This window comes from Lactuca virosa, chromosome 6 (genome assembly GCF_052849685.1).
Source record: "Lactuca virosa cultivar CGN04683 chromosome 6, Lactuca_virosa_CGN04683_v6, whole genome shotgun sequence".
Classification (NCBI taxonomy): Eukaryota; Viridiplantae; Streptophyta; class Magnoliopsida; order Asterales; family Asteraceae; genus Lactuca; species Lactuca virosa.
Genome location: NC_136431.1, coordinates 85,660,614 through 85,732,702, shown reverse-complemented (window position 1 = coordinate 85,732,702; position 72,089 = coordinate 85,660,614). Strand labels below are relative to the sequence as shown.

General features: G+C 36.8%; 3 protein-coding genes, 2 long non-coding RNA genes and 1 pseudogene across 5 annotated transcripts; 4 read left to right on the top strand and 2 right to left on the bottom strand.

The window, feature by feature from the left end:
- The first annotated feature begins 33,261 nt into the window (after positions 1 to 33,261).
- On the top strand, positions 33,262 to 34,460 carry LOC145121251 (uncharacterized). The gene is made up of 2 exons (XR_013714558.1): positions 33,262 to 33,524; positions 34,146 to 34,460. It is a non-coding gene; the product is annotated as an uncharacterized LOC145121251 (long non-coding RNA).
- Positions 34,461 to 35,315: 855 nt separating this feature from the next.
- Positions 35,316 to 35,708, top strand: LOC145121718 (auxin-responsive protein SAUR21 pseudogene; annotated as a pseudogene).
- A 3,447-nt stretch (positions 35,709 to 39,155) lies between these two features.
- Positions 39,156 to 39,857, top strand: LOC145121717 (uncharacterized). Its single transcript, XM_079057422.1, has one exon. The coding sequence runs from the start codon at positions 39,156 to 39,158 to the stop codon at positions 39,855 to 39,857; it is 702 nt and encodes a 233-aa protein (XP_078913548.1).
- Positions 39,858 to 44,054: 4,197 nt separating this feature from the next.
- LOC145120834 (uncharacterized) lies at positions 44,055 to 45,657 on the top strand. Its single transcript, XR_013714391.1, has 3 exons — positions 44,055 to 44,489; positions 45,135 to 45,341; positions 45,448 to 45,657. It is a non-coding gene; the product is annotated as an uncharacterized LOC145120834 (long non-coding RNA).
- A 1,877-nt stretch (positions 45,658 to 47,534) lies between these two features.
- LOC145119099 (pentatricopeptide repeat-containing protein At3g29230-like) lies at positions 47,535 to 49,581 on the bottom strand. The gene has a single exon (XM_079054730.1). It carries the CDS (start codon positions 49,411 to 49,413, stop codon positions 47,572 to 47,574), a length of 1,842 nt encoding a protein of 613 aa, XP_078910856.1. The 5' UTR covers positions 49,414 to 49,581; the 3' UTR covers positions 47,535 to 47,571.
- Positions 49,582 to 50,857: 1,276 nt separating this feature from the next.
- Positions 50,858 to 54,243, bottom strand: LOC145122601 (ABC transporter F family member 1-like). Its single transcript, XM_079058173.1, has 6 exons — positions 54,084 to 54,243; positions 53,752 to 53,982; positions 53,069 to 53,142; positions 52,759 to 52,969; positions 52,443 to 52,677; positions 50,858 to 52,259 (listed from the first exon to the last, which is right to left on the bottom strand). Exons 2-6 carry the CDS (start codon positions 53,980 to 53,982, stop codon positions 51,202 to 51,204), a joined length of 1,809 nt encoding a protein of 602 aa, XP_078914299.1. The 5' UTR covers positions 54,084 to 54,243; the 3' UTR covers positions 50,858 to 51,201.
- Positions 54,244 to 72,089: the final 17,846 nt, after the last annotated feature.

The following is a 72,089-nucleotide window of genomic DNA, read 5'->3' as shown; positions in this document are numbered from 1 at the left end:
TGATTAAAATTCAGGATGTTGGAACACCTGAACTAGGTAGAGAGACCACTTGTGTGGTTCATCTGTTGTTGAAAGTTTACATCACAAGAAATACATAGTTGTGATTCTTGATGATTACACCTGATTTACTTAGGTTTTCTTTTTGAGGTTGAAGTCGAAAACAACTTCCAACATCATCAATTTTATCAAGGGAATCGAAGTTTTGACAAAGTTGTTGGGTTTTGAGCATTCTAACACTCCTAAGGTGTTCATGCAACCCTAAATACCATGGATCTATGTTTTCACTAATTATACATGCAATGGTGTTTCCAAGGTATTATACCTATAACTAGCATACAAATTATCATATACCACACATGAATCTAGTTAAGATAACATACCTTATGGTGGAGATTAAATTCTTGATGTATCTAGCCTTAAGAGCTTAACCCCAATAGTGTGGAAGCCTCAAGTGGAATCACAACACATCATGGACAAATGAGGAACTTGAGAGAGAATCTCCATGCACCCAAAAACCACCATGAACTCCAAGAATACACCTTGTCACGATTTTGGGCAATGGAGTATGTATTTATATGTGGGATTTCAAGGGTCATGGATATAACCCAAATCCATACCGATGGGTTTTATGATCCATGGTTCATGTGGCCCAACTCTTTATGTATCCATACATAAACTTGGTCCAACATGGATCATAAGCCCAACACATATAAATATAACTAATTAACATAATTAGTCCCCATATATTTAATTAGTCTCTTTTTGATCACTAAATCAATTCCAAATTAATTCTTGATCAATACTAATTAAAACCATATGATTTCATATTAATATATTAGTACTTATAATATATTAATAAATCATATATAACCTTCTCTCAAGAGTCCATCCTAACAAATTGTCCTGATGATATGCAACCCAAATGGATCATGCTACTCTCGGGTCAAGTACATACCAATAATAGTTATGGGCTTAGACATCTAATCCAACAGTCTCCCACTTGGATAAGTCTAAAACTATTATTGCAAGTATGACTTCATAACCCGACTAGCAATCGTAGCTCTTAATGCCACTGTCGAACTCTGAACAAATCAATGACGCTTCCATTAGATAAGTGATCATATATTCCTCCATTCTAGATATCATATAGACTGAGACATGGATTATAATCATTTTCTCTGTCCATTTGTTGTTTCCCGATTTTCGATTTATGACAACTGACTAATTGAACAAATCAAAGCAGTCCAGGCTTGGCCAAGCACTTAGGGGTGTCATCACTAAATCATCGAGGGGACGACAGATATCGCTTTTATCCTTATGGGTAAAAGGAATGGATAAACTTCGACTCATATGCTTGTACTAACTACTTGTTGAATCATACACAAAGGCACGTTTTATAACATCAAGTTACTGATGCGTTTTCGTACAATCAATGCATAACCAACTCATAGTCAACAACTCATACCTCTAGGTTTGATGAATATATGATATTATCGTCTCATGATTCACTCGTGATAAAATCCATGAAGTGATTCAAATGAGCGTGGGTTTAATCCAATACTCGAATCTTATTCCAGGAGCACTCATGAATACTGCAGCTAAGTCTAGACACCTAGACAGACTACAGACCCATTCATGACAGTCTTGCCTCAATATCTACTTCCAAAGTATGATTGACTGTGGATGGTTTGAATAACCTAGTTATTTGGGAAGTCAAAACATGCAAAGTGAAACACAAGAATAATACTAATCCTATATGGCCCCAACACTTTGAGAGTACATAAAAAACACCTTTTATCTAAGCACCATATTGATTACTCATTATTCATGTAATGTTTCGAATTATCAACTAACTACTTCAATTAAAACAATAGTCATGCCATGATCCAACAATCAACCCAATTAACCATCCCCATTATCTTCTTTATTTCTTAAGGTTTTACCCTAAGAATCAATTATCCTTCATTCATTCATTCCTAAGGATTGACCTAAGGAATTGGCACAAAATCCATTGCTACATAAGGCGCATCTACCAACTTTATCCTTTAAGCGCCTCTGCCAGGATTACGACATTCACTATTAGGCGCCACTGCCTGGATTACGACATACACTATTAGGCGCCACTGCCTGGATTACGACATACACTATTAGGCGCCACTGCCTGGATTACGACATACACTATTAGGCGCATCTGCCAACATTATCCTTTAAGTGCATCTGCCAGGATTACGACATTCTCTATTTGGCGCATCTGCCGACCTTATCCTATAAGCGCATCTGCCAGGATTATCCTATAAGCGCATCTGCTAGTATTATGACATTCTCTATTTGGCGCATCTGCTGACCTTATCCGATAAGCGCATCTGCCAGGATTATCCTATAAGCGCATCTGCTAGTATTATGACATTTACTATTTAGCGCATCTGCTAAGATTATCTATAACATCTTTCATACCACATCACTTATCTACCCATGTTTTACCCGACATATTCGTAGATATAAATTACATATATGGTTTAGTTCATTTAAAAACATGTATAAAACATTCATTCCAACAACCATCTCAAGTAAACAAACAACGTATAAACACATAGCACGTATTTCATAGCAAATACTTCATATCTATGCGGTAGAAGAAACTAACTACACACTCACTTGATCAGAAGATGATCGGGCAGCACTACGGCTCTAAGAGTAGTATTTCTTCGGTGAAACAAGAAGATCTTCACACACCGGGCTTCTCGCGGGCAGAGCTTCGGCTCGGAAACTCTTTTCTTCTCGGGATCTTCGGGCTCCGGGACTTGCTTCGGGTCTCGGGATGATACCGGGGCTTCGGGGGGGTTAAAATAGGGCTTAGAGAGGGTATCGGGAGTGTGAGAGAAGAGATAGAGCAACCAAAATCGGCTGACCCTCGATTTCTATTTATAGGGTCATTTTTCAGCTCTCACGTCGTGAATTTTAAGTTCTCACGTCGTGAATTCAATAGTCATCAGGTGCGTCATCGCCACTTGCGTCTGTCAGGCTCCAGAGGTCATAAATACTGAGTTCACGTCGTGAACACTGTATTCAAGTCATGAACTCTAACAGTTTTGGGGTTTCGCGCCCCGAACTTCAGAAATTCATAACTTTCGCATACGAACTCCGTTTTCAACTTTATTTATATCCACGCGTAGGTGAGATTATGCTCTACAACTCTCGTTTAGACTCTGTTGGCTAATTTTGACTTTAATTTTAATATATTATTAATATATTATTTTTAGTAGGCCGGGACAGGAAAACTTCGTTCGAAATTCATAACTCCTTCATTTGAACTCCGTTTTCGTCTGTCTTTTTATCGTTGGACTACTATTGATGAGATATTCAATTCTCATTTAGAAAGTTTTGGCTAAATATCGCTCGACCTCAATCTCGAGTTTCGGGCTGCATACTGCTAATGCTGAAACTTCGAAAAATCATAACTTCCTCATACGAAGTCAGATTTAGACGTTCTTTTTATGCACGCTCTCGGTTTAACGTATTCTACGAATTTCATTTAGATCGCCAAGGCCAAATATCGCTCTAACATAAATTCACTATTTACGTCGCGCTGTGTCGTGTCGGTTCTGTCGCGAAACTTCGACATGTCATAACTTCTTCGTTATAACTCGGATTTTGGCGTTCTTCATATGTACGGAATCCTTGTAACATATACTACAACTTAGTTAAGATTACTCATTCTAAATAATCTTCCATCAAAAAGTCATTTTTGATGCTTATCGTCTCTAAATTGACTAGCCCGGATCTACGGGCGTTACACATATTACCATTTTGACCATCACTTCTGAACAAGAGTTGCCTCTTTTCAGAATATGTCAATATGGTCCTTTCCAAAGTTTAACACTATACTTCCAATTGTCCACGAGCAACCAATCTTTGGTAAACCTCAGATTGTCATCGACAATTGCTTAATCATTTTAGTCATATCCGGTCTATTACTTTTTCCCTCTTAATGCCCTAAGCATTTGGAAAATTTAGAATGGATGTAATCGATCCTATACTCAAAGCATATGGGACACGATTCATGCTATAAAAATTTTATTTGCCATGTTCTCACAATTCGAACTATGAAGAGGGATGTCGTAATCATAATCGAATTTTGAGAACGCCACATATATAGAATTTCCTTATGTTGAACCATTCCAACAGAACATTCATATATATCCTTGACTAAAGTTTATTAAAATCTCAATCTAAGCTTGTAGAATTGGAATGAAGTATAAAATCCTCTCCCTTTATTATAGCAAAACAACTTTTCAAAGCGAATTGAACCTTTTGTTTTCTATAATTAACATTGCCAACTTGCAACACGTAACATAATAATCATGCTCCCACTAACATGATCATTATAATAACACTTTATGCTCCCACTAGCTTTGACATGTACTCAGAAATCAGCTGGACTTCTAGAAATCAATACTTTATTGACTTTCTTACCAAAGTTCAGTTTTCTGATACAAGATGCTTTGATAAGACTTTATCAAAATCATACACCTTTCCTTAGATATCTCACATGTGTGTCTAAATAATTATGAAGAGGGGTGTCGTAATCAAAATGTTTAGACCTTCTGCCATTCTCACAAGTCCATGCTAGTGTGCCGGTTAACCACAGGCGCTCCACTAATGACTTTGAGAATGTAAATATCAAAATTGTTATCTACTTAAAATCTACCTAGTGAAAGCGTTTCCTCACCATCATTTTCATGAATCGAAGAGAAATGTGACACCAGTCAAATTTTGGTCAAAAATAAATTGATCAATAATCGTAATTGGGATGAACCAAGTGGTAGACTTTGTAACAAGGTTTCCAAAAACAAAAAGAACACTGAAATCCGAGTTATAACGAAGAAGTTATGACCAATCGAAAATCCGCGATAAAACCGGCAAAACACTGTTCAGTGTAAAAAGTGAATTTTCGATAAAAGGCTTTTTAGCCTTAACAATCTAAATGAAATTTGTAGAATATGTTAAACCGAGAACGTTCATAAAAAGAACGTAAAAATTTGACTTCGTGAGAGGAAGTTATGATTTTTCGAAGTTTCGGTTTAGCAATAGACAGCTAAAAATTCGAAATATAAATAAATCGCTATTTAGCCAACGCAACTTAAACGAGAATCGAGGGTCCCGTCAAAAGTAGCACAACGGTAAAAAGACAGACGAAAACGGACGTCGGATGAAGAAGTTATGAATTTTTAACGGATTCCCGTCCCGGTCTGTTTAAAATAATAATATTAAAAATAAGTTCAAAACCAGCCGATGAAGTCTAAACGAAAGTCGTAGGGTATGATTTTACCTACGCGTGCATATAAATAACGTCAAAAACGGAGCTCGTATGCGAAAGTTATGAATTTCGCAAGTTTTAGGCACAAAAATCGAGAAACTGTGGATAACCGAGAAATTTCGCATGTCACTCTTCGAACACGTCATCATCACGTGCGAACCTCCACGTGTCATCTTCTGGTTGGATCGCATTTCACGTGTCACCTTCTGAGTGGACAGCAGCCGAGGTCCAATAAGCTTCAGACAGCACTCGCATGAGACACTCCTCGGATGACCCTTCGCATGCGTGGCCTCCTCCCATTGGACCGAAGTCTGGTCCAGTCCGAAGCCTCCAGCTGTCCGAACCGAAGCCACCGCCTCGCCACCGGGTCCCCGCCTCGCACGTGTACACTCCGCATGTCCGACGCGTGTCCTGCTGACTCCTCGCCCTCGCCAGGTGGCTGCTGACTCACCATCTCGGACCGTACCCTCGCACCCCTATATAAAGGGTGCGAGACTCCTCGGCTAAGAGGACTTTTTCACCCCAAAACTTCCCAAAATTCACATTTTAACCCCCCTCGACTTTCTCACGACCCCCCAAGGCCCCGGTATCGTGTCTAAATCCCGAAGCAAGCCCCGGAGCCCCGGAATTCTCGAGAATTCATCCTCTCTCCTGTCGAAACTCTGCCCGGTTTAAGACGGTTTCTCGTTAAATAAACTCTTTATGGGAAACGAAACGCTGCCCGAATCACCGCTTATCAAAGTGAGTTCATACCCCTATAATTTACTTTTTCAATGGTTTTTAAATGTTTTTTAGGGGGGAATACAAGTTTAACACAATAATAAATTGTGTTAATAACTGTGTGTGATAATAATCACACAGAAAATTTTCGTATGCTTTTAAGAATTACCAAATACTTCCAAAATAACGTAAAGCGATGTTAAATTCTTTGAAAAATGTTTTATAAACTATTTCAAATTATAAATGCCAAAATCATGTTTATATATGTATAAATATATAAATAAGACTTGAAGAGCTTAGGACTAATGAATTATCTTATATCCTTTTCCTTGTTTGGATGTGGAATTAAGGTTGTGTTATTTGTCCGAAGGTCGTTTCCTTCTTAATTTTATATATATATATATATATATATATATATATATATATATATATATATATATATATATATATATATATATATATATTATCCATATATGAGTCTAAAAGGTTACTCCTTTTAGTATCATTACCTTTGTATCAGGCTGAGCAAAGGTGATATTCCATGAGAATTCATGCTAATCAGATAGAACATATAAATTATAATAGGTATAATTTATGATTCAAAACTAAATATACAAGTATGATTCACGACTGTATACTTTCCAAGGAAATTACCAAAATACATTCAACTATACCAATATATGTATAATACCTTTAATATAAAAACAACATATTAAAGAAGTAAAGATACATCATACCAGGTTTGCATTAGCAATGGTACTATACAGAGTACCAGAGTTAGCAAACATGGGGTAATGTCGGGTTTGCATTAGCAATGGTACTATACAGAGTACCAGAGTTAGCAAACACGAGGTAATAATACACAATTCCGGGTTTGCATTAGCAATGGTACTATACAGAGTACCAGAGTTAGCAAACACGAGGTAATAATACATAATTTCTGGTTTTCATTAGCAATGGTACTATACAGAGTACCAGAGTTAGCAAACACGAGGTAATAATACATAATTCCGGGTTTGCATTAGCAATGGTACTATACAGAGTACCAGAGTTAGCAAACACAAGGTAATAATTAATGATTCAAGTATACTAGAATACACTGTTTTACAAGAAACCAGGGTTTTGACTCAGAACAAATCAAGGGTTTACACTTATCAAATACATGTTTGGAAAACTAAGAATATACTGTCAATCATTATTTCAGAATGATTGGGTTTTCAAAACTAATATACATGTAACATTTAATATGCTTTCTATGAGACTCTATATTCAGGTTGTTTAATTCATTTTAGACAACATAGGAAAGTCCTGACATTATAACCAGAATCTCCAGCCGGGGATCGAAACAAGTGTGTGTAGATCTATATCGGGATTGACAACCCCGCACTCAGGCTGCTAGCTACAGTCCGACATATACGCCGATGAGTGACAATTGTTATCACCAGTTTAAATGCCCACAAAGCGTTTGTTTCAGGCCATCCGTCATAGTATGGTTATAATAACTACTCATTAAAAAGATATTAACAATACGTTAGTGTATAAATAAATAAACGAAAGTACACCTTCAAAGTACCAGTTTATAGAATACAAAATACAATGGTTTAATACAGTTTTCATTAACACCTCGTGGAGCCAGGCACACTCTCAGTTTCAAGTTTTCATAAAGGAATACAAATACAAAACAGTAATACAAAGAGAACGGTTTATGGGATTAAACCACTTATCCAATGGAACTTAGTCACTCAATCTCGGTAAACTAGTATAACATAAAAGACCTTTAGTGGTTAATTCTATAATTCCTTAGTTATACATGAGTAATGTCTGATTGACAGTAAAGTGTGTGACTTCCGCCTTACTTCCTGTTCCTTGTTTGGTTGTGGGCTTAGGGCAGATACACCCAGTTGATTGTCCATTCAATATTTTGTTATGTATAATCAGTATAAACTAAGTAATTACAGAGGGAAACTATTGAGGTTATCAATCTAGCACCTCAGGAAATATAGGATTTCCTGGAGAAACCAGTGAACTTATTCAAAGAACTTAGGGTATACTTAACAGAATTAAAATACTTATGAACTCACCAACTTAAATGTTGATCTACTCTTTCCAAATAACTTGTATTCTTAGGAATCCAGTAGACAGGTATACTCCCGAAGTTTGAGAAGACTACCTAGTACCGTACCGCGACTCTTGTCTTCTGCTGTACCTACTTTAGTGTTTGAATATGTAATGTTTAAACACTTATGTAAAACTTATACTTATTAATGCAATGGTTGTTTGTACTTTGATTACTATGTTACATGTGTTGTGATACTTACCTAAAGTCCTCCGCTCCTTAACGTTTCCGTCGTTCTGATTTGGGGTGCGACAAAACCTTATGACACTTAGATTTTCTAGTATATGTGTTCATATCCATGTGAATTTGTCATAACCATAATCTCAAGACAAGGTTAGTGACAAATCCAAATTCATATGGACTGAACTTGCCCGATCTCATTTTTCTTGCCACTTAGTAGCGCAAGAGCCTACCATTGCTTCCAGGTTGTTATGCAAACAATTGAGAACTTATAGAACTCACAAGCATGGTCAACTTAACTGGAGTGGGCACAGAAATATGCCAACATAATGGGTTACAAACCTCAAGTTGTGTGCTAGCGATTAAACAATGAGTTTTATTCTTGATTAGTTCTTGAAACTTTTCCAAGATCTTTAAGACTCCCACTGTCCTCTTGACATATAAGATTCTCTTGTCAAGAACCATTCCTTGACAAAACAAATATTCAAGAGTCAGTGCGGATTCTTATCAAGATAAACACTTCTCACAATTGGTCTTAGTTGATCTATGTTTTATCCAAAATATCACAACTTACCAATTTCAAATGTACAAAAGTATAACACGATTTACTCTTACATTTGACAAGTGTTATAAACCTTCTTTAAGATATGTCCCTCAAGTTACAATCTTGGAGTATGACTCTAAGAATTGTTTTGGAATGAAGTATGACTCACCTTCTTGATTTAACCATTTCAACAATTCATGATTCCTCTTATTAGCCATAGGAATGCACTAAGATGTCCTTAGAGGGCCAATTGTGATATGGTTTCTTAATCATTAAGATGATCACAAAACATGATACTAAAGTACTCTCCCATCTTTTCAGATTTGAGAAACTTTTATCATTCTGCCTAATTTGATTCTTCTCATTCGTTCTGCCATACATTGAAACTTTTCCAATGTTTCATAATTATACTTAAACTTGTAAGTATAACCATATTTACTAAACCTTAGTAAATTATGATGAATAGTCTTATCAATCTTTGTGGTGGACTTGACCAGTGCACAAGAATGTGTACTCGATCCCTTAGTCCTTCACTTGACTCACATATACATGTAAACAAGGAATTAGTCTCAATTTTCCAAAGATGAAAATTCTCATCCATCATACAACTTGCATGATTCCAAGTTTTGGTCCAATTGAAACTTGGGTGATGAGAATCTTTACTTATTTGGTAAATTTAGACACTACCACAAAAGAAAGAATCAAATTCATATTTCTATTATTGCTATCAATGGAATCACATAAACAACAATTTTTCACAAATGCCATTGTAAGGATACTTAAAATAAACAAAATCAAAACTTTTCTTTTCTTTTAAAAACTTGCGGAAAAACTTATCCTGACAATGCAAATGTATATGAAAAACTTGTTGTCATCTATTCCTAAGCAATCTATCACAACTCTTAAGCAACAGTTCAAAATTCTGATAGCCGAACCATGCGATCGAAATCCATCTTTGCGATCAGAATCAACATATTCTTCCTATAAGATTCCTCTTTTCTTTAATTCTTAAAACATCAACATGTGTCCCAAGAACTAACAATTAGGAACTTAACAGAGTTAGATAGTGGACTTACCTGAATCAGAGTCAAACTTATGATATTTCAGGTAAATAGGGCAGCTTCGCAACCAATTTCCCTTCCTTTGGCAATATGGACTCTTTGGGAATGGTACATGAGACTATCTCAGAATTAGCCTTTCTCTTTACCATTAGGTCAAATGACTTGACCATGGTTGATCCCTTTCCATTGGGAAAAGAAAGCATTTCTGGACTTTCAATGTTACCATTACCAATGTCCATGGAAGCATGGGAAGTAGATCTTCCAATCAAATTTGCTTTACCATTGCTCCAAATCATTGCTGATTCAGTAGCATCGAGCAAATATGTAAGATCATTAAGGGTAATGTCATGGTCTGTCACATAGCAGTCCTTAAAGAACTCACTATATGACTTGGGAAGTGATTGAAGAACCCAGTTAACAATCAACTTCCCTAAGACTTTGACACCCAACTCTCCCGACTTGCCAATATGTGACTTAATCTCCAAGATGTAAGCACATCTAGACATTGCTTGCCAATTAGGGATTGAGTGACCTTGAACTTGTGGGTCAGGGAGAATTATTTGAGGAGGTGGATAAGTGAAGCTCTATCCAAAAGGATGAGGAAGACCATAGATGTATGAACTTAGACATCTATGAGGGAGAAATTCAAGTTTCAGTTGATTTAAGTCCTTAACATAACACCTAATATGAAATATTAAGGCTAGGACCCAACAAACTATTTTATAACTTGGAAGAGGGATGCCGTAATCCAAGCTACAAAATATTTGAAGGTAGGTAAATGACGATTTACCAATTTCCACCATGAAAAACAAAATAAATTATTAAGTTTTAATTGGATTGAAACTCCTAGATCTTTTGAGATTCATTGAACTTTCAATGGCATGTTTAAATCTCGATTGTGCCCTCTCAAGTTTGTGACTAGGATGTCGAGGATCACAAACAAGGTGTGAATAAACATGCAAATTGACTTGGTACCCTTAATTTTATCACCCAATCGATGTGTCGGCTAACCACACGCGCTCCACCGATCTATGATAAAACTTAAGTCACCCTTTGCCACACATTGTCAGTCCCATGTTAGTGTGTCGGTTAACCACACACGCTCCACTAACGACTTAACAAGGGTGCAAAGTGTAATTTCATGGGTTAGCACCATTTCACATTTTCCTAAGTAACTAAGGTTGAGAATTTATAAGTGTTTAGTTACTTAGTATGTATCATTATACTTTTAATGAAAGGAGAATTAGAGTCCTATCCTACCCGTTTGGCTAACGACCCTCCACCGGTCAAGGAAGCGGTGGGTGAGAGTTGACACCCATTAAACTGCCATTTTATAGGCAGTAACCTTATACCCCCCTTAGAGAACGGCTTCGTGAATGAGGCCTACTAACGGTAAGACTGACTTTGTTCTTATACATATATATATATATATATATATATATATATATATATATATATATATATATATATATATATATAACTATTAACTATTAAAATTATAACAGTATAAGGGTTGAATTTTAACTTTTTAAAACTCTAAGGGCTAACTTGGAACTAAAGTATTCATGGGGGAAACTTTACAAATTCCAAAACTTGAGGACAAGTTTTGAACAAATTCCATAACTTATGTGTTTAAAGTAGTTTAATGAAAAACTCTTCAAGTTCCATAACTTGAGGACAACTTATGGTAGACTTTAAAAACATTTAAGAAAATAAGACTCTTAATTTTCATAACCTATGAGATTAAAGTAGTTTAATGAAAAACTCTTCAAGTTCCATAACTTGAGGACAAGTTATGGAAGACTTTAAAATCATTTAAGAAAATAAGGCTCTTCATTTTCATAACTTATGGAAGTCTTATAAGTTTTAAAAATCATAAATGTGACTTTTCATATAACTTGAGGATAAGTTACAAAAACACATTTTATGAACAACTTTTAGATCAATTTGGATTAAAAACACATTATCACATAACTTTTGTATTAATCTAAGCAAACTCATAAGAACAAGATAATTCATATCAAACAATTTTCATGTATTTAGCCTAACCATTAAACTAACACAAAACATGAATCTATTGACAATTATCTATTGAATTGGATTAGAATGAACATTACCACATCAAAAACAGGTTTATAGGTTCAAAAACAGCTTAGGGTAATGATTCTAGTCCAATTCCTGCCTTAAAAGTCGAAAATATGCTGTCAGGGGCTTCTACTCGTCGAGTGTATGAACCTACTCGACGAGTAGGATGAATTTCTTCATGGACTCGGCGAGTCCATCAGTGGACTCGGCAAGTCCAGTGCCCAGACAGCCAGAAAATCGATTTTTTTCAGCTTTTTCAGCAATTTGCATCAAGTATAATTGAAAACAAGCCTAGGCTCTGATACCACTGTTGGGTTTTGAGCATTCTAACACTCCTAAGGTGTTCATGCAACCCTAAATACCTTGGATCTATGTTTTCACTAATTATACATGCAATGGTGTTTCCAATGTATTATACCTATAACTAGCATACAAATTATCATATACCACACAAGAATCTAGTTAAGATAACATACCTTATGGTGGAGATTGAAGTCTTGATGTATCTAGCCTTAAGAGCTTAGCCCCAATAGTGTGGAAGCCTCAAGTGGAATCACAACACATCATGGACAAAGGAGGAACTTGAGAGAGAATCTCCATGCACCAAAAAACCACCATGAACTCCAAGAATACACCCTGTCACGATTTTAGGCAATGGAGTATGTATTTATATGTGGGATTTCAAGGGTCATGGATATAACCCAAATCCATACCCATGGGTTTTATGATCCATGGTTCATTTGGCCCAACTCTTTATGTATCCATACATAAACTTGGTCCAACATGGATCATAAGCCCAACACATATAAATATAACTAATTAACATAATTAGTCCCCATATATTTAATTAGTCTCTTTTTGATCACTAAATCAATTCCAAATTAATTCTTGATCAATACTAATTAAAACCATATGATTTCATATTAATATATTAGTACTTATAATATATTAATAAATCATATATAACCTTCTCTCAAGAGTCCATCCTAACAAATTGTCCAGATGATATGCAAACCAAATGGACCATGCTACTCTCGGGTCAAGTACATACCAATAATAGTTATGGGCTTAGACATCTAATCCAACAAAAGCTACCTGTGCGAAGAGTTCATAGTGACAATGGAACCGAGTTCACAAATGCCACTCTCAAAGAATTTCTTGTTGAAAAAGGCATTGAACACAACTTTTCTGATCCCTACACTCCACAACAAAATGGTGTCATTGAATGTAGAAACATAACTCTCATTAAATTCGCATGGTCGATGTTGAACTTTGCAAACATACCTCTCTATCATTAAGCTGAAGCAGTCTCCACAGCTTTCTTTACCCAAAATTGACGCATCATCAATCGCTGACTCAGCATGACACCATATGAAGCTATGAATGGTAAGAAGCATGTATCTCAATTCTACACATCTTTGGATGCAGATGTTCCATCAAGAACAACCATGATCAACTCACCAAGTTTCAACCTAAGTCTTATGAAACTATCTTTTTGGGATACTCTACTAAATTGAAAGTGTATCGGGTTCTCAATTTTCATACCCATGTAATTGAAGAAATCTTTGATATAACTTTTGATGGCAGTTTTGTTCGAAACTCAGAACCAACTCACGTTACAACCCACATCATGGAGTCCGATGCTCCACCTCCTGGGTCTCCAAATCCTCAGGTCATCTATGAAGTTGATTTTGAAAGTTTTTTCGGACTAGTAGAAACAAATCTTGACTCGGTATCTCGATCAAGACCGTCTTCAACTGCAAATCCACATGTTTCTCAAAATTTGTCTGGTCCGATGCCAACTTTTCCTCCATTTGATTCTGAAGTATTCCTATCTCGGGTTGAGGGGATAATGTCTCCACTTCCATGCCTAAAGGTATGACAACCGTCAAAATTCGAGACAGTTCTAGAATTGAATAAACTTAGTTGTACATGTAGGCACGCCATATTCTAGACTTAGAGACTGGAAGCTAAGTTATAACCTACTAGAAACTTGGAGACAAGTAGAATCGAAGGATAGTGTACTTAGATTTCACATTGATATGTGAATTCTACAACTATTTTAACTGTACTGACTATCCATATTCGGGTCATTCCTTGACTCGAGCATCTTTGTACACTCATGCAGACACAGCATGCACTTGACCTAGTAGTAAAAATTAGGTCCGAGTCTCGTAGGAACTTAAGTCAAAATTGAAAATTAAGACTAGTATACTTGATTCTTAAATTCCACTTGAAAATAATGTGAAGTCTCAAAGAATCAATTTATTTTGATATCCAAAGATTACAAAATTCCCTAAAACCCTAAAAGTCCTAAAAACTTAAATTTATGAAGTTTTACATTTAAAATCTCATAGAAATTTTTATAAACTCTATAATATCAAATTAAAATAATATAGTTATTCAATATAATCAAGGAAATTATAGTTTAATGTACCAATATTTATCCTTAATTTATAAGTGAATAATCAAGGATTTTATAAAACAATTTAAGGTTTAAGCATATTTTATAAAAACTTTGGAATTTTATAAAAAATTGAGGGAAATGATTTGAGTGGAATTTATGATAGAGAAATCCTCTCTCCTCTTCCCAAAAATTGGTCCCCTCTCCCTAAGAAAGTTCTTCCCAAAAACACTCCATCATTTTACTCGCTCTTTCACTCTACCTCTCTACTTCTCTCTCTAAAGTTTCTCTCTTCCTTCTCTCTAAAAAAATCTGAACTTAGGAACAAAATCACATGGAGAGATTTTTTCATTAGATTATTCAAGAGCTTACATACATCTCTATATTTTGCTTAACGATTTTGGTGGAGAGAAACCCAAAGAGATGATAAGAGAAATTGGGTATCCAGAGACACAAAATCTCTCTTTTCTCTCCTTTCTTGTCTCTAAAACCCACCATTATTTCCCCTTTCTTTAACCCACGAATTTGGAAGCAAAGAACACCATTTATACTCATAAATCTCAATCATCAAGAGTTAATATTCAAGGTAAATTCGAATCTCATTCGTTTCCCTTTAAGTTTTTATGATTTTCTTGCATTTTCTTCTCCTTCTACACATTTCTTCATAATTTTTCATGTGCATGTTCATGAAGATCATTTTTGATGATGATGGTGGTAGGAGTTCACCCAAAAAAAGCATGCATTTTGTTAGAAGGTGAAATCTAATAACTAAAACCTAAATCAAATCCATAAACTTGAAAGGCATGTTTTTTGTTGCAAGTTTAATGAACATTTTGCTCATAATAACGAAGTGCTAGAATAATACAGATGGAGATAGGTTAGATATAAGGAAAGTTGTATGCTGGTATTTGGAGATACGAAAGACATTGATGGAGGCTGTAAATACGTCACCTGCAATTTGAAGACTTAAGTATTTGCTATCGAAATCTTAGGGTCTAAGTGTCAAATAGTTGTTTTGTAATCTATACCGAAGGTTATGCACCTTCGATTTATCTATGTATTTCAAAGAGCACATTTGTAGTTTCACTTTAAATGTCGAAGTCTCTCTATATATTTTGGACTCTGTTGAGGGTACTATAAATTGTACTCTAGTCTAGGTTTTAAGTAAAACTTTTCTAGAACACATCATGTACCTTGTAACCTGATTAATTCCAGACTGAATTGAGCTTAAACAAAATTATTTAACTCTCGTGTTTATTTACTTTACCGAAATCATTACTTGGTTGTTTTCTAAACTCATCATAAATGTTGAAAACATGTGAACTCACCAACATTGTATAACCATTTTCATAACTACGTGTATTCTTAGGAAACTAAGAATCAAACGGAACAACCATTTAAGAAGCATTCATGGATTCGCGGAAGCATCATTGTTGTTATTTATGACTAACTATTAAGACACTTCTACTTTACTTCTTAGTATTTGAAAACTTAGTACGATGTAATAGTTAATTTATAATGAATGTGATATTTATGTTATATTTTATGTGTCTTGTTCAATGTAACCTATATCTCTGATCCATGACAAAGACGTCGCACAACCCGACGTTTCCACCGCCGGTCGGGGGTGTGACAGCCATACTACTTTTCCTAGTCACCGCTAATTATTTTCTCAGCTATTTACTTTTCCCTAGCCACCTTCTGCTATGACATTCCAATATCAAATTTCTTGGTTACTCCATCATTTTCCCTTTGTCCTTGAACATTATACTATGCATCAAAATTAGCCAAAACTCAATAATCTTCTAGGAATGACTCATAATTGTTTACCACATTACTTTGGACCCCACCACCATCCTCAAATCTTAGAACTTCTATATTCTAGAAATTATATTCTACATGATATCTTGGATTTTGCTCTTCTTAGACACCTTTGTCCATATTTGTTATTATTAGAACACTTTGGTCCATTTGACTTTTCATTTGATCACCTTGATCCATTTCTACTATATCTTGCACACCTCTAAATTCTGCCTCAATGTCAACATTAAATATGTGACTTTCTTCGGTAGTATTTGACATTCTATATGGAACGATACACTTATCATGTTATATGGGTTCATCAACATCACTTGTGATTGTGTTACTAAAATTGCCTCACATACAATTTCATTCAAATCTAGTTTTCTATTATAAGAATTTGTGTCTTTTTTTATTGCTTTTCTTTTTCTAAACTCTGGTGAAACAGTTTGAGGTTCTAATTCCTCAATGACAACCTTCGATGGTGACTTATATATGTAAAAACCCTTATGTCCACACTTTCAATATACACACAAATTTATCTATGTTTAGGGACATATGTGACCATTTTTATAACATCATTGTCATTCCCTAAGGGCATTAAGCCATAATCTAATGGGACATCAGGGATACAATAATGGTAGTACAGTGTCTTATAATTTAGGTATCCTAACTCTTTAACCATGTCATCAAGGTCGTGTATTGAAAAAGGTATGTATCAATGAAGTCAACATATGAGACAATGCCATCTACATATTTTCTACCTGGGGGCTTGGTAAACAATCCACTATAATGTATCTTGTTAGGACAAAAAATGAGATGACAAATGCGAAATATGAAGAATAATCATGAATCAATCACCATAAAGTGCAAGTAATCTGACAAATTTTTTGTCTCTCATTGGTTTGGAATATGAACATACAGAGAAACCTTTTTAGGAAAAAGCTTACATCATAAGCTAACCAAATGACTATATATAGGGAAAAATAAAACGTTTACCAAAAATACAAAACCCTAAATAGTCTTCCATAATTAAACAAAAATGTCAAATCAGTTTCAATATCTCAAATACTCAACAATCTTACCCTAGATGTTGAAACAGGTGAAGATCACGATTTCCAATTGTGACAACTGGCAAACTTCTGGTCAAGTCAAAGTCAAGTTAAGGTCAACGGGTCAACTGGTCAACTCAACTAGTGCTTATATGATAGGGAATACTTTATGTTTACTAATGTGACTCTAAATCTTAATGCGAAGTATCACTTGAAAGTTCAAATGTGCAAAAATTCTAAATCCTAATCAGGATAAGGGAAGTAACAACTCTATAAAACACTATTGCGTGCCCTTCGGGGGTGTATAACACTCACAATAAGGTGTAACTAAGTCTAAGGTCCTTGATCTACAAAGAAAAACATTAATAAAGGCCCCCGGAAAAATCTCTCTCAATCTCGCCCACTGTATCTCTCTCTCTCCCAAGTCTCTCCCAAATCTCTCCAAGTATATGAAACCTCTCACAAATCTATCCAAGTATATGAAATCTCTCCCAAATCTCTCCAAGTATATAGAGCCTCTCCCAAATCTCTCCAAGTATAAGAAATCTCTCCCAAATCTCTCCATGTATACCAAATCTCTCCCAAATCTCTCCACGTATCTCAAATATCTCTATGTACCTTCCTCAGTCGAAAACAACTAAAAACCGAAGAAAAACCCAAAAGGACCCTCTTGGTCCGGAACCCTCTTGGACCGGAACCCTCTTGGTCTGGAACCCTCTTAATCGGAATGCCTTCTAAGGAACCAAGAGGAATCGCATCTCAGAACTCCCTTACTTCGGACCTCCTCGCATGCTCCGGATGGGTTAGCTCCGGATGATCTCGCTTAAGGCTTGCTTCGGAAACTCCTAGCCGGCTTCGCACCTCGGTCCGGATCTGAAGGCCTCGCATCCGAAGGAAGTGCTCCAGAATGTAGTAAACAGCTTCAGAATTCGCCTGATTGACTCCGGAACCTATTGCATCCACTCCGGAATTTGGGATTTGACTTCGGACCCCCGCAGGAGCAAGGCTACACTCCGGATTTTTGTCCATTTCGGACTTTTTCTTCAGTTTAGGATATTTTAACGTCAGGAATTCCTCCAAACTCGTATTTTTCATATCTTAGACCCCTTAAACCCCTATTTTATGCCAAAATTGATTATTTTAAACATATTATATAAAATAATACCCAAGGTTTTTAAAGGGATTCTAAGTAGATAAGGGGTTTGACTTTATGATGTGATGTAAATCCCTCATTCCACATGCAAATCCCAGTTAAACACAAAATACCCATGGATAACTAAGCCTTGTACACCAGTCCTCGAAGCAAGTGTCAAGTCATCTCTTATCCTCCCCACTTAGAATACGTGAACTCCTTTCCCCCTTATTCCACTTCTCATTTTCATACTCAGTAAACTCCTAGGAAGTGCTCTCAACTCATTCAAGCTTCAAGTCTCATTCCTTCAAAGAAAAACTTCCAGATTTTTGTAAGTATCTTATCTTCTTTGACTAGTGATCTTCCACACTATTCCTAGAACTTCGTTATATTTACACAAAAATTATTCTTAGGATATTATAAAGTTCAAAGAATCTTTCAAGTGTTGGAGCTTGGAAACTCCTTAACGTCTCTTCAAATCACCCAGCAAGCTAACCAATGTGAGCTTCATACCCCACCTTTTTCAAAGTTTTTATTTGTTTTTGGGGGAGATAAAGTCAACTCTTGTTCTAAATCCTTGAATGATTGCATGAAATCGTATGTTTAGATGAGTGTGTTGAAATATTATTATTTTAAGATAATATTTCATGAAAATTTTCAAATCTCATGAGGCTGAGGAAATATGTAAACATAACATAAGGAATATTCTGTTTACAAAAGAATCTCCCAAATTTTTGGGTATGTCCAGCATACCCCATTACTCATGGCTACATTTCTAGAAATTAGAAGTTGTTAATAAATAGATCTTGAAATGCTGACACTATTTCTAGAATTTTCGAAATTTGGAACTTTATGTCCTGTTAATGACTTTTTGCAAACTATTAGGAATTATTTTATAAATAATTGATATAAATAATTTCATCAAGAGAATGTACAAATAGAACCTTTATGACAGAAATATTTGCGTGTCATAAAGCCGCAGTCATAAATTCACACAAGTTAAAGTTGTATACAAACCATAACTTGACACTTTCCGAAAAATTGGGTCTCACTTGGTAATTCATAAAGGGAATAGCCATTTTGCCGACTTTGCTAATATTTGGTCGATTTGATAAAAAATTTAAAGCGGATTATTTTCAACAAACGAAACGAAACAAAACAAAACAAAACGAAACGAAATATCTAGTTAACGAGTAGGACTATTATTATCTATTTAGTAAATAATGGATTTCACGATTTGTTCAAATATCCGTTAGTATTCTAGTCAGACAAATCTTCACAGTACATATATTTATATATAATAGTGTACGCCTAAATCCTGTAAGAGTTATAACCAGAGTCTCCTGGAGGGGGAGCGGGAATTTGTGTATAGATCTATACGGGGTTGACACCCCGCACCTTCGTTGTTCGCTACAGCTAGACCGGCCAGTCTAGGGTGACAAATGTCTTAAACAAAACTGACGCCTGAAGAACGTCATAACAGGCACTCCGTCATATTAGTATGGTTATAACGACTCACTAGAATATATCAGAAATGTATTTATACAGATTTCACCTTTGGTTTACAATCAACTATATTTTGAATACCTTAAATGAGACCTTTTCCACACAAGTGTTATGCTTTTTGTTAAAGCTACTATTTTATACATCAGAAAATATAGGATTTTCTGGAGGAAACGATTTTATACGATTTTGAAAATGACGAACTAAGACACACATGCAACTATACTCGATTTGAAACAAGACTTACAATTATTTTGATAAGAAAATAGTGGATTTTCTGGATTTCTAAACCATCATCGAAGTTTTTATACGAAAATGCTTATGAACTCATGAACATATTTTATGTTGACGATTTTCAAACGACTTGTATTCTCAGGAAATCAATAAGCAGGTTATGGATCGCGGACTCAGGATTATTTTGTTGTATTTTGGAAATTGCTTACTGATGTCTCTTTTGTGAAAAATTGAGAACATGAACCTGATGTAAAACAATGTAAACTTGTTATATTGATGTATAATGTTTGGATTTGCTATGTTTCATTTATATTCAATTGTTATGATACTGTACAATGATGTCATCCGCCTCCGGACGTTTCTGCCGTTCTGGTTCGGGGGTGTGATAGATTGGTATTAGAGCATTGTGTATATAGTGAACTAGTATATCTAACCATACAAGATATACAACTATAAATACAATGGGACTAAAATACTCTGACTAAAAGTATACATACTTGCTAGGGTCGTATCATAACAAGAACAAAACAAAAGTTTTTAGTAGAGTTGGACATCTCAGCTAAACCCGGGCAATTATGTAATCGTATTAGGGGTAAATATAGCCTGATCAACTATATTTATTCAGAATACGACTAACATGTGCTTGGGAGTAATCATGGTGGCTAATGAACTAGAAACTTACCAAGGCTAAGTTCAAAAGTTATAAGGAACCAAAACTAAACAATTAAAATATTATAGGAGTATTTGGTATGCTATCTGTTTTCTTGCATTTATAAAATTCTCGTGCAGACACTATGGCTGGATTTCATCATCCTTGAGATCCCTATTTCCGTAACCAAGGGAATGGCGGATGGTTAGATCCCGAGGAAGAACCCGAAGAGGATAGAGAAGAGGAACCCGAGGAGGAGGAGCCGATAGGAGGACCGACAGAACCGGTAGCCGATCCGGACGAGGAAGAGGATGACAGCGACACCGATGACTCGGACGCTGAGTATGAAGTTATCAATCCGCCCTATATGGCAAGGGTGCCCCGTACAGGATGGTTCCCAATGGTCCTACGCCCCCATGGGCGCACGAGATCTGGAGGTGGAGTCGCCAACAAGTGGTACGACATCCATTTGGTATGAACCGGGGCTACTACGACTTAAGCCACGGTGAACCCGTAGATTGAGCCCTGCCCATGATGGTGAGGAGGACACGTGACATTGGCGAGCAGACACAGGAAACTGTCGGCCAAATGGTGGCCATGAGGGCCGCGGTTGAGCGCGCTGAAAGGATGACACAGGAGGTAGTTAGGGACTACCAGGCGCGCCAGGCAGCAATGGAAGCCCGGCTTCGGGCCGCCGAGCACCACCTGGCAAGACTTCAGCGCGTATCTACCTCGTCGTCAGCACCACCAGACCCTACTCGTCGCGACTAGTACCCAGTTACTACTTCCATATTGATTTTTCCTTTATGCACTACTCTATGTATCATCGATTACATGATTAAGTGATTACACTACTCATGGAGTCGTAACTCTGTTAGATTTTATTTCACTTCATGTATTGTATGCCTTATGAAGGCAAATTTTCATGTACTCAAGAAATTAGTATCAATGAAAAGCGGATAGATATTTTCTCATGATGTGTTACCTGTTATGTGCTCTATTACTATTATTGCATGTTGATTTTGCGCGCACACTTGCTCGTATGCAACCGAATCACCGATACTATTCTATAATCAAGAAGTCGTGAAACAAAATATATTGGATACTCATTGTCCTTCTGATCCGTGACAGAAAGATGCCGAGGAGACCAATCCGTAAGAATAACAACACAATACCACCACCGCCGCCCCTGCCGGAGATGAACTTTGCGGCCTTCCAAGCGGCAGTTTCAGCAGCAGTGACGGCAACTCTAGCCCACATTCAAAATGGAAATAATGTTGGAGGAAATGGCCAAGGGACGGGAAGCTCACACCAAGGGATGAACCAAGGGCCTGTAAGGGCCTGCACCTACAAGGACTTTTCCAATGCAAGACCCCGCACTTTCAACGGGACTGGAGGAGTTATAGCTTTGAAACGATGGATCGAGAAGGTTGAGTCGGTGTTCGAGATATGTGAATGTCCGGAAGGGAGTAAAGTGATATTTACGGCCTGCACCTTCATCGACCAGGCATTGTCATGTGGAACGATCACATCGAAGCCATGACACTCCCCGTTGCAAATGCCATGTCCTGGGAAGAACTCAAGGAAATGTTAATCGCTGAGTACTGTCCCCGAGGGGAGGTACAAAAACTCGAGCAAGAACTATGGAACCTTACGGTGCAGAACTCGGACATTGACGCATACATCTCGAGGTTTAATGAACTCGTGCTTTTGTGTCCTAGTATGATTACGTCCGAGGGAAAGAAAATCGAGCGATTCATCTGGGGATTGACATCTCCCATTCAAGGTAATGTGATTGCCTCAAAACCCGAGACCTATAACAGTGCAAAGCGCCTAGCCAAGAAGCTTTATGATCACAGCGACAAGAAAGGTACCAAAGCAACCGATTGAGAAAGCAAACAAGAAGGAGAGAAAAAGAAGAACCGGGACAACAAGCGTAAATGGCGACAGAATTCAAGGCCATCCAAGAAATCACAGATAGTAGCAGTCCATTCTGCTACCGCTCCAGCTGCACCAGCCCCAACCACTCCAGCCTCAACCACAACAGTGCCAACAAAGTCATACGCGGGTTCCAATCCCAAATGTGACAAGTGTAACTATCACCACTATGGGGCATGCAAGGATTTCCAATGCACCAACTGCAATCGAAAGGGACACACTGCCCGGTATTGCAAGATGCCCCCACAACAAAACAAGCAGCCCAATGACAACAACGCCAGAGCCAACCGCGCATGTTAGGGGTGCGGAGAAATCGGCCATTTTAAACGCAACTGCCCAAAGAGCAACAATCAGAATGCAGGAAGGGTCCTAACCATGGGGCAAGGAGAAGCGATGCAAGATCCAACAGTGGTGACTGGTACGTTTCCCCTCAACAACTCTTATGCGTGCATTTTATTTGATAGTGGTGCTGAGCGAAGCTTCGTAAGTCACAAATTCAAACACCTACTAAATCAAAATTCCCACAAATTGAACGAAATTTTTACGGTCGAAATGGCCAACAGAAAAATAGAATCAACCAACGATATCTACGTAGGGTGCACACTAACATTAAATAATCACTCATTCCCAATCAGTTTGATGCCGGTTAATATTTGGAGCTTTGATGTGATTGTTGGCATGGATTGGTTAAGCTCCCACCATGCTGAAATTATGTGTCACGAAAAGGCCGTTTGCCTTCACCTACCCAACAATGAAACCCTAATAGTTTATGGCGATAAACCCGGTGCAAACCTCCGACTCATTTCTTGCATCCAAGCACAAAAGTGTTTGCATAAAAAGAATCACGCCTTTCTCGCTCATGTTGTGGATAAAACAAAAGAGGACAAAAGCATTAACGATATTCCAGAAGTACGTGACTTTCCCGACGTATTTCCCGAGGATTTTCCAGGAATACCCCCCGAGCGTCAGGTCGAGTTCTGAATCGATCTCGTACCTGGAGCCACTCCAATCGCCAAATCACCTTAACGATTAGCTCCTGCCGAGATGCAAGAGCTATCTAGTCAACTAAGCGAACTCCTTGACAAAGGATTCATCAGGCCGAACTTTTCACCCTGGGGAGCCCCGGTCCTGTTTGTCAAAAAGAAAGACGAATCTTTCAGAATGTGTATAGATTATCGAGAGTTAAACAAGCTCACCGTCAAGAATCGATACCCACTTCGCCGAATCGATGATCTATTCGATCAACTCCAAGGAGCCAGTTACTTTTCCAAGATAGATCTGAGGTCCGGATACCATCAACTAAGAGTCCGAGAGGAGGATATCCTAAAGACTGCTTTCTGAACCCATTATAGGCATTTCGAATTCGTAGTCATGCCTTTTGGTCTCACAAATGCTCCTGCAGCCTTCATAGACCTGATGAACAGAGTCTGTCGGCCATTTCTCGACAACTTCGTAATTGTTTTCATCGATGATATACTCGTTTACTCTAAGAGTAAGGAGGAGCACAGCCAGCACTAACGACAGACTTTGGGAACATTGAGGGCAGAAAAGCTTTACGCAAAGTTCTCCAAATGCGAGTTCTGGATTCGTAGAGTAGAATTCTTGGGACATGTAGTCAGCGAAGAGGTTATACATGTGGACCCTACCAAGATCAAAGCTATTGAGGGCTGGGCAACCCCAAGAACCCCAACCGAAATTCGACAATTCCTAGGCCTCGCTGGTTATTACCGAAGGTTCATCCAGAATTTTCCCAAAATCGCCAAGCCTCTCACCACTCTCACCCAGAAGGGTGTACCTTTCCATTGGAGTGAAAAACAAGAAGTTGCCTTCCAAACCCTGAAACGATCCCTCTGTAGTGCTCCAGTGCTATCCTTACCAGAAGGAACGGAGGACTTCGTAGTATACTGCGATGCTTCTAATCAAGGGTTAGGCTATGTGCTTATGCAACGCGGAAAGGTGATAGCTTATGCATCTAGACAACTAAAGACCCATAAAGTGAACTACACCACCCACGATCTCGAGCTGGGAGCGGTGGTCTTCGCCTTAAAGATTTGGAGGCACTACCTATATGGTACAAGGTGCACCATTTTCACAGACCACAAGAGCCTCCAGCACATTCTGAATTAAAAGGAATTAAACATGAGACAACGAAGATGGTTCGAACTGCTAAACAACTACGAATGCGAAATTAAATACCATACAGGCAAGGCGAATGTGGTAGGCGATGCCTTAAGCCGAAAAGAGTACTCGGGTCGTCGAGTAAAGATGTTGACAATGACCGTCCATTCCCATCTATCCTCACAAATCAAAGAGGCTCAGCAGGAAGCCTTGAAGCCAGAAAATGCGACCAATGAGGCATTGCGCGGAATGGAAAAGAATTTGACGGTCAAAGAAGACGGAGCCTATTATCTTATGGACCGAATCTGGACGCCGATGTTCGGTGGATTCCGGGACGTAATAATGAATGAGGCTCACAAAACAAGGTACTTTATCCATCCAGGTTCCGACAAAAGGTACCTGGATATCAAACAACATTATTGGTGGCTGAACATGAAAGCGGAGATTGCCACTTACGTAGGCAAGTGTCTCATTTGTGCCAAAGTTAAAGTGGAGTATCAGAAGCCCTCGGGTCTACTTCAACAACCCGAAATACCCGAGTGGAAATGGGAGAGGATAACAATGGATTTTATAACCAAATTACCCAAGACGGAAGACAGTTTGGATGCTATCTGGGTGATCGTTGACCGATTGACAAAATCCGACCATTTCCTGCCAATAAAGGAGACGTACAAGATGGAAATGCTAACACGAATATACCTGAAAGAGGTAGTGAGACTTCACTGAGTCCCCATATCTATTATCTCAGATCGGGATAGTAGATTCACCTCTCGTTTTTGGCAATCTCTCCAGAAAGCATTGGGAACCCGACTAGATATGAGCACTGCCTACCACCCTCAGACTGATGGCCAAAGCGATCAAACTATTCAGACTCTAGAAGACATGCTCCGAGCATGTGTAATAGATTTTGGCAAAGCCTGGGATACCCACCTGCCCCTGGTTGAATTTTCATATAACAACAGCTATCACACGAGCATAGGAGTCGCTCCCTTTTAGGCAATGTATGGCCGGAAGTGCAGATCGCCCCTCTGTTGGGCTGAGGTGGGTGACACGCAACTGGTCAAAGGGCAATCACCGAACAGCACCCTTACGGGACCAGAAATCATTCGAGAAACTACAGAGAAGATTATCCAAATCAAAGCCCGACTCCAAGCATCGCATGATCGACAAAAGAGTTACGCTGACAAACGACGAAAACCTCTAGCGTTCCAGGTCGGAGATCGGGTGCTATTAAATGTCTCTCCCTGGAAAAGGATGATCCGTTTCGGGAAACGAGGAAAGTTAAATCCGCGATACATCGGACCATTCGAGATTCTTGCCCGAATTGGTCTGGTGGCCTATAAGCTGCAGCTACCCTCCGTGCTCAGCAACATGCACCCCGTGTTCCACGTATCAAATTTAAAAAAGTGTTTATCAGATGAAACCCTAGTTATCCCTCTAGAAGAGATTGAGATAAACCAGAATCTCTTGTTCGTTGAAGAACCAGTCAAGATCATGGACAGAGAAGTAAAGCGTACTAAACAAAGTCGCATCCCAATCGTAAAAGTTCTTTGGAGTGCCAACCGCGGGCCTGAATTCACATGGGAACGCGAAGATCAAATGATACAGAAGTACCCCCACCTATTCGCTAACCCTTGAAGGATACTTCAGAGCAAAATTTCGGGACAAAATTCCCTCTAGAGGGGGATGATGTGACAACCGGAAAACTTCTGGTCAAGTCAAAGTCAAGTCAAAGTCTACGGGTCAACTGGTCAACTCAACTAGTGCTTATATGATAGGGAATACTTTATGTTTACTAATGTAAGACTCTAAATCTTAATGCGAAGTATCACTTGAAAGTTCAAATGTGCAAAAATTCTAAATCCTAATCAGGATAAGGAAAGTAACAACTCTATAAAACACTATTTCATGCCCTTTGGGGGTGTATAACACTCACAATAGGGTGTAACTAAGTCTAAGGTCCTTGCTCTACGAAGATAAACATTAATAAAGGCCCCCGACAAAATCTCTCTCAATCTCTCCCACTATATCTCTCTCTCCCAATTCTCTCCTAAATCTCTCCAAGTATATGAAACCTCTCACAAATCTCTCCAAGTACATGAAATCTCTCCTAAATCCCTCCAAGTATATGAAACCTCTCCCAAATCTCTCCAAGTATAAGAAATATCTCCCAAATCTCTCCATGTATACCAAATCTCTCCCAAATCTTTCCATGTATCTCAAATCTCTCTATGTACCTTCCTCAGTTGAAAATAGCTCAAAACCGAAGGAGAAAAACCCAAAAGGACCCTCTTGGTCCGGAACCCTCTTGGACCGGAACCCTCTTGGTCCGGAACCCTCTTGGTCCGGAACCCTCTTAGTCCGGAATGCCTTCTAAGGAACCAAGAGGAATCGCATCTCGGAACTCCCTTACTTCGGACCTCCTCGCATGCTCCGGATGGGTTAGCTCCGGATGATCTCGCTTAAGGCTTGCTTCGGAAACTCCTAGTCGGCTTCGCACCTCGGTCCGGATCTGCTGGCCTCGCATCCGAAGGAAGTGCTCTGGAATGTAGTAAACAGCTTCAGAACTCGCCTGATTGACTCTGAAACCTCTTGCATCCACTCCGGAATTTGGGATTTTACTTCGGACCCTCGCAAGAGCAAGGTTACACTCCGGATTTTTGTTCATTTCGGACTTTTTCTTCAGTTTAGGATATTTTGACGTCAGGAATTCCTCCAAACTCGTATTTTTCATATCTTAGACCCCTTAAACCCTTATTTTATACCAAAATTGATTATTTTAAACATATTATATAAAATAATACCCAAGGTTTTTAAAGGGATTCTAAGTAGATAAGGGGTTTGACTTACCTCATTCCACATGCAAATCCCAGTTAAACACAAAATACCCATGGATAACTAAGCCTTGTACACCAGTCCTCGAAGCAAGTGTCAAGTCATCTCTTATCCTCCCCACTTAGAATACGTGAACTCCTTTCCCCCTTATTCCACTTCTCATTTTCATACTCAGTAAACTCCTAAGAAGTGCTCTCAACTCATTCAAGCTTCAAGTCTCATTCCTTCAAAGAAAAACTTCAAGATTTTTGTAAGTATCTTATCTTCTTTGACTAGTGATCTTCCACACTATTCCTAGAACTTCATTATATTTACACAAAAATTATTCATAGGATATTCTAAATTTCAAAGAATCTTTCAAGTGTTGGAGCTTGGAAACTCCTTAACATCTCTTCAAATCACCCAGCAAGCTAACCTAGGTGAGCTTCATACCCCACCTTTTTCAAAGTTTTTATTTGTTTTTGGGGGAGAATACAAGTCAACTCTTGTTCTAAATCATTGAATGATTTCATGAAACCGTATGTTTAGATGAGTGTGTTGAAATATTATTATTTTAAGATAATATTTCATGAAAATTTTCAAATCTCATGAGGCTGAGGAAATATTTAAACACAACATAAGGAATATTCTGTTTACAAAAGAATATCCCAAAGTTTTGGGTATGTCCAGCATACCCCATTACTCATGGCTACATTTCTAGAAATTAGAAGTTGTTAATAAATAGATCTTGAAATGTTGACACTATTTCTAGAATTTTCGAAATTTGGAACTTTATGTCCTGTTAATGAATTTTTGCAAACTATTAGGAATTATTTTATAAATAATTGATATAAATAATTTCATCAAGAGAATGTACAAATAGAACCTTTATGACAGAAATATTTGCGTATCATAAAGCTGCAGTTATAAATTCACACAAGTCAAAGTTGTATACAAACCATAACTTGACACCTTCCGAAAAATTGGGTCTCACTTGGTAATTCATAAAGGGAAGAGCCATTTTGCCGACTTTGCTAATATTGGGTCGGTTTGATAAAAAATTTAAAGAGGATTGTTTTCAACAAACGAAACGAAACAAAACAAAACAAAACAAAACAGAACAAAACAAAACGAAACGAAATATCTAGTTAACGAGTACGACTATTATTATCTATTTAGTAAATAATGGATTTCACGATTTGTTCAAAAATCCGTTAGTATTCTAGTCATATAAATCTTCACAGTACATATATTTATATATAATAGTGTACGCCTAAAGTCCTGTAAGAGTTATAACTAGAGTCTCCTGGAGGGGGAGCGGGAATTTGTGTACAGATCTATACGGGGTTGACACCCCGCACCTTCGCTGTTCGCTACAGCTAGACCGGCCAGTCTAGGGTGACAAATGTCTTAAAAAAACCGACGCCTGAAGAACATCATAACAGGCACTCTGTCATATTAGTATGGTTATAACGACTCACTAGAATATATCAGAAATGTATTTATACAAATTTCACATTTGGTTTACAATCAACTATGTTTTGATTACCTCAAATGAGACCTTCTCCACACAAGTGTTATGGTTTTTGTTAAAGCTACTATTTTATACATCAGAAAATATAGGATTTTCTGGAGGAAATGATTTTATACGATTTCGAAAATGACGAACTAAGACACACATGCAACTATACTCGATTTGAAACAAGACTTACAATTACTTTGATAAGAAAATATTGGATTTTCTGGATTTCTAAACCATCATCGAAGTTTTTATACGAAAATGCTTATGAACTCACCAACATATTTTATGTTGACGCTTTTCAAACGACTTGTATTCTCAGGAAATCAATAAGCAGGTTATGGATCGCGGACTCAGGATTATTTTGTTGTATTTTAGAATTTGCTTACTGATGTCTCTTTTGTGTACATTTGAGAACATGAACCTGATGTAAAACAATGTAAACTTGTTATATTGATGTATGATGTTTGGATTTGCTATGTTTCATTTATATTCAATTGTTATGATACTACACAATGACGTCATCCGCCTCCGGACGTTTCCGCCGTTCTGGTTCGGGGGTGTGACACCAATCTTCTTGGCATTTTTTTTTAACTTTTGGAACTTTTATGAAGATTCAAAACCGGAGATAACCCTTAAGTTCTGAAGACAGATCTCCATGCAAAAATTCAGAAATCGTGAAAGTGAAGAAGTTTTGTTCTATTGGAACTCAAACAGAATATTCTTCATGCTCTAATGATAATTTTGAAGGAATGGTGCCTTATAGTTGTTTGATCAACAAATATGAAAGGGTAATCATATTGTGAGTCTTTGATAAACACATTGTAAGTAAAAAAAATAGTTGTTTTGATGTAAAAGTTTATCGTATTCAACTTCCAAGTCAATATTTTTTCTGCTTTTTTTTCATGGACATTCCAAACATAGAGTACCATGACCCTTCGTTTAGTTGAAACCCTAAGATGCTTGAACTTGCTCTGTTAATCGGAAGTTGGTAGGACGAAGGAAACTATGAATTTCTTGGGAAAGCGACAAGGTTGATAGGATGTGGAGGAAGACGAGAGCACGTCTGACGAAATGATCAGTAATATTAAATGTGGGAGCTCACCTGAATTGACATAAATACCCTCACGCACAGAGCATGTGAGGTAAGTTCTTTTTTTTTCTTTTTTTTTTTTTTTAGAACGGCATGTGAGGTAAGTTAACATCTCCAATTTGACGGAATTAGACAAAAGGACCAAACATTTAAAGCTTTGAAACCACAGAGACCAACGTTGAAGACCTAAAAGTTTTGCATTAATTTATAAACCGAAATTAATATCATACGAAACACTTGTAATATGTAAAAAATGTTTGGTCTGAGTTCTTACAAAATTAAAAATTCTCATTTACTTTATTTGTAAAATAATATTGTTTACATTATGTTTGACGTACTAACTGAAAAGCTAGGTATTACATGAAAAGTTAGATGATAAAACAACGTTGTTTGATAGACTAGTCGACAAGCTACTAGAAAGATATTAAATGATATAAAAAACATCTAGAAGATTTTTTATATAACTACTTAAGGGTATATTTTGAAATTTTTAAATAAGCTCATAAAAAGTTAGTTTAATGTTGTCTTTGACATGTCACAATCATCTCATATAAGCTAGTTTATTTTTTTTAAACTTTTTTAAGTGGCCATGTAACAAAAAAATATATAGCTTATAAGTTAGTATTCTAAATAGCTACATGACTATATTTTCATGAGTTTTTCTATTTTTTTATTATTTTTTTTGTGTTTTTCTCAAATATACTCATAATTAATTATAATAAATATATTCTTCTAAATTTTTTTTATATCATTTTATATATTTCAGCTAACTTATCAGATAGTTTATACCTAACGTAATTTTTATCAGCTAGCAACTAGCTTCTCGTCTATCATCTAATTTTTCAGCTACCACTCAGTTTTTCAGTTATTACGTGAAACATAACATTAGTAGCTTTCTAAAAACACTAGCTTATAAACTATTTTTCGTATGCCAAACATGACAATTAAAAAATCCTGAAAAATAAGCTAGATATGGCATGTCAAACAAAACCATCAATATGCGTATTTTTTTTACCAGTTAAGCGATGCATTTGGTATTAAAATTCATATGATTTTTAACTTTTCATAATTATAGTTTAGAAAATTAATTTATCAATCATTATATTTCAATTTAGTTTATATCCATATGTCATTTTATGTAATATTACATATTTTAGAAACTTCCAGCTACTTGTAGAAAATATTTTTATACAAATAAAAACTACACAGTACTTTTACCGAACACGTGTTCATGACATGTATTTGTATATCATCTGTAACTTATCATTAAAAAAAACTCTAATAGTTTTATATGCAATTGAAAACCTATGGTCAAACAATAAGAAAATTATTCAGGATAGCTAGTCTAATCAAGTAATTTGAAAGAAAACTGAGTATATTAAATGGATCAATGTATTTACTTGAAATACAAATAAGTCAATCCAACATCTTGGTCATCCACTTTTGTCTATCTATATATGTAACTGAAATCCAAAACCTTTCTCGCCGAATGCGTTGTCTGTCCGTCGACTGCAACTTGCATTCCCATCTAACTCTCGTTATCTCAATCATATTCTTCTATGTGTTCCCGAAAAAATTTCTTTACTACGATTAAAATTGTATCATTATGGTCCAATTAACAAAAAATCCAAATATATAACAATGAACAAAAAACACATATCAATATATCTATTTATACAACCAAATAAACAAATTTGACTATACGATCAAATGATATTTTTATAGAGCATTAAACTACAAAAAAAAATTAATAAAAATAAATAATAATAATAATAATAATAATAATAATAATAATAATAAATAAACTACATTTTCTCATTTATTCTAATGATGCCACGGATATTGCTGGAACTCATTACTACAAATAAATTTACAAAACATATGTAGATAAGTAATAAATATTATTCATATCTTACTTTCATATTTATAGGTTTTGCTTTTAAAGATAAGTTAAATAATTTCAGTTATTATTACGAATTTAATGTATTTAATATATATCCCTATTAATTAGAAAAATATCTTTTAAATTTGATTTTATATGCCATAATTTACATATCAATATTCCATTTTAAATCAATATATCCATAATCCATAAATAAATAAATAGACTTATCAAAAGGACAAGTTTTGATCCTGTTTGCTCCAAACCCTTAAGAATATTACAAATTTGGATTTTAGATTCAATATGTTTACCCCTTTACAATTCATACCCATTACCCTTTTATTAAAAGGATTGGGTATGGATCATTGTCGATTCGTTCAACATGTATATATATAAGGAAAAGTGAATATACCCTTAAGGGTATACAAATTTAGGTACCCAAACTCACCATAATACGTCGTTTTGTTTGATATATTCATTATAATGTTCTTAAACTTCAACCCCAACTTAATTTATTTTTAAGATTTTCGAAATTTCACTATTTATCTTCCTCTTACATCACATCTTTTTGCCGATGACATACTAGGCTATATATATTATAGTTGAAAATGAAAATTATGTAAGAGGAAGATAAATGTGAAATTTATAAAAATCTTTGAAGTAAATCAAGTTAGGAGTTGAATTATAAGAATATTAGACGATTACAATGTATATATGATACAAAACGACGTAGTATGGTAAGTTTGGGTACCTAAGCTTATATACCCTTAAGGGTATATATATATATATATATATATATATATATATATATATATATATATATATATATATATATATATATAAAAGTTGTAAAGATAGATTGTGAAACCCAATGTATAAAGGAAAGTACAAATAGTTAAATTGTAAAATCAAAAATTTGATAGAAAAAATGTAAAAACCAATTAAAAATGTAAATCTATAAAAATAGATTGGGAAAACATGTAAAGTAATATGATAAAACATGCAAGATGATTTTAGATAGTAAAAAAGAGTTCAATTATCTTAGACGATAAAAAAAAAAAACCAATTACTCTAGACAAGCAAAAAATATAAAAAAAAAATGTTGTCCGTTATATAAATACCCTTTCATTATTTTACATTTTTTACCCGTCTACTCTAAAACCCTTCCCTACGTATAACCCATTCTCACGATCACCGATCAGATACAGCTTCAATTCGATCATCGTCCACTGCTTGCTTCACCCCGTCGCCGCCTCCGGCTTGCTCCACCATCGTCGTCGCCTTCCGCTTGCTTCACCGTCTCCGCAGCCTCTGACTTACTCCACCGCCGTCGTTCATCATCTGCTTCAGGCTTGTTTCATAGGTACGCGGTAATTTTCGTTACAATTGGGATTTTGTTTCTAATTTTGATCGTTTCCCTGTATCAGTGTGTCTCTTATCTTATTTGCAAAAGAACTAAGTTGGAATTGTGAACTAATTTACAATCATTTCTTCTAAAATCATGAACTGATTTTGATTTGGTTAATCATGGATTCAATTTTTTGATCGTTCCCAGTACAACTGCAACCTGTATCAAATATCAATGTGTCTCTTATCCAGTTTGCAAAAGCACGAATTTGGAACTGTGAACTGATTTGAAATCGTTTCCTATATAATCATGAATTGATTTATAATTGCTTAATCATGATTCTATTTTGTGATCGTCCCTGTACAATATCAATGTTCTAATTTTTTTATAGTTTCTTGCACAATATTGTATCAGTCTTTTGTTATCAAATTGTCTATTATATATCCAATCTTCAAATCCAAACATCAATGTGAACTGATTTGGAGTGGAGTTCTAGTTCTCTGATCGTTTACTGTACATCTTTGTGGCTTCACAACAAGATAACTTTTGGTTACATTTGAGTTCCATTTGATACCTTTTTGGTTTCATTTGAGTTGAATGTTATTAAATTTCAGTGTATGTGTGATTATCTAGCAGATGAGTTCAATAGAGTCAAAAAAGAAAGAGAAAAGAAACATACATGGATAAACAGGTGTTTCCCCACAGCCTAATCCACATGGAAAGTCTCTAGCGAAAGCCATAAGTAATTCAACAGTATCTTTAGCAGCCAAGTCTGAAAATGATTGGACTCAGTCCAATACTAGATCTGCAAGGCACATTGCAAGATTATGTCATTGGTTCATATATTTGAGTTGAATGTTCTTAAATTTCATAGGTTTTTTTTTTTTTTTGAATAGCTAGTTCTATATTTGAGTTGAATGTTCTTAAATTTCATAGTTTTTTTAATTCAAATTGTTGTTTGGTTTTCTATTTAGACGGTTTTTTTTATCACATTTTTTGATAAAAGCTTTGTGAAATACATACTGTTGTTTAGAATGGCTAGTTAATATTTTAAATGTTATTATCAAGTGAAATATACTGTTGTGTTTGTATTTTTTAAGTTTATGCATGACAAAAAAATATAGGCCAAAAAAATATATATTTGTTAGTGATGGGGGGATAGGGAGGGTAAAATATAAAGTTTGGTCAAATAGAGAAAACCGTAAAGTTGAAATTTTCCAAAAAAAAGTTATATATGGTAGATATAAATATATTTATATAGTCAATGGGTAAAGTGTAAAATTTGGTAAAATAGAAAGGGTAAAATTGTCTATTTATAAAAATTTGTTGTGTATGGATAAATCTTGTTGTGTACGGATCAGTTCTCATTTTTTAACTATGTTTTGAAACATTTTTCTTAAGAAATTGTAAGAAAACGAATTGGAGTGGTATTCGTATTAATATAGCTAATTTTTTTTTTATATTTTCTATTTAACAATTTACTTTTTTTTGTGTTATATTGAGATTGAATTTTTTCATTTCTTTAAACAAAAAAAAAATGTAAAGAAGGAAACCTATATAGCATTAATTACTCGTCCAACCCTTTTCATCTACACCTTTATTTTGACGAAAACACTTTTAGACCTCGTTATCCGATGTGCATGACATATATCTGCCTATTTGTCGTCACTTACTTTGGTCTTTAGTTTCCATGTACATGCAACTGCTGCATCTTTCAAGCAGTCTATAAAAGGATGTGCACATGGTGAAGGAATAGAGTGCAGAAAATTGTGCAAACTGTTTGATCAAAAAGAGACTATCCACAAAATGGGAAATCTTAAAACACCAATTCTTGCAAACAAAAACTATGGTATTTTGAAGCTCAAAGGGGTTATAGAGAAGCTTCAAAAGAGTCTTCTGCCAGCCAAGAAATGCGCCCCCAAAAACACAAATCTTAGAACCGAGCCTGAAGACGTGAAAGAAGGACATTTTGTTGTGATAGCAGCCGATGAGGATGAAGAAAAGAGATTTGTGGTTCCTTTGGCGTATCTTGCACGTCCATCTTTTCAGAGGTTATTGGAGAGAGCAGCTGAGGAGTATGGGTTTGGTAATGAGGGTGCACTTACAGTGCCGTGTAGGCCGAGTGACCTTGAGTGGATTTTACATGGAGCACATAGTGACATGGGTTGGAGTTCATATGTAGCCACGGTGAAAAGTTGATAGAGACTGACAAGATTTAGGGGTTTTTGAGATTACTTATCTAAAGTGTTGGTTTGTTAACATTAATAATTCAGAATATATTATTAACGTATTACGAGTTGATACGGTTAATAAACATTTTGAGTGTTTGGACCGATGGAAATACTTCTTTGAAAATTTATCAGCTTATTACTTTGGTATCCATAATCCATACGATATTATATAGTTATAATTTGATACATCCCAAACTTGCTAATAACATATACAAGTTTGGGTTAACCCACTTAGTTAATAAAATGTTTCTAACAAGAAAGTATTGGGTTCAATCACAAACATATGCTAATTCATCCATTCTATAAACAAATAAATAAATAAACATTTTATAACACACAATTTGTTTATGGTAATGTTATGTACATTAGGTATATAACCCATTTGTGTAAGGTCTATGTTCGTTTTTTATTTTATAGCCCATTAGGGTGGAGAGTATCCATCTCTCCCACCCTCGGATAACAATTCTTGATCCAACTTGTAATCCGATACTAAAATAAACGAGTTTGGAAACATCTTTTTTTCAAATGTGTTACTTATTAAGTTATTATGTTAGATGCTTAGATTGGTATTTGATTGCTCATTTCATTCTACTCAATTTAAAGTGATAATTGTTAATTAATTTAGAGACATATATAATCCGTATAAATTTAACATTTGAAAAGTTACCCGAAAATGACTCATCGACTCTTTCACCCGAAATCGACCCACTGCCTCACAAACCCATATACTCATACATGTTATGTGGGTTGGGTTGGGTTGGGTTGGGTTGATGTTTCCAACCCGCCAACCCATATAATATATGGGTTCGTTTGGGTTCGTTTATTCTGACCCGTCAACTCGTGACTTACCAACCCGAGCCCAACCCAATTGTCACACCTACTCTCAACCTACTTGTCACATCACCTTTTCTTTCTCTTCTTCTGTCCATCTTTCTCATCCCATAACACATGAAAACTCATCTTTTCCATCTCTCTCAACTAATTCAACTTTTAAGTTTAATATAAACAGAAAGAAATAAAAATCATACAAAACTAGTTCACAAAATATAAATAACATACAAAACCAGTTCACAAACTAATTAAAAACATACAAAACTATATATGGTACAAGTATACAGGCATAATTCACAAGTATAAAATGCATATGTGGAAAAAGATAGAGTGTGGTATATAACCCGTTGAAAATAGAAATCAACGATACCACAAGATGGAGGAGCCATCGCCTTAGAGGTACCCCCCAACACCTCTGGTGGTATTCTGAAAAAAATTGTTACCATCCACCCTTAGCACCATGAAATGGTTATATATATATATATATATATATATATATATATATATATATATATATATATATATATATATATATATATATATATATAATGTAACGTTCCAAATTTCAAACCAAATTTTTTGTTCTTCACGATAGAATATAATGTCAAACTTTTTTTTCCAAAAGTAATATAAAAGCATTTTTTTCAATCATTATAAAATATAGTAGTATCATCAAATCAGTGGAAGTTTAATCCATAATGAATAGCTATGCGTGTGTGGTATATTTCAGTTGGACCCTTCCTTCTAACATTAGTACTATTTGAAAAATATTGAATCCACAACTATAAGAAAAAAGTTTAGTGAGGTCTGCAAAATACCAAATTTCAACATTACATATACAATGCATATGAACATAGCTCATAGTCTACACCTCAGAGAGTTTGTATAAATAACATATATGAAGGTACTCATATTTGTATTTAATCATCCTTTATTCTAATGATGAATTTATTTAAATGGATATTGATTTGTTGTTCATTGATTCCTAAATTGATTAGATCGGATGGTCGAGTCATTAATCCTATGATTCTAGGTTGTCTACCAACAATGATAGCTCGCCTAGAGTTGGTCAATTATTTCGTATTATGAAAAACTTAATTGGAATTACTAGTCACATGGTTAATGGTAACTTCTAAAATTAGTTAAACTAATAACTTGATCATGAATATTAAATCAATATTATTATGATTAACTGTCTGCCACTAGTCCTACCTTATTCATGCACTTTTGGGCCATTAATGTAAGCAAAACAATATGATACAAGATATATAATCCAAACCTAATCTTAGATCATGCACTTAGTTTCATAAACATAACAAAACCAATATTAGTATGCATTGATCTTTAATTAAGCAATCGTAATAAATTATACAAATTTCAATAACCAAATATCAATCAACAATGAAACTACAGTTTTATAAATATCAAATACTCATAAAGGGTTTGATCCCAAATCTTGACAAGAACAAGTAAGAAACTAAATACTTGACTAATTATATATAGAAAACTAAATAGTTTTCTAACTTAATGATTTCTTCACTTTATATTCATATTGTTGCATCTAACTTAATTATATATAGAAAACCCTAATATTGAATCCTCTCCATTTGTGGTGTGAAAGAAGCTTGGAAGGTGATTTTTGTGAAGAAGGCTTGAAGCTTGAGGAACTTGGAGCAATGAGAAGCTTGTGGATCTGACTCTACTTCATCTTGGCATCATTTTGAAGGTGGTGGGATTCGTGGCAGTGATTCAGGAGTTTGATTTTATCACTACGGTTCGACATTTACGAGGTGAGCTTTCCTCACTATACTGACAGGGTCTACGGCACCAAGGTCGGCCCTTTGGATTGTTATCCTGTTTGATTACTGTTATAATCTGTTAGATCGGTGTCCTAGTAGATAGGACGTTTATATGTGGTCATGATATGTATCCTAGTAGATAGGATGTTGATATGCTTAGTGATCTGTAGATCGGTTTGACAGTCTGTAGATTGTTATGTGTTTATCTGATATATGAGCATAGTATGTGGGCATTCCAACCCGATGGTTGTGGGCCAAGAGTATTCCATCCCGAGGATGATTGGACTCATTATATGTGATTATCTTATATATATATGTATTGTGTGTGGGCATTCCAACCCGATGGATGTGGGCCAAGAGTATTCCATCCCGAGGATGACTGGACTCATAGTATGTGGGCATTCCAACCCGATGGTTGTAGGCCGAGGGTATTCCATCTCGAGGATGATTGGACCCATAGTATGTTGGCATTCCAACCCGATGGTTGAGGGCCTGGGGTATTCCATCCCGATAGATGATTGGACCCATAGTATGTTGTTATTGTATGTGTATGATTGTAGTGTGTGTATTTTGGGGGAACTCACTAAGCTTCGGGCTTACAATTTGGTTTATGGTTTGAGGTACTTCAGATGATCGAGGAAATGCGAAGGTTTGATCGTGCACCTCCTTACTTTTTATGGTTTGGATTTATGGGATACTCTGACATGAAACATTTTCAAAACAATTGTAATAATTAATGGTTTTTGATTGGTTGAAAAAGTTTTAAATTGGCTCAAATTTTATGGATGTTACAACAATACACACGAGGTGATCATGGCTATCCGTCGGTTATACTTGAAGTTGTAGCATCACAGGATCTGTGGATTTGGCATGCTTTCTTTGGTAGTCACGGGTCTCTTAATGACATTAACATTCTGAATAATTCACCAATATTCAACAAAATGTATGACGGTACCGCACCGGATTCCTCTTTTGATTTACGAGGAAGGCATTATAGATTCTGTTACTACCTTGTCGATGGGATATATCATGAGTGTGCGGTGTTTGTTAAAACTTTGTCGTGTTCGGATGATAATAGAAGGATTAGATTCAAGAGAACACATGAAAGAGTGAGGAAAGATGTGAAACGGGCATTTGGAGCTTTGAAAAAGCATTGGCATATAATTAGAAACCCATCAATATTTACTGATAAGGTTAAGATGACGGAGGTGATGTACATTTGTATCATATTGCACAATATGATACTAGAAGATGAAGGCATCGTGATATGTGATTACGACGAGCATGAAGTCGTTCCGGAGACACGACAACTAGAAATTGGTGGCGATTATTACATGCAAAGACGTGCGGCAACACACAATTCAGAAATACATCATGATCTACGTCGCAATTTAACCAATTATCTTTGGACGCTTAATAATCTTGACCTTAATATGCCACATTTAGATGAATTGGACGGTCAATTTTCAGAAAACGATTTTATGTAGGATTTAAGTTTATGTTTAAATCTTTGTGATTTTAATTTTTAATTGTGGTGTTACGAATTTCGTTTGCGTATTGTAACCTTTTTATTTTATTTTTGTGAAGTGTTTATTTTATTTTAGTGAAGTGTTTGTTTTCTATTTAAATTAAAAAAAACAAAATAGCAATTTTGACCCATCCTCTGAAAATGACATGTCATTTATGTTGTGTGACAAAAATAACATGGCAAGCAATCTATGGCTTTGAAAATGATACGGCAGCATGGCATGACATGCTCCACTCCCTCGAGCCTTATTAAATTTAAGGGATAAAAGAAAACAATACACATTTTACAATATGGTTTTCGAGTTAGAAATAGGGTTTTTTTTGGTAGAAAAAATTGACTTAAAAAAAAAAAAGATGTTTATGGGGCTCTTAAAAGAAATTAACAAAATAAACCTTGAAACTTGAAAGTATACGTTTGGAGGAGGTAACCTCACAAGTCACAAGCCAATTGCTTCTATATGCCAGAGACGGCATGAATTTTACAGTACCGGCTACATGGGGGCAGTGTAGCGAAGGCTACCGTGTACCCACATTGGACTTCCCGAGCACATATATAGGAGACCATTTCGACTACCCTAAGCTCGAAATGGACTGGCGGACTTGGCTTTTATGCCCTTATTTATCTTGTTCTTTCTTAAAGTTGTAATTTTTGTCGGTTAGTTTATCTCTAATGATTTTAATACTATTGTCGTTCAAAGGAAAAGAATATTCAATATATTCTTTACTCTATAACTATCTATTTATTTTTGCGTTTTTTTTTTTTTTTTTGATTTAAAATAAATTTGGAATGAAGGAAAACTACAAAAGTACAAATGGCCAACCCATTTCGAAAACGTTTCTATATATGAATCGTTAACTGATGCATGCATGACCTTAAAATCAACCCATATATTTGTCGTTTTAGAGTTTATGATTGATATTTAGAATTTGGACTTTAAAGTTGTAGAAATCCTAGTCACATCTATAAAGTTGTAGAAATGCTAGTCGACAGATGTGACTCCACATAAACAATAAATATTCACTGGTCTTTAATTTCCATAGCATGCACATGCAACTGTTGTACCTTCGTTCAAATTCATGACCAAGTGGTCTATAAAACGATGTGTACATGGTTAAAGGTGTAGAGTGCAGAGAATAGTCCAAACTGTTAAATAAAAAAGAGAGAGTATATACGAAATGGGAAAGCTAAAAACCCAATTTTTTATGAACAAAAACAGTAGTATTTTGGAGCTCAAAGTGGTGGTAGGGAAGCTGCAAAAGAGACTTTTGCAAGCCAAGAAATGGGCTCCGGGGAACAAGAATCGTGAATCGGTGCCTGAAGACGTGAAAGAAGGCCATGTTGCTGTGATTGCATCCAATGAAGATGAAGAAAGGAGATTTATTGTTCCTTTGGCTTATCTTGGTCGTTCATCGTTTAAGATGTTGTTGGAAAGTGCAGCCGAGGAGTATGGTTTTAGGCACGAGGGTGCACTTATAGTGCCGTGTAGACCGAGTGAATTCGGCCAGTGGATTTTGGATGGAGCACATGATGATGTTTGTTGGAGTTCGTAAATAGCCATAGTGAAATATACTTTATTTAACACTTTCTTATATACATTTAAAATATGTTAATATTTTATTTGATTTGTAGAGAATTATAAATTCTAAATTTTAGTATATCTTTTTTTTTGTAATTAACCTAATGTATAATTTATTAACTCTAAAGTTTAGAAAATTAAAGAATAAAAGGACTACTGTCATATAATTGTGTGCATTAGGAGTAGGTTTAGTGGGCGTGGGTATATCCCGTTCTAAAAAAAATTAGTTCGTTGTGATGTTTGACTTGTGAAACTACAAAATTTGAGGGTGTTTATATATTTTTACTATATTTCAATTTTTTACAAGAATACATAAAAACCAATGATAATTTTTTTAACAATAAACATAACCTTGTAAGGAAAATTTTAGTAAATCATTTGGTGGTGAGTGATCTAATTAATTTGTTATTTATTATTTGGTGATCAAGATTGGTTTGAGACCCTCGATGCCATTGTTATCATTGACAATGTTATTTAATGAATGAGAATCAAATATCCATCTACTAGATTATGCTAGTCAAAACTAAGGTGCACAAAATATCCATGCCGACCAAACTTTTTTAGAACAGATATGGCTGTGAGATTATGATACTAAACTACATATGGCTGTGAGATCATGATACTAAACTGATTCAGATTGTGGCTCTTTGAGTAGGGCCACAAATTATACATGTTCGTTGAGAACTAATGTACACATTATGCAATTTATCAACCTATTCAATACAATTACATACAAATTGCGTGATGACTTACCGGTTCGAGAACCATGTCAATCCATTGCCTTATGATCCATTGATTCTCAAAGACAATGCACCCTTATGATGGAGAAGATGAGGCGATCATTTTGAATGATTTGATGTAATATTATGGAGAAAATAAAGAACCCTGGATCTCTATACAATTTGATTGCTATATACATCTCTTGGAAAAATCTATACTAAGACCTTTATGTATTTGTTATTACAATCAGTCCCATCTATTAATGTAAAACATAAATAACAGGCCTAATTAAGGGTTTGTTTATGTGACAAATCTTAAGGCTTAGATCGGTATATAACCAAAAGGACTTGCGTGATTATGCATATGTGATACGGTAAGACCCGTTAGGTGTGTTACTGTATTGATCATTTTTTGTGTATAAATGTATTTGATATTAAGCATGTGTAAATGAGAGATTTTATCAAATGATTTGATAATATATTTGATAGCACTTTTTATCAACTTTATTTGTTGATTTGAGGTTCATTTAAATAGGAGATTTTCTGTTTTAGGGAATGTAAGTAGAGGACTAGAGGTTGTTGTTGGCAACCTTCAAGAATAATGCAATGGTATCTACATTTTAATTCACTTTTTCACTTCGGTATGTATAGGTTTATCTTGTTTTTTTACGATGGTGAATATTTATACAGAATGTAGAACAAATTGTTGTCTAGATTTAATACTGCATCTAAGAAAAGAGAATTGTTCACCATGACAGAAAAGAGAATTGTCCACCATGACAGAGTATGTAAAAATCCCAAAAATCCTAACTCGAGTACTTAAAGATTATACAATTAAAAATAATAAAGAAAGTAGTTATTGGCTTATTGTTTGATTTTGAACCTTTTCTCTTTTCTTGATGTCAATAACTTGACTTTTCTAAAAAAAAAATTGTGAATACAGGTTTTTGGTCCGTTAAACATATTGCTCAATGGTCTTCCCTTTGATGAAAATCCATATGTGTTTAATGGTGATTTTGTTGATCAGTGGTCTTTTATTATTATAATTTTATATCATTATATTTGTTTTTTTCTAGTCTATTACAAAGACAATGCCCGAGAGTAACATTTATATGGGAGATGATGAACTTTGAGGTCATCAAAATCATTTGCACTATTACAATGTAAGATGCTCTAATTAGTCTATATGATTCTTAACTTTTACTAATGTAGTTTTTGATTTAGGTTTATGGCGTGTTAATGGAAAGATAAACGTATGAAGGCATGAAATTAGTGGATCCAAATAAACCCCATTTTGTTCTTACACAAGGTGAATTTATAGGTAGTCAAAGGTATGATTTGTCATGGTAGAATTTAGACGACAGGTGAATATGTTGAATTGGACTTAAAAGGTGCATAAATAAGCTTGATAGTGACCACAATGGCTTAATCAAAGTCAAACAAAGGATTATTAAATATCTAACAGTTTGCAAGGTTGGAATGAAATTTTTATTATCTTCTACATGTTGCAATTTAATTATTTATTTTAGTTTATATTGTAGATAAAAGTTATGTAAATATAAATAGCCTAAATTATAAAATGTCATGAGTATTTGTCTGACGGAAGAACGAAGAACCTGGTCCAACCAAGAATCTAAAACCTACTTTTATACTAAATTGAGTTAGAATTAATGTTAAAAATAAATAATTAAAAAACCGTTATATATTTTCTATTAGTAGGGAGTTAGAATATATATATATATATATATATATATATATATATATATATATATATATATATATATATATATATGAAAAAGTGAATATGTCCGGTATATAAGATTAGGTACCGGACATTGAAACTACGTAGTTTGTTTATTTATTTCCTAAAAATGCAAATATCAATTATTTTTCTCTCGCTTATCGGTTCATCATCACACCACCGTCGAAAATATTCACACATGTCCTCCTGCTTGTCGATAATCAAAACACCACCTGCAGCAGCAAAGAATTCAAACGATCTTATTCGAGTTAATTGATTTCATTTCCAAGTTTTTTTTATTTAATCTGAATGATTGATCCGTCAGAAAACCCAAACTAAAGCTCTAATTCAAAAAACTTGAACTTGATGCTTATTGCTCGATTCTTTCTCCATCTTTTCTTTGATTTCCTTTTTCTGAAATCGAACAGTCGGAAGTTATTTGATTTCTTATTAAATGAAGCCCACCAGGTGTTCGACAAAATGTCATCTCATATGATACAATAGTGGCGAGTGAAATTTGACATTTATCATCTTATTGACCATTTAATAACCACGGTGAGTAAAATTTGACATTTATCATCTTATTGAGCATTTAATAACCATTTTCTTTATCACTTATCAACGTATCATCTTTAACCCAATCAGGGTAATTCAGTTAAAGGTGTGGAAAAAAGAAAAATGATAATGTGGCTTCAAATGGAGATTGGTCTTCGTTAACTATTGATGAATCTGGGAACAATGTCACCTTCATCTTTCATAAATCCTAAAGGATCTCATCTTCATTTCATTAATGAAGTGCAAAAAACCGTCTGTAGTTGCGGAATTCCATAACGGAATGGACCTCAAGAATCATGATTTATAACCAACTAAAAAAACATATTGTGCAAATGCCATATTTTGTTACCTGAAAATTTCTTTAATTCTTTCTTCAATATGTAACAGAGGCTTGAAGCAAAGTGTACGCTTGTAGTTATAAGTAAACTTTGATGTTGATGTAATGACTATGTTTTGTTACCTTGTTAATTCCACTACTTTCTGATTTCATTACATTCAATCCAACTATATCATAAATCAATAAGAAAACCCATGTGATTTACTATCATTGTAATAATCTTATATTATTCTTGTCCCTGCTTTTATACTATTAGTGTCTTATCATTCGTATTGCTTCATGTTTTCTGTCATTTTATTTTGGGACAGGGCCAAAATCGTCCAAGAAAGGGCAAAGCAGATACGTAAAGCGCCACAATGCACACATGTAGAATACATGGTTCTTCTTGATTGCTCCTTCGAATCTAAAAAGACTGATTTACCCTCACACCTCATTCAGTTCCAGTAGCAGGATCATCCAAATCGATGCTTAATACAGTATACAGATTTGCTCCTTCAATCCGTGAGCAGTTTTAGGTAAGTACATTTTAAAGACGATGATGGCATTTGTGTCTTTTTCACAGAAAAAATTGAGAGCAAGTCTAACACCTTACAATCTATTTTCATTTTCCTAATGTACTAGGATTGGGAGGATGGCTTGTTTGAAACTGATGTTGATGGCTCTTTCTTACATGAGAAAGTGGAATAAAGATTTGAAACTATTCAACACTAGTGAAGATGGTGGACAACAACTTCTTCAGTTTTTTTTTTTTTTTTGTCTTTTTCCTCTTCTTTCAAAACCTGTTGAAGAACCAAAAACAAAATCTGAGTGTTATGTTGCAATTTAGCTCAATTATCATTCAATATTTGTGTTTAGTTTGATCAAATACTAAAAAAACTACCATTAATGGTCTAACAAAGATTAACCAATAATGGCAGCCTACTTTCATTTTTTTAAACAATAATTGCAGCAAAGTTTCAATTTTAACCCAATGTGATAGACTACTTTCATTTTTAATCCACAATATTAAAGATTTACATAATGTTGATGAAGTGGCACATTTGATTAAAAAGGAAGAATAAAAACTTAATTTTTATTTAGTATCTTACATTCAACACACTGTAATTGCCAAAAACCAATTGAAATTCCACAACCAATCGCACCAAAATTCCAAATTAACAAACCAACTGCAAGTTGGTATCTTGACTTATCTTATTAGTCAAACATGTAAAATAGTCATCAACACAGGTATTGTGCTTGTTGATATTCATCTTGATTCCTAATTGCCAAAGAATAAAGTAAAGTGCATAGCTTGAAAGTTTGCATATTTGTATATGCATGATATGGTATTGCGCTTTCAGTTTGATCCAAATATGCTATAACAGGAAAAAGAATCAAACCCAAGTAGAATAACATTGCTTCTATATGGGCATACCTATCGTTCATACCCTTCCAAGCCATTATCTGTCAAAACTAAGGAGTGACGTTTTGTAAGTTTGTGTATACTACAGATATATGATTAAGAAATCATTAAATTAAATGAAAGTTGGTATCTTGACTTATCTTATTAGTTAGACATGTAAAATAGGCATCAAAGAAGAAAATATAGTTGAAATTACCCATTGTCAATAAAAGCCAATGCCTTTAAGCCATATTGAGACAAAACTTCACCAAGGTATTTAATCAAACACCTGGTGTACATTACCATCACCAGAAACATAATATATAAATTGTTGGGTAATCTTGACATGGGTCATGGGTTTATTGGAGTTATGGGTATGGGTAAAAGGATAGTATTTGGTTTGATTTGTTTATGTTTGAATAAAGGACTTTGACCAAGTTTAAAGTGAGAAAACGTGTTGTATACTTGGTCATTCTAGTGTCCTTTTCATTAGGAGTAGTGACTAGTTTTTAGGATGGTATTGTTTATTTCCGTTGGGTTTTTGTAGGCTATTTATAGCCATTTGTTTTGATCAATAAAGTGTAGTTGTTGAGTCCAGAGCAGCTTTTGTATGAAAACAAAGTCTCCATCTGTTTCTTTTTTCTTTTCTTTTCGTGTACAGCAACAACAGGGAACAACTCTTAGTTTTCTTTCTTATTTGTTTAGAAGGTTGCAGGGGCTGTTCCAACATAAATTACCATAGAATGAACTTGTTTCGTTTACACACCTTAATCTAATGAAAAATAGTATATATCTAATTTAAATTTATCTAATGCACACGAAGAACAAATTGAAGAATATGTAATCGAAAAACGCCTCAACTTGTCAAGTGAAATTAGTATAAATCTAATTGGAAAGAATTGATGCATACACACAATCACGAAAGCAGTCGAAAAATCAGTAAAGCTATGACATTCATCGAAACATTGACGCCAAAATCACGAACCGAAACCTGCTATATAAGTATTAATCAATGGTGAATCAACAAAATCAAGAAACGATGGAACCTTTGTGCTTTCTTAGGTTAGTCGATGACAAACCTCAATGTTTTTAGGAAGGAAATGATAGTTATCAGTGTTTTTAGGAAGGATGTATTCATGTAGCAAAACCAAACGACACAGTTTTGATTATTGGGTACCTAATCTTATATACCCTTAAGGGTATATTCACTTTTCCCATATATATATATATATATATATATATATATATATATATATATATATATATATATATATATATATATATAGAGAGAGAGAGAGAGAGAGAGATAGATCATGTGTGCAACAAATTAAAACCATAAGGACTGCCGAATTCACAAGTGATCATTAAAAGTCACATTCTAACAAGTTATCATTTAAACACTCCAAGATTTCATAAATATCACTCCTTTGCACATGATTTGTATCTCTAGCAACAAATTCATGCACACAATCCCCAATTTGAATCAAACTACAACCAGGAATCTTTTCAATTCCTTTCTCTCTCATTTCCAACCTAAACCTCAAAGCATCTTCCCACCTTCCAATTGATGAACTCAAATTTGTAATTAATGTCAAATATCCACAATTTAAACCTTCTTTATCCAATACTTTCTTACTTACATACTCAAACAATTCACCATTTCCATGTAGCTTACAAGCACTAATCATAGTAGCCCAAATTACCGAATTAGCCTCCAAATCCATGTTTTCTATTAACCTAATTGCTTCATGTAACTCCCCAGATCGAGCTAAAAGATCAATCAAGCATCCATAATGCTCGATTTTAGGTTTAATCCCATAGAAATTTACCATTTTTTGGAATAAACTCTTACCCTCTTTCACCATTCCTCCATGGTTGCAAGCTGAAAGAACAGCAATAAACATGACATCATCTGGTTTTATTCCTTCATCACACATCTTGTTAAAAAAATTCAAAGCTTCTTTACATTTCCCATTAACTGCCAACCCTGACACCATTGTTGTCCATGTGATTATACATTTGTTGGACATTTTGTTAAAAATTGATTTACCATTTTCGATGTCCCCACATTTTGTGAACATGTCTATTAATGCGTTTCCTAAAGGGGTTGAGAGATTAATCTTGTTTTTGTTTATATATGAGCTTATCCATTTGCCATTTTCAAGAGAACCCAAGTGAGAAGAAGCAGAGAGGATGCTAATTAAAGTGATGTGATCAGGTTTGCATTTGTTATCAAGTAACATGAAATGAAACAAAGAAAGAGCTTCATTGAATTGGCTTTTGTTTACATATCCTGCAATCATAGCGTTCCAAGTTACTACATTTCTTTTGATGCCCATTTGATTGAACATTTTTCTTGCTGATTCAAGATCTCCAGATGCAGCGTATCCTGATATGATTGATGTAGATGTTACCACAGACTTTACAGGCATTTCATCGAACATGTTCTCTGCGTTTTTTAAGTCACCTGCTTTGACATATCCAGAGATTAGACAGTTCCATGAAACTTCGTTTTTCTCAGGCATTTTGTCGAACACTGAACGTGCGGATTCCATCTTTCCGTTTTTTGCTAACCCTGTGATGACAGAATTCCATGTCACGATGCTTCTTTTTGGCATTGATTCAAACAACTTGATAGCGGATTCAACTTCTTGACAATCCATATACATCGCAATCATTGTATTCCAAGACACGGTATCTCTCTCAGGCATTTCATCGAACACCTTGGACGCCAAGTCAACACCATCATTACCAGACTTGGAGTAGAAATTTAGAAGGGTGTTTCCAACAAACACACTCGAAGCGTCAAGACCCATCTTCAAAACTTCTCCGTGAATCATTCTACCGACATCCAAACCCTCGATAGTTTTCAGAAGAAAAGTGAAGGTGAAACTGTTGGGTGATACCAAAAACGCTCTGCTCCTCATCTGTTTGTAAGCACGCAGTGCATTATATGCGGTAGAGTTGTTTTCACGACCGATGAAGCATTTGATCATTGTGTTATAAGCAATAACGTCAGGAGAATTCGAAGTTTGAAGCACAGTGAAAGCATAATCCACTGAAATGAGGTCGGAGGAAACAGTGATGAGATTGTGTAATAGAGAGTCATTGTCTTTGAGGCCATTGACGAGTATCTGGAGATGAGTTTGCTTTAAGTGATTGGTGTTTTTGCACTTCTGCAAGAATCTGAGCATTTTACGTGCCATGGTAGCATTTGAATGTAATGTGTACCATATCAACCATTCCAAAGGAGTGCTTTTTTTTAATGAAAAAACTTATGGATGGATATGGAGGGATATTGATGGATAGGGAGGGAAAGTGAGGATATCGAAGGAAAATCGTGTTCACGAGTTTCATTAATGGAAGGAAAGTAAAGGGAAAGAAAAGATTTTAGAGTCATGTGTTCCTTTCACATTTTCCTCTTATATTGGACAGATTTTAAAAGAAAGTGATAGGAAAAAAATCTTTAAGTTTTATTTCTTTTTCCTCCTAATTTAGGAACACAAAATTTTAAAATTTTCCTTTCATTTTCTTTGAACTCGGGATCAGGGAATCAAGAAAATTTTTCTTCTCCTTCTTTTCTTTCTTTCAATATTTTCCTTCTCTTTTGTTTATTGAATTTAAAAAAATTAATAATAATAAAGAAAAAAACATCGGGAACAAGGCGTTAAGGCTAACTGCCTAGTAATGGCAATGGGCGGCCGGATGGGGCATGACATTCACCAAACCAGTCCGATATGTTTCGGGCTTTTTATTGGGGCGTCTCATTTGATTTGGATTTCGAGTTTTTCTGTCGGATTTCAGGAATTTTATTTGGTTTACCAAACACGTTTTACTACTATCCAATTAAACATAAATTTCCATATCCATTAACAATCAAACCCAAATTAATTTTAGTTAATTTGTCATTATTATATTTTGGTTAATTCGTTAATATTATATTTTGAAGTAATAAAGCATCATTTATTGTACTTTTTCCATGTAAAAATAATATATAAATGTAATAATGTTTCATTTATAGTCTACTTTTTCCGCTAAACATAAATTTTGATTAATTTGTTAACGTTACATTTTATCCAAATATTATATTTTGATAGGTCTCACATAATGGATAATGGATAGTACATTTTTTCACCTACCTACCTAGAATCTATATGGGCCTAAGCTTACTTATTCTTGCCACTTTTTCACCTACCTACCTAGAATCTATATGGGCCTAAGCTTACTTATTCTTGCCACTTAACCGAAATACCAAAGGCTCTTTGACCTAGTAATATAGAATGACTTTTTTAAAAAATGTTATGGGATAAGTAAAAGAGACATAAATGATGATAATTAAGAATAGATTAATTTGCCATTTCAAAAAAATAAATAAATAAATAATAACCGAAATAGGTCAACCAAAATCTTATGGACGTGCTAAAACCAAGGGGTGCCCAATAATTGCTTTGGCTTGCAGTGAGCATTAAGCAACTAACCAACTTTCAACAGGAAAAAACCTAAATTGTCCGACTCCTATAAGCATAATCAAACCGTGTGACAAATACAAGTCGAATCTCCAACATAGTTACATAGATGGATCATCTCCATGCCCTTTTTCTTTTAAAATAGCAACCATAAGACAAAAACATCACTCGATGCACAAATATATCAATACAGAAATCCAAATACTTACTTAGAATCAAAGTCATTACACTCTTCAATAAAAATTGTAGCAATCATAAGTAAACCCATGTTTTCGTTCATTAAAGTAAAATCAAAAATATAGTGCAAGAAAGAAATCTAGATTAAAAACAAGATGCCTCAAAAGGAGAGAAGAGCGATTGATAACTGATAAGTGCTCAACAAAAGCCAGCCCCTAAAATATCCCCAATCTTAACCCTCTCCCACAACTCTTTTCAGCTTTATAAATCGATAAACAGCCCATGCAGCCATATCCAAATACAAGCCTCACGAGCTCAAACATCGGTGCATACAATATAACAACTGCACCATTAACCTGATAACCCAGCCTTAGACCTCAAATGCTCCTTGAACCCCATAATATCCCCTTCCCAACGTGTCACAGCCTGATTCTCACACACCCAAATCTCATGCGCCACTTGATTAATCAACCTAAAGTCATGACTCACCAACACCATCCCTCCATCCCACTCGTTTAAAGCTTCAGCCAAACTATCAATCGTTTCAATATCCAAATGATTCGTCGGCTCATCAAGCAAAAGCATCTGCGGTTGTCGAAACGCCAACCACGCGAAAATCACCCGACTCTTCTGCCCGTCCGACAAATTCTTCATCGGCATCACTTGCGCTTTCCCGGTCAACCCAAACCGCCCGATACTCGCGCGCATCTTCTCCTCTTCATTTCCCGGATACTCCCTCATCATATACAACAAAGCCGACATCTCCAAATCCAACTTCTCCGCCAAATGTTGATGATACTGCGCGATTCTCAAATGATTGTGTCGTCTCACCATGCCATCAAGAGGAACAAGCTCCCCCGTCATAAGCTTTAGTAAAGTACTTTTCCCCGCTCCATTCGGGCCCACTAACGCGACACGGGAATCAAGGTCAACGCCAAAGTCGAGACATTTGTAGATGAGATTCTCCGGGGTGTAACCGAAGGAGACTTCGACGAATTGGAGCACAGGCGGCGGGAGTTTACCGACGTCGACGAAGCGGAAGACGAGGACTTTATCGCGCGCGACTTTTTCGGTGAGGCCGCCGCGTTCCATTTTTGCGAGGGTTTTTTCTTTCGATTGGGCTTGGCGGGCGAGTTTGGCCGACCCGTGACCGAATCGCGCGATGTATTCTTTCATGTTGGCGATTTGGTCTTGTTCCCATTTGTATTGTTTCATTTGGTTTTCTTCAAGTTCGGATCGCGTTTGGATGTATTGGTCGAAGTTTCCGGTGTAGATTTTGAGTTTCTTGCTTTGCATGTGGATGATGTTGGTGCATACTCCGTTTAGGAAATCTTGGGAGTGGGAGACAACTACGAGGATTCGCTCGAAGTTTTTTAGGGTTTCTTCCAACCACACACACGCTTCCAAATCTGAGAAAAAAACATATTGATGTCATTTTGGTAAATGAGTTGTGAAAATTGTGTTTTGTATTAGAATTATTGGTAAAAAGTTGGAACTAAGGTGTGGTTATAGATGAAGACTATGTTGATGTTTTCTTGTGATTTATTTAAGAAAATGTGATTTTAATTTTCAGGAAGAGGATAGGAATTTACCAAGATGATTAGTGGGCTCATCAAGCAACAAGATTGTTGGGTTCATAAACAAAGCACGAGCCAAAGCAATACGCATCCTCCATCCACCAGAAAAGTCTCTTGTTTTCTTTGCTTGCATTTGTTTATCGAATCCAAGACCATTTAAGATCTCAGCTGCACGTTTCTCTGCAGTTGATGCATCCATGGCATCTAAACGTTCATAGATACGATCAAGAGCATCACCACCACCAGCATCCTAAACCAAAAAAAAAATGTGATTTACATGAAACCCATGTAAAGAAATGTGTAAAGATTGTTTTTTTAGTAGAGTTAGAACCTGTGCAGCTAAACGTTCAACTTCAGCTTCCAATTTTAGCCTTTCTTCATCACAATTCATGACAGCTTCGAGTGATGACATGTCAGAGGCTTCGATTTCTCTGGTGAGATGGAAGATGTCCATGTGTTCAGGGATTGGAAGTTCTCTCATTCCAATTGATGTCAGAAGTGTGGATTTACCACATCCGTTTAAACCAAGTAAACCATAACGTCTGAAAAGTAATATATAATGAAGAAATGTAAGATAAACTATATGGTGGGAAAAAAAATTATGTGACACAAGAGAATAGTGCAAAGTGCAAAGTGCATACCTCCCATAGTTAAGCTCAAGTTCAGTGTCAACAATAAGATCGTGTCCATGAAAAGTAAGTGACAGAGACTCTATCTGTAATCATAATTTAGAAATTGGGTTATAGATTATAGCTATAAAAATAATGAAACATTCTTCATTACAAAAGTTACAACTTGAAGATATGAAACTGAAACATACATGGAAAAGAATTCAGCAAAATTCGTTTTCAGAAGAAAGATTCATATAACATATTAAAAGGACAAAAGATAGAACGGAAGCAGGGTCAACCATATACAATTATACACCACCAAATAAGTCATAAAAGATTCATTAGTTAAAAAATAAGTAACTTTAAGGACGAACATCAAACATGGATAACATACACAAATCAACAAACCATTAACATGATAGAATAATATCTAAACAGAACAAAAATATCCTTTTTCTGGGACCTGAATATAACCTAATATGATTATATTATCAATATGTGAAGCTAGTCAATTCATCGCTTTATAAAAACTAAGAACCCTAGAAATCATATTAAACAATATACAAACAGCTTTTCATTCCCAGCCTGTTAAATTTCTGAACCTAGGTGTTGTTTTATAATTGGATCAACCTAAATAGCAATTCAAACCATAAAGAAAAATAAAAAACCCAAATTTATAGAAATACAGATCCAATTTTCACTTTTGTTCTTACCCGAATATCCCTAGACAACGGATGAGAACAAAGAACACCGGTACAAGTACGGTCGGATATCACAAGAGACCCCATCCCATTCGACAAGTTATCGGTACTAGAACTTCCGTTCATCGTACCAACAGCCGCCGCCTTAGCCGAAGTAGCGGCGGCTGCTGCTTTACCTCCTCTCTTGGCAGCCGCTGCTGCCTTCTTCTGGAGCGCCTTCTTCTTGCTCGCATCAGACACCATCTAAAACCAAACAAACAAGATTAAAATCACATCGAAAACCAAAAATCACGATTTCAACGAAAAACGAACCCTAGAAACATGATATTCGATCAGATCGATACCTTGAGATCGGAAAGTGAAAGATCTAGGGATTGATCGAGATTGAAAGCGTTTGCGATAGAAATCACCTCCGGCCGATAGGTAGATGGAGTCGGTGTGAAGAGAAAAAAGGGAAGACGACGCCTCAAAAGTTTGAGGGTTTGAGAGAAAAATCAAGCAACGAGGTTTACGATATTTTATACTGGGTGTCTGGAGAGAGGGATCACACGTGGCATATTCTAGTTAGCACCCAAAAGCAAGACTATGTATCCACCAAACTGATTTTTCTTTTTCTTAAGTTAAATAAGAATTGTATTTTAGTTGGATTATAAAATTGTTATATTTATCAAAAAAAATATTACAATTTACAGTAAAATTCACTGAAATAATGCGATTAATTGCGAAAAATAGTTAAGAACCTCATTTATAGCAGCATATTTTGGATCTTATAATAAATATTACCTATATTTTATTTTGGCATACTAATGTATTTTAAATTTTACTTGTAGTAATAAATTCTTATAATAAATTCTTATAATAACTATTTTATTAGAATAAACTACTTTACAATATAAAAGATTTAAATTATTAATAAGCAATAAAAATTAATTTATATGATAAATGATTAACATGATCATGTCACAATTAAATGATAAACCTTGCATAAGAGATAGATCCTGCTGACTTGAACTGAGCACGAATTTCATTTGTATTTGAGCGTAAAAGCAGCATATTGCTTTGAAGGTTTCCAACCTACTGGTTCAGCCAAGAACCAGAAACCGAATAATGAAAACTTTACATGAATTTCACGATAATAGGAAATTTTACATGTGGAAATAACCATAAAATAACCATAAGTTTTCTCTTCAAACTATAACACAATAACCAAACACACTTGTGTCGGAGGAATTAACAAAACAAATTAATATCAAATCAGCAAGTCCAATCTCATTACAACCATGTTTTTATAGCAGGAATTGCAGCAACTTCAGGGGCAAAGAATTATAGCAGTAATAAAGTGGAGTATCGGGGGCATTTTAGTCAAAGCACAAGTTAACACGAACAATTTTATCCACTTAGATAACAAAATTTGTTTAGCAACGATTGTCAATAAAAGCCAAAATTCAAAATTTTCAATTAATATTTTTTAAGTTTCAGAACATTCACCTATGAATATACACTATGAATATGAAAAGAAGCTTTAAACATCCACCCAATGTTCTGTATATGACGTAGATAAAGTAGATAAAGTGATACATCCAACTAATTTCTAATTCTCACGATATATTAGTGCTTTAGGCCCACTAAGGCCCTATTTGTTTGCCTCTTAATTCAAAATTTAAGAGGCAACCTCTTAATTTTTCAGATATGTAGTGTTTGGTAGCTTCTTAAAAAATACCTCTTAATCTTTTATTTACCTCTTAAAAGTTGAGATGTGAATTGATAGCTTATTTTATTTCCTTATTTTTATTAGTTTATTTTAAATTTTTAGCTCTTTTTATTAGTATTGCATTGTATATTCTTTATTTTCTTTAGTATGGATCGTACCGGGTGCTTTTTATGTTGCATGAGGAATTTTGCAGGGTTTTGGAGCTTATTGCGATTGTGGATTAGAGTGAAGACGAACTTGTGGGCTCTCGAGGCGCTATTGGGCTTGGCGGATCCACCAAAGGAGATTTGGGCTTAAAAAGATAAAGGCTTGGATGAAGTGGGCTTGTGAAGATGGATCATGGATAATTAATTTTGGGTTTGGAGCATCCACATTTGAAGATAAAAGATGATTGGCTTATTTGAATTACATGGATATGGAGGGGACCAAAGGAATCTTTGGTAGTGGAAGGGTGGAGTGGTGGAATGAAGGACCAATAGCATAACAGCAACATTTGCACGGGTGGAATTTTCGTCGCGCGGGTACCCGCGCAACTGCCCAGTTTGGGCATTTTGGTCATTTAGCTCACCATAACCTTGGGGGATCAGACCTAGCAGCCATAACTTCGATTTTACACCATTGGAGACCTGTAGGAGGCAATTTTGGAAGCTCAAGACTCATTTCTCTTCATCTTTCCAAGATTTTTGGTAGTTTCTTTATGCAATTAGACTTTTGTGATTGTTGTTCTATTGCCATGAGTGGCTAAACTCTTTATATTGGTTAACTTTGGTTAAAACCTTTGAATGTTTGTGGGTTTTTGAAGGATTCATGCTAGATTATCAATTATCTTATGTTTATGGTTCTAGATCATATTTCTTATGCTTGTTTAATGCTTTGATCATGAGCTTGGCACTTGAATGAGCTATTGTTAGTTTATTTCTTTGGTTTTGCATTGAATCATTGAATTAACTTAGAACAAGGGCTTTATGATGGTAAAAATCATCTCTAGCTTATGAATCATAGCTCCTTTATGGATGTGTAAGCATTGACATCCTCTACGAATTGGGGATTCCTTCTTTCTTAAGGCTAATTAACTTCTTGGGTTCAATTGCTTCAATTAAACCCTTGATCTTGATTAAGAGGGTGTGTTGTGGGCTTCCCCAACCTCCATACTACCTAAGAGGAATCTTGGCATATCATGCTTCATGATTACTATAACCAATTTGGGATGAATGATAAGCTTCATGTTGAATCCTAATGATAAGCACACAAATGTTCATTGTGTTGAATTGCCTTAGTTAACCAACTCTCTCCACTTTGTGAGCATCTCACTATCTTGCTTAATTGCAAGTTTTTAGTTATTCAAGTCTTTTAGTTTTCAAGCAATCATAACACCCCCCCCCCCCCTTTTAGTTTAATTGTAGTTAGTTAGTTTATTTACAATAGTTCTTTTAGATTGCATTGGTGATTGAATACAACCATTTCCCCGAGGATCAATACCCCTTTTTATCATTATATTACGTTTTATTTGCAAACAAAGGGTGTAAATTGCTTGGTGGACTTGACATTCCCATCAAGTTTTGGCGCCGTTGCCGGGGAGCTTGGTTATTGTTATTTGATTGTTTATGCCTAGGTCTACAAGAACCGGTGAACTACTCTACAATCCGGAAATTTAAAAAGAAGCAAAAAGGTTGAAAAAGTTAGCCAAACAAGCAAAGCAACAACAAATCGTTCAAGCTTCTTCCTTTTCTCCACTAATCAACATAGAAGATCAAGTTCATACTTCAACTGATACCGACACCGAGACGAGTTCTCCAATTGTTGGTCATTCCTTTGAAGACATTCCGTTTGAAAACTACATAGCCATGAATCACACTCCACCTCACAATCCCAACCCAAACAATCAAGATGCCAATACCCCACCCCAACAACCAAGACAACAACAACAAGAGCCTCTCATTGATATGCCACCTTGGAATCAAGCCCCTCCTCAAAACCAACCCAATTATCAACCAACACAACTACAAAACCAACACTTCCACCAAAACAACCAACCTCAAAACAATGCTTTTCAAGTTCAACAACAAGTACATTACCCAAATCAACCCAATTACCAACATCCTCCAATGTACCAAAACCCGATGTACCCACAACAACAACCTCCTTACAACCAATACCCTAACTACCAACCTTATCCACCACCAATCTACAATCCCCAACAATACCCATACCCACCTTACCAACAACATCCTAATTACTTGCAACAAACTCCCAATTACCCTAATCCACCCAATCCCCCTCAAGAGTTGACACTTCGACAAATGATGGAGACGGATGTTACTCACACACCTCTTGGTATTGTTTATCCCGCAAACCGCCGAGGGATTGAATTGAAGTCAAGTTTCATACATCAACTCACCAAGTTCCATGGTTTGGATAGAGAAGATTCTCAAAGGCATTTGAAGTCCTTTCATATGATATGTGTTAGCATGTTGCCCGAAAATGTGACATTGGATGATTTCAAGCTAACCGCCTTCCCACTCACCTTGGAAGATAAAGCTAGAGAGTGGTTATTCAACTTACCACCGGGATCTATTCATACATAGGAAGAGTTACTCAAAGCCTTCAATAGCAAGTTCTATCCCACCTCCGGAATTTCAAGCCAAAGAAGTGACATTTTGGGGATTCGTCAAGGGGAGAATGAGACTTTTCATGATTTTTGGGAGCGATTCAACAACTTATGTACAAGTTGTCCTCAACACAATATACCCGAACAACTACTTCTTCAACAATTTTATGAGGGTATGAATGAAAAAGATCAAAGGATGATTGATGCTTCAAGTGGTGGTGACATCTTCAACAAGACACCTCAAGAGATAAGATCACTTTTTGGAACCATTTCTCAAAATCAAAGGAACTTTGGGACTAGAAATGACATGAAGAGAAATTCTCCACAAGTAGTTGGTGAAGTTAGCAACACTCAACACTTGGAATCAAAGCTTTTAGTTTGACTAATGTGCTAAGTCAAATGGTGGTGAGAAGTGGTCAACAATTGATGGTATGCGGTATTTGTGCCATGACGGGGCATTATACAGATAAATGCCCCACACTTGGAAGTGAACCGGAGGATGTGAATGCAATGTGCGGATATCAAGGTCAACCAAGACCCACGGGATTTCAAAACAATTTCAACCCAAATTGGAGGAATAACCCAAACAATCCATACCCACCAAAGCAAAATCCACCAAACATTTTGATGAGACCTCAACATCCGCAATATCCATCACAAAAACCTCCATATCCACAAACATCTCACCTCCCTCCAAATTACCAACAACCTCGTCAACAAGGCCAATCAAGTGGTACCCACCAAATGAGCCTTCAAGAACTTGTCACTTCTCTTGCTCAAAGCCAAACCCAATTTCAACAAGAGACCAAGAACACTTTCTCAAACATTCAAGCACAAATTGGAGACTTGGCCACCGCTCTCAACAAGATGGAACAAAGGGGAAAACTTCCATCTCAAACCGAGAAGAATCCCAATGTGAGTGTCATAACCTTAAGAAGTGGGAAAACCCTTGGAGAAAGCAACCCCAAAAGAGTTTCAAGAGAAGAAGAAGATGAAGTTATCATTGTTGATCCCCCGAAGGTTGTAGTTCCTCCAAAGGAACCGATTGTTCCAAACATTGATCAACCCGACTCTTCCAACAAGAACATCAAGCCATTGGTCATACCACCACCTTTCCCATCTCGGTTGGCTTCCTCAAAGAAACAAGAGGAAGAAAAAGAATTTCTTGAGACTTTCCGCAAAGTTCAAATCAACATTTCACTATTGGATGCCATAAAGCAAATTCCGCGCTATGCCAAATTTCTTAAGGATTTGTGCACTAATAAGAGGAAGTTTAAGGCGAATGAAAAGATCCAATTCAATGCCAATGTGTCCGCGGTTATCCAAAAGAAGCTTCCACCCAAATGCAAGGATCCGGGCATGTTTGCTATTCCTTGTACCATTGGTGACTTACATGTTGAAAGTGCCATGTTAGATCTTGGAGCCTCAATCAATGTAATGCCTTACTCGGTTTTTCAATCTCTTAATGTTGGACCTTTGGAAGAAACCAGAGTCATCATTCAATTAGCGGACAAGTCAAGTGTATTTCCAAGAGGCGTGTTAGAGGATGTACTAGTTCAAGTCAATCAACTAGTATTTCCCGCGGACTTCTATGTCATTGACCTTGAAGAGAAGACCCCTTCCAAGTCATCTATGATCCTTCTTGGAAGACCTTTCATGAATACCGCTCACACAATTATTGATGTCCATAATGGGAAGATCACAATGGAATTTGATGGAGAGATCATTCATTTCAACATCTTTGAAGCCATGAGATACCCTAGCAACATTTCTCCTTTATATCGGGTTGATGTGATTGAACCAATCACCCAAGAATTATTCGAGTTATCACATGGGGATCTTTTGAAGATGGTGCTCAACATGAGTTTTGATGTTGAAAGTTTGAAGAAAACATTGGACATGTATACATTGGACTCTAAAGTTGAAGAGATTGTGAAGACTTTAGAACTTAACAACTCAACAAAAAAGGATGTTTCTCAAGTTGCCTTATCTCATTCTCCAAACAAGATGTCACCTTCCATAATCCACTCACCCACACTTGAATTGAAAGTCTTACCTGGCCATTTGAAATATGCTTATCTAGGTCAAGATGAAACTCTACCGGTGATCATCTCTTCTCAATTAAAAGACTTTGAAGAAAACCAATTGATTGAAGTCTTGAAAGATCATAAAGAGGCCATGGGGTGGACAATAGCGGACATTAAGGGAATAAGCCCTAATGTATGCACTCACAAGATACTCATGGAAGACGATTGTAAGCCTAGGAGGGAAGCTCAAAGAGGATTAAATCCTCCCATGATGGAAGTTGTCAAGAAAGAGATAATCAAACTCCTTGATGCGGATATGATTTACCCGATTTTCGACTCAAAGTGGGTTAGTCGTTCAAGTGGTTCCCAAGAAAACGGGAATCACGGTTGTTGAGAATAACAAAGGAATAATGGTACCCACTCGAGTTCAAAATGGATGGAGGGTATGCATTGATTATCGAAAGTTGAATTCAAGCACAAGAAAAGATCACTTTCCTCTTCCTTTCATCGACCAAATGCTCGAGAGATTGGCGGGTAAGTCACACTATTGTTGTCTCGATGGATACTCGGGTTTTCATCAAATACCCGTTGCCCCCGAAGATCAAGACAAGACAACCTTCACATGCCCTTTTGGCACGTTTGCTTATAAGCGGATGCCATTTGGATTATGCAATGCCCTCGCCACATTCCAAAGATGCATGGTGAGCATTTTCTCCGAGTATGTTGAGAATATCATTGAAGTATTCATGGATGACTTCACAGTGTATGGCAATTCGTTTGATGAATGCTTGAATAATCTTGAAAAGATTTTGAAAAGATGCATTGAGAAAAAGTTGGTGTTAAACTTTGAGAAGTGTCACTTTATGGTCAATCAAGGCATCATCTTGGGTCATATTGTCTCCAAAAAGGGAATTGAAGTTGATAAAGCCAAAATTGATGTCATCCAAACCCTCCCTTACCCAACATGTGTTAGAGAAGTAAGATCTTTCTTGGGCCATGCAGGATTCTATAGAAGATTTATCAAAGATTTCTCGAAGATTACGCGTCCAATGTGCCTCCTTCTCCAAAAAGATGTTGATTTTGACTTCAATGTTGCATGTCAAGAAGCCTTTGATAAACTCAAAGCCTTGCTCACTTCCGCTCCAATAATCCAACCTCCAAATTGGGAGCTTCCCTTTGAAATAATGTGTGATGCAGGCAATTTTGCAATTGGAGCGGTCTTAGGTCAAAAGGAAGGCAAAGCATCACATGTCATCTACTATGCCTCCAAAACCTTGGATAATGCTCAAGCCAATTACTCAACCACCGAGAAGGAACTTCTAGCCATTGTATTCGCCTTGGAGAAATTCCGGCAATACCTTCTCGGGACAAAAGTGATTGTATACTCCGACCATGCCACATTGAAGTATCTCATGACCAAGAAAGATGCCAAACCACGGTTGATTCGGTGGATTCTTCTTTTACAAGAATTCGATCTTGAGATAAAGGACAAAAGTGGTGTCGAAAATCTAGTTGTGGACCACTTAAGTCGGTTGAATATTGGTGAATCTTCTTCTCCCATCCTTGATGAATTCCCAGATGAACACCTCCTCTACATTTCAAACACTATTCCATGGTATGCGGATATTGTGAATTACTTGGTTAAGAAAGAAATTCCCCACGCATTTAGCAAGCACCAAAAGGCCAAGTTAAAGAGTGATTCCAAATACTACGTATGGGACGACCCTTATCTTTGGAAGCATTGTCCGGATCAACTCATACGGAGGTGTGTTCACCAAAATGAGGTCGAGTCTATCTTGAAGTTTTGCCATGAGTATGCATGCGGAGGACATTTTGGTCAAAACAAAACCATGCGAAAGGTGGTCGAATGTGGACTCTATTGGCCAACAATGTCAAGAGATACTTATCTATTTTGCAAGAGTTGTGATAGATGTCAAAGAATGGGCCATATCCATGAAAAACGAAATGATTCAAAATCCCATCCTCATTTGTGAGATCTTTGATGTATGGGGAATCGATTTCATGGGCCCCTTCCCCGTTTCTTTTAGATATACTTATATACTCTTGGCGGTTGATTACGTCTCAAAGTGGGTGGAAGCAAAGGCAACAAGGCATGATGATTCTAAAACGGTAATTAACTTCTTGAAGTCCAACATTTTCGCAAGATATGGTGTACCAAGAGCTTTGGTGAGTGATAGGGGCATTCATTTTTGCAATAAAATGATGGAAGCCATGACAAAGAGATATGGTGTCACACACCGGATATCCACCGCTTATCATCCACAAACAAACGGCCAAGCCGAAGTGTCAAATCGAGAAGTCAAACAAATTCTCGAGAAGACGGTCAACACTACACGAAAAGATTGGAGCTTGAAGTTAGAAGATGCATTGTGGGCGTATCGGACCGCCTACAAAACTCCAATTGGTATGTCTCCATTCCGCCTCGTCTATGGAAAGTCTTGTCATTTACCGGTGGAATTGGAACACAAGGCATATTGGGCGGTTAAAAAGTGCAATTTCAATCTTGAAGAAAGTGGAAAGCACCGAAAAATGCAACTTCAAGAAATCGAGGAGTTGAGGAACGAGTCTTATGAAAATTCAAGCATCTACAAAGATAAGAGAAAAGCGTTTCACGACAAACACATCACTCGTAAGCATTTTATTCCGGGCCAAAAAGTCCTTCTTTATCATTCACGCTTAAAGCTATTCCCGGGAAAGCTGCGATCTCGATGGCACAGACCTTTTATTGTTATAAAAGTGTTTGATCACGGTGCGGTTGAAATAAAGAGTTTGGACACAAATAAAATATTCAAAGTGAATGGGCACCGCTTGAAACCGTTCTATGAAGGCTTCGACACGGGAGAATTCGACAAAGTAACATTGGAAAACCCGAATTACAAAAATTGGCGGAGGCGGGGCTATGTCTTGGCAAAGACGTTAAATAAATGCATGTGAACAAATAATCTCCGCTTGAAGTTTTGGGTGTTTCTAAACTTGAAGTTGGCCTAAAAATAAGCATATAGAAAAGTCTTCCAGTGATTTTGGTGAAGTTTGAAAAATTCAAAAAAATTTGACTTTTGCGCGGGTACCCGCGCAACCTCTGCGCGACCGACCCCTAGCCGCGCAGGTTCCGAGTTCCAAATTGCACCAACATGGGATGCAAACTGTGAGTTGCGCGCGGCCGAAATCCACCCTCGCAGATGTTTGCGCGGCTAAGAAGAAAATTCCGCTTTCAAGTTGCGCGACCCCCCCCCCCCCTTATAACTCCACCCGGAAGACCGCCCCCGGCTCGCTCCAGTCCGATCCACACCCGCTTCCGACCCGAAAATCCGACCCATTCTTCCTTAACCCAACCTTATACCCCCACTTAACCCGTCAGACCCCTTCCCCCCCCCCCCCCCCTTTTTGCCTCCCGTCAACGAAACCCCCCTGCACCACCGACGATCCCGTCTGTCGCCACCGCAATCAATCAGCGCCATCGGTCAGTGCCTCCGTCCAGCAAGTTCTGCCGGCCAGCGCTTCCTTCCAGCAACCGTCGGCAGCCCGATCTTGTCCAACTCTCGTCGCCGGAAAAGCGAAACTCACCGCTGTCGCCTCCCCGCTGCTCCCTTCGCCGGCGCTCCCCCACCACCACATTCCCCACCTAATTCCTACTAAACCCCACCCTTTTAACTCCGAGAACAGCCAACCGCAGCCACCATTATCCCCTAGCCGGAAAATCATTCAAAACCCAATTCCGAAGCCAAATCTCAGTCAAATCCAAAATTTCTTGGGGCATTATTAACCAAACACTCCACCACACACCGATCTACTTTTAATTCGGGACAATCTCGTCGCCGGAATCCAAGCTCCACCGCCGGCCGCCGTCTGTCTCCGCCGCCGGCCGCCGTCTGTCGCCGCCGCCGGCCGCCGCCACTCGTTTTGACCAAAAAATTTCAAAATTTTTGTTTCTCATCGGAGATTCAAAAGATTCAATCTTTCGGGTCAACTTCAAGCTTGGGGTGCGATTTTAGCGAATTTCTTTTTGGGTTTCAACACACGAATTCGGTACATTTCTTTAATTTTATTGCATTCAACTTCTAATTTCAATTAGCTTGTGCTATGCATTAGATTGATTTGAATTGGACTTAGTTTGCTTTGAATTGATCGAATTGCATTGAATTGTACCAAATTGCAAGTTTGGAATATTTGCCCGGTTTATATTCTTATTATTTAGTTTGTTTGGATTGGTGTGAGGCGAGTTTGAGGGATAATTTTGGCCAAGTTTTTTTGTGTTTGCTAGGTTTATTAACAGGTACAATGGCAAGGGACAAAACCATTCACGCCTCTCATGGTTCTTCCCGTGCGGCTTCATCCTCACGATCCACACAAAAAGCATCAACCGAGAATACCGATCGTGAGGGCAACCTTGTCCTCACTAGCGCGCAAATCAAACAATTCAAGTCAAACCTCCAAAAACGTGCAATTCGAGCCACCAAATTTTACCACCAAGACTCAATGACGTACCTTGGCCTTGACGATTGCCTGAAACAACTGTTCTTCAACATCGGTTGGCACGAGTTCCTCGCTCTTTCCGCGCGCACATACAAACAACCCACACTAGAGTTCCTTTCCACTTATGCACGGGATGACACGGCAGGGGTGCTCACATTTAAACTCCAGGGTCGACAACACCGACTCACATACGACACCCTAAACACTATCATGGGCACATACGATAACTACAACACCGACATCTATAGCTATCAATGGACTCAATTCAAGAGCTCGCCCAAAATAGAGTTTTGGACTCAAATCACAAGTCTTCCAAACTTCAATCCAAGTCGACAAAAAGATACTTACATCATCCATCCTTGTTGGAGAATTGCCCACCGGATCCTCTCAACTTCCATCTTTGCCCGTCACGAGCCGGGACAAATCAACAAAGTCGAGCTCTATTTCCTCTATTGCATGAGCCATCGGCGTTGGTCTTTGCCCGGTTTCACCACCTTTTTTCTGGATAAATGTGACAGCATTCGCATGAAGACCACTAGCGACATTTGCATTGGAGGTCTCATTACCCTAATTGGTTTGGGTGTGGGCCTTCAATTTCCCGAGTCTGAGTATGTGCCAGTGGATGACCCACCTCTCTATCTCCTTGACTACATCGCTCTCACCCGGATGGAATTATTGACACCTCATCCTACCCGTCCTAACCATTATTCTTGGCTCAATCATGTAAAAGACCCAGTTTACATCTTACCTAACCCTAGCATCTCCGCCTTTTCCACCAGCGACCCTGAAACTTGGTTCTTACCTGACGAGTTAGACGATGATGATGAAATGCAGGTCGACCATTCCAATGCTGGTAGTCCATTTGAAACCGAAGACCATTATGACCTCCCGATCCAACAATTGCCACCACCCCTTTATGGTCAGCCTTCGGGAGCACATTTTGAGCCACAACATGAGTACCACTCTCAACCGCAGCACAATGAGCCCGATCCCGAACATGAGTTTCCTCTTGATATCTACAGTCAGCTTGCTTCCTTGCGCCTCCAGGGCAATCGGAATACAGCCGCCATTCGCCGCATCGAGGAGCAGCAAGCCCACGCCAACAACTATATGGAGGATCTTTGGTATCATTTTCGGCCCGACGACGGTTACCCCCCTCGTGGGCTTCCTCCATCTTGATCCCGGTATGATCCTTTCTTACTCTCATCCTAAGCATTGAGGACAATGCTAAATTTTAAGCTTGGGGTGAGGTATTCTTATATTTTTATTTTTATTGCATTTAGGTTGTATATAGTTGCATTTAGAGTAACTCATTTAGGTCATTCATAAAAAAATTGCATAAAAATTTCAAAAATATTGCATATTTTGTTTCTTTCTTTTCTAATTTTCATACTTTTTAGATGCATTCTAGTTTAAGTTCATGCATTTTTGTTCTCTCTTGTCTTCTCATCCCTACAGGTACCAGAGCGCCGAGTCATGAGTATTGAATCATAGATTGGTCCCGGGTCTTGATATGGAATTCCTTGTATTGGATAAATGGGACACGTTTTGAGCCTCACAGACCACTTTGAGACCGCTTGTGTGGGGGTCAGATGCAGGTAGCTTGATTGGGTCTAGGTGCGGAGGGATGTGGTTGGTCATGCCAATGTGTGCGAGCAAAGTTTAGCCCGGTAAGGTATTTTGAAGACATTGAAGATATTGAAGACTCGCATCTTGGTTTTGGAGGGAGTACCCTTTAGTACTCCCGAGTCTCGTCCGAGCCTTACTTAGTTAGATTCTCACCACCTTTTTAGGATAGGTTATCATTTTTCTAGGGGTCTAGAGTAGATAGTTAGATAGATTTGATGGGTTTTAGGTAAAACAAATAAACTAGAAAAACAATTCCTAAGTTCACATGCAACCTACTTTGGATCTATGTTTTAACTATTGAACATACAACTTTGAATTGCAAAACAAGAACCCTAGAGGAGAGAGGCTAATTTCGAAATTAACAAACTAGGGTTTAGGGTTTACATACCTTTCAATTGTTATAGCAAACAATTGATATTCCCTTGATCTTGATCTTGATCTTCTTGGAAGCTTTAGCACCACAAGTGTAATGCCTCTAATGGAATCACACCCAAACTAGCAAGAAGGAAAGTAGAAGAGAAAGAGGAGAGGGAGTATGCAATTTCGGCCAAGGTATTCTTCCAAAGAATCAGTACACAAAATGTGAGCCAGGAGGCTCCTTAAATAGTTGAGGGAACTAGGGTTTAGGGAAAAACCCTAGTTATCCTTTGCTTAGGGCCTAAGCAAGACCCAAGGCCTTATCTTGGAGCCCTTGGACGAATTCTCTAGGGTTTCCCCTAGGGTTTTCGTCCACCCCCTTCCAAGGGGGTTCTGGAACCTTCCACTCAACTATTAGTTAATTGCAAACTAGTCCCTACACTTTATAATTAATTCTTTTAACCCCAAAATTAATTCTGATTAATTTCTGGCTAACAATTAATTAAACATAATGATTTCTAATTAATATATTAATCCATTAACATATTAATAAATCATTTATATTAATTTATTAATCTTATAAATTAATATCTCTCCTTTCATAATTTCCTTGTCCAGTTGCTAGGTTGAGGGCAACCCAAAAGGACTGTGCTGCTATCAATTCAAGTACATACCAATTATAGTTATGGGCTTAGACACCTAATCCAACAGTCTCCCACTTGGATAAGTCTGTAACTATAATTGCTAGTATGCCTTCTAAATTTGACCAGCAAATTGTAGCTTCCAAAAAGCTGCTGCCGAACTCTGACCCAGTCAGTTACGTGTCCTAAGATAAGTGATCATATAACCCTTCGTTCTGCTTGATATCCCCAGACAAAAGACATGGAATGTAATCAATCTGTTTGTCCAGAATCTATGTTTCCCGATTCCTGATTTGTGATGATGTAGGACTTCTAATCGAACACATCAATTTAGTCCTGGCTGGGCCCAGCACATAAGTCAACACCAAATCATCGAGGGGCCCACAGATATCGCTTTTCCTGTTAGGGCAAAAGGAACGAATAAACGTTGACTCATATGCTTGTATCTTTTACTCATCAAATTATGCATGACAATACGTTTTATAACACCAAGTTACTGATGCGTTTTCGTATCACCAATGCACAACCGACTTGTAAATTACAACTCATATATCTTCGTTTCAAGATTATAAGATATTATCGTCTCAGTATTACTCGTAATGAATTCCATGAAGTAATACTCTGAGCGTGGGTTTATCCAATACTCAAATCTCAATTTCTGAGTACTCATGAACATTGCAGCAATTCTATTGCCATGTCTATCCTTAGACAATCTGCAATCCAATTCATGACAGTCTTAATTCACTACTTACTTCCAAGAGTACGAGCGACTGTGGAGTTTGAATAATCTCATTATTCAGGAAGTAAAACATGCAAAATATGAAACACAATAATAAACAATTGACAAAAGGTAGTAGCCAAACTTATAAATAATACTTTATTATTTAATCACCAAAAGTCAATTACATTTACTTTGTTACAAGTTTCAAAAACTAATCTAACTACTAAAACTAATATCATCTTTCAGTCCTATGCTCCGAGCATGCTGAATATGCTTAGCCCTACTCAGACCCTTTGTGAGGGGATCTGCTGGGTTATCTTCAGATGACACCCTCTTTACTATAAGATGGCCTTCTTCAACTCTATGTCTAATGAAATGGTACTTTCTGTCGATATGTCTGGTCTTACCATGATCTCTCGGTTCCTTTGTCAAGGCAACCGCTCCTTCATTATCGCAGAAGAGTTCCATAGGCTCCTGGATGGTTGGAACAACTCCGAGATCCCCGATGAAGTTCCTCAACCAAGCTGCTTCTTTCGACGCTTCACTTGCTGCAATGTACTCTGATTCACAAGTAGAATCAGCCACCGTATTTTGCTTGGAACTCTTCCAAGTAACTGCTCCTCCATTCAGTAAAAATACCCAGCCCGACTGAGAACGGAAGTTATCTCTATCCGTCTGAAAGCTGGCATCACTGTAACCATCTACTCTCAAAGTATCACTGCCACCAAGCACAAGAACCCAGTCCTTTGTCCTTCGCAAGTACTTGAGTATATTCTTAACTGCTATCCAATAAGCTCTACCTGGGTTTCCCTGATAGCGACTGACCATGCTCAAAGCAAATGCCACATCAGGGCGAGTACATGTCATAGCGTACATGATCGATCCGACAGCGGAAGCATAAGGTACACGACTCATGTCATCTATTTCAACATCTGTACTCGGGCATTGAGTCTTACTCAATTTGGTATTGCTCTGGATAGGTAGCTCTCCCTTCTTGGAATTTTCCATACTAAACCTCTTTAGTACCTTATCCAAGTATGTGCTCTGACTAAGTCCAATTAGTCTCTTCTTTCTATCTCTCAATATTCTAATCCCAAGAATATAGGCAGCTTCTCCAAGGTCTTTCATTGCAAAACACTTTCCAAGCCAAGACTTAACCTCTTTCAAGGTTGGAACGTCGTTACCAATGAGTAATATGTCATCGACATATAACACCAGAAAAGTTACTATACTCCCACTAGCCTTGATATACACACAAAACTCATCTTCATTTCTAGAGAAACCAAACTCTTTGACTTTCTCATGGAAGCAAAGATTCCAACTGCGAGATGCTTGTTTCAATCCATAAATGGATTTCTCAAGCTTGCACACTCTATTGGGAAACTTTGCATCAATAAAACCCTCTAGCTGACTCATGTAAACATCTTCAGCCAACTTCCCATTAAGGAAAGCAATTTTGACATCCATCTGCCAGATTTCATAATCATGAAAGGCAGCTATGGCGAGCAATATCCTAATAGATTTAATCTTAGCCACTGGCGAAAAAGTCTCATCATAGTCAACCCCTGGGGTTTGAGTAAAACCTTTTGCAACCAGTCGAGCCTTGAATGTATGCACATTCCCATCCATGTCTGTCTTCTTCTTGAAGATCCATTTGCACCCAACTGTCTTGCGACCTGGTGCACTATCAACCAAATTCCAAACTTGGTTGTCATACATGGACTTAATCTCGCTGTCCATTGCCTCTTTCCACTTGGAAGCCTCTGGGCCTGCCATTGCTTCCTTATAAGTGACTGGTTCATCTAAGTTTACCAGTGTTCTGTCACTTATGAATGTGTCACCTAAGGTTCCTTCATTGGCTGACTCTTGAATTTCTTCAAGGTCAATAGTGCTCCCACTGTCCTCTTTGAATATGAGCTCTCTTTCAAGAAAGACTCCTCTTCGTGCTACAAAGACCACGTTCTCACTAGGCCTGTAGAACAAATATCCAAAAGACTGCTTTGGGTAACCAATGAAAACACATTTCTCACTTCTAGCTGCTAGCTTGTCGTGAGTCTCTCGTCTTACGAAAGCTTCACAACCCCAGACTTTAATATGTGCTAACGAGGGAACTTTCCCTGTCCACATTTCATGAGGTGTTTTGGCAACCTTCTTTGTAGGGACAAGATTGAGGATGTGGGCGGCTGTCTCTAAGGCATACCCCCAGAAGTGAATAGGAAGCGAAGCCCGACTCATCATAGAACGAGCCATGTCTAACAAGGTTCGATTGCGCCTCTCAGCTACACCATTTAACTGTGGTGTCCTAGGAGGAGTCAATTGTGAGACTATCCCACATTCTTTCAGATAGTCGTTGAACTCGATACTAAGATACTCCCCGCCTCTATCGGATCTAAGTATCTTTATCTTTCTGCCCAATTGATTTTCGACTTCATGTTTAAACTCTTTGAACTTTTCAAAAGTTTCTGACTTATGCTTGATCAAGTAGATATATCCATATCTGCTATAATCGTCAGTGAAAGTCACATAGAATCGATTAGCATCTCTTGTAGTTGATCTGAAGGGCCCACACACATCTGTGTGTATGAGATCCAACAGACCTTCACCTCTTTCACAAGACCCTGTGAATGGTGATTTTGTCATCTTTCCCAAAAGACAAGATTCACACATATCATCTGACTTTAGGTTAAATGATTCCAACACTCCATCCTTTTGGAGTTGGGCTATGCGTTTCTTGTTAATGTGTCCAAGACGACAATGCCACAAGCATGCCTTGTCTACACTATTAGACAAGTCAATATTAAGTACACTATTTCCTAAGCTATCAACACAAGTCACTGTTTCATACACACCATTACAAGGCAAAGCTTCAAACATAAAAACACCATTCTTATAAACAGAAATTGAACCATTCAAATCATTAAAAGAATATGTAAAACCTTGTCTGAACAATGCATGAAATGAAATAATGTTTCTCGTCATCTCAGACGAATAGCAACAATTTATTAAATCTAATCTAACATCATTACTAAGCAGAAGCTGATAAACTCCGATCTTGGTTACTGGTGAAGACTTTCTGTTTCCCATGATCAGGTTTATCCTTCCTCGCTCTATCTCCTCACTTTCCTTTAGACCCTGCAAATCAGAACAGATATGAAAACCACATCCTGTATCAAGGACCCATGAACGAGAAGATAATGAGTTATTAGTAGAAATAGTGTAAATACCTGCCGAAGATGGCTTCACTTTTCCATCCTTGATATCTTGCAGATATTGTGGGCAAGATCTCTTCCAATGCCCCTTTTGGTTGCAGTAAAAGCAAACTGCCTCTTTTGGATCAGAAACATGGGGAGTGGAACCATTGGGCTTAGCCTTTGGGCCATTACTAGATGACCCAGCTTGAGCCTTGCTCTTCCAGTTTTGCTTGGGAGGACCTTTCCTCTTTTTCCCCTTTCCCTGTCCAATAGCCAAAACAGGGGCACTCGTAGGTGTGGAGGGTATACTTTTACCCTTCATCCCTGCCTCAGCTGTCTGCAACAAGTTGTGCAATTGGGCCAAGGTCTGCTCAGTATTGTTCAAATGGTAAGTTAGAATAAACTGACCATAACATTCAGGAAGTGAGTTCAAGACCATGTCAATGGCCAATTCCTCATCAAAGTGAATATTGAGCTTGACCAAACGCTCTATGTAGCGTTGCATTCTTTGCACATGTGAGACAACCGACTCCCCATCTTTCATCTTGCAAGCCATGAGTGACTTGACTACTTCGAACTTTTCTTGACGAGCTCGCTTATGGTACTTTTCCATAAGGTCCTTGTTCATCTCGAAAGGCCAGTAGTCCTCATAGTACCTCTGCAGTTCTGGGGACATAGTTGCCACCATGATGCATGCCACTTTGGTAGCATCATCGTAATGTTTCTTGTAGGCAGCAAGATCTTCAGGAGTAGCTTCATTCTCATCAAGCTCTTTGAGCTCCTTTTCAAGAACATATTCTTTGTTCTCGAAACGAAGAGCCATCTTGATGTTGCGCATCCAATCGTTATAGTTTGAGCCATCCATAACGACTTTGGAGCAGATATTGAGCAAAGAGAAGTTCTGATTGGGGGAGGATGAAGCAGAAGTGTTTCCAGGAGTAGACATCTGAAAAGTTTTAGTTAGATTTCAA

Bases quoted from the DNA above. Each gene is read 5' to 3' on its own strand.
- LOC145122601 (XM_079058173.1), bottom strand. From the start codon at position 53,982: ATGGTGTCTGATGCGAGCAAGAAGAAGGCGCTCCAGAAGAAGGCAGCA. The intron at 52,970-53,068 runs GTATGCACTTTG...ATTACTTTTCAG, and splicing joins CTTGAGCTTAACTATGGGAG to ACGTTATGGTTTACTTGGTT. The intron at 52,678-52,758 runs GTTCTAACTCTA...TTTTTGGTTTAG, and splicing joins TTGAACGTTTAGCTGCACAG to GATGCTGGTGGTGGTGATGC.
- LOC145119099 (XM_079054730.1), bottom strand. From the start codon at position 49,413: ATGGCACGTAAAATGCTCAGATTCTTGCAGAAGTGCAAAAACACCAAT.
- LOC145121717 (XM_079057422.1), top strand. From the start codon at position 39,156: ATGTTACAACAATACACACGAGGTGATCATGGCTATCCGTCGGTTATA.